At 41.6% G+C, this 72089-nt stretch overlaps 4 protein-coding genes across 5 annotated transcripts in view; 3 read left to right on the forward strand and 1 right to left on the reverse strand.

Moving 5' to 3' along the window:
* The window catches only part of LOC111979316 (myeloid-associated differentiation marker homolog), a 25428-nt gene extending 22809 nt beyond the window's left edge, over window positions 1-2619 (reverse strand). Inside the window, exon 1 of the mRNA XM_024009781.2 lies at window positions 2519-2619. The gene's annotated coding sequence lies outside the window, so the exon portion shown is untranslated. The remainder of the gene's footprint in view (window positions 1-2518) is intronic.
* A 273-nt stretch (window positions 2620-2892) lies between these two features.
* On the forward strand, window positions 2893-7414 carry LOC111979317 (peroxisomal biogenesis factor 19). Of its 2 annotated transcripts, XM_070449082.1 has the most exons (9): window positions 3001-3203; window positions 4280-4353; window positions 5226-5323; window positions 5545-5707; window positions 5784-5869; window positions 6031-6204; window positions 6333-6491; window positions 6580-6624; window positions 6736-7414. In XM_070449082.1, the coding sequence occupies exons 2-9, from the start codon at window positions 4302-4304 to the stop codon at window positions 6820-6822; spliced, it is 864 nt and encodes a 287-aa protein (XP_070305183.1). In that variant the 5' UTR covers window positions 3001-3203; window positions 4280-4301; the 3' UTR covers window positions 6823-7414. The 2 variants fall into 2 exon arrangements, with proteins under 2 accessions (XP_023865550.2, XP_070305183.1); XM_024009782.2 differs by lacking the exon at window positions 4280-4353 and having other exon boundaries at window positions 2893-3203.
* A 6140-nt stretch (window positions 7415-13554) lies between these two features.
* On the forward strand, window positions 13555-41722 carry LOC111979288 (coatomer subunit alpha). The gene is made up of 28 exons (XM_024009726.2): window positions 13555-13779; window positions 19197-19310; window positions 19418-19491; window positions 21466-21546; window positions 21697-21773; window positions 21881-21990; window positions 23670-23779; window positions 26515-26614; window positions 26881-27099; window positions 27338-27488; window positions 27649-27715; window positions 36173-36248; window positions 36388-36470; window positions 36612-36837; window positions 37080-37218; window positions 37323-37485; window positions 37591-37737; window positions 37830-38019; window positions 38116-38211; window positions 38351-38563; window positions 38695-38784; window positions 39504-39610; window positions 39724-39870; window positions 39984-40307; window positions 40397-40507; window positions 40631-40792; window positions 40904-41098; window positions 41256-41722. The coding sequence occupies exons 1-28, from the start codon at window positions 13740-13742 to the stop codon at window positions 41313-41315; spliced, it is 3672 nt and encodes a 1223-aa protein (XP_023865494.1). The 5' UTR covers window positions 13555-13739; the 3' UTR covers window positions 41316-41722.
* An 18673-nt stretch (window positions 41723-60395) lies between these two features.
* Window positions 60396-72089, forward strand: part of LOC111979293 (nicastrin) — a 15907-nt gene continuing 4213 nt past the window's right edge. The window contains exons 1-7 of the mRNA XM_024009738.2: window positions 60396-60538; window positions 61074-61175; window positions 67485-67608; window positions 67741-67859; window positions 69502-69647; window positions 69803-69947; window positions 71933-72045. Coding sequence (XP_023865506.1) covers window positions 60481-60538; window positions 61074-61175; window positions 67485-67608; window positions 67741-67859; window positions 69502-69647; window positions 69803-69947; window positions 71933-72045 — 807 coding nt within the window. The 5' untranslated portion in view covers window positions 60396-60480. The remainder of the gene's footprint in view (window positions 60539-61073; window positions 61176-67484; window positions 67609-67740; window positions 67860-69501; window positions 69648-69802; window positions 69948-71932; window positions 72046-72089) is intronic.

A 72089-nucleotide genomic window follows, 5' to 3' on the forward strand; every position in this document is an offset into this window, starting at 1 on the left:
AATTCTTCCTTGGCCGCCTCTCCTTCCAGTTCTCTGCTGCCAATGACTGGAACGAACTACAAAAATCTCTGAAACTGGGAACACTTATCTCCCTCACTAGCTTTAAGCACCAGCTGTCAGAGCAGCTCACAGATTACTGCACCTGTATAGCCCATCTATAATTTAGCCCAAACAACTACCTCTCCCCTACTGTATTTATTTATTTCGCTCCTTTGCACCCCATTATTTCTATCTCTACTTTGCACATTCTTCACTACAAATCTACCATTCCAGTGTTTTACTTGCTATATTGTATTTACTTTGCCACCATGGCCTTTTTTTGTTTGCCTTTACATCCCTTATCTCACCTCATTTGCGCTTATTGTATATAGACTTATTTTTCTACTGTATATTGACTGTATGTTTGTTTTACTCCATGTGTAACTCTGTGTTGTGTGAACTGCTTTGCTTTATCTTGGCCAGGTCGCAATTGTAAATGAGAACTTGTTCTCAACTTGCCTACCTGGTTAAATAAACGTGAAAAAAAAAAAAATCTATACTTGCACATTCATCTTCCTGCAACATCTATCACTCCAGTGTTTAATTGCTGAATTGTAATTATTTTGCACTATGGCCTATTTATTGCCTTACCTCCCTTAACTTACCTAATTTGCACACACTGTATATAGACTTTTTTCCTATTGTGTTTGACTGTCTGTTTGTTCATTCCATGTGTAACTCTGTGTTGTTTGTGTCGCACTGCTGTTGCTTTATCTTGGCACTGTTGCAGTTGTAAATGAGAACTTGTTCTCAACTAGCCTACTGGTTAAATAAAGGTTAAATAATAATCATATTTTTTTATACAAAAATACCATTGAACATTATTGTATTCACAATTCCAGGCCAGCCATTGCAAGTGTACCCTGAGTTTACCAGTCAATTGCCAGAATTAGAAAGCCCATTCTATTCATTCTTATTTATTTATTTATTTATTTTTTAATTTCACCTTATTTAACCAGGTAGGCTAGTTGAGAACAAGTTCTCTTTTGCAACTGCGACTGGCCAAAGATAAAGCATAGCAGTGTGAACAGACAACACAGAGTTACACATGGAGTAAACAATAACAAGTCAATAACATGGTAAAAAAAAAGAAATCTATATACAATGTGTGCAAAAAGGCATGAGGTAGGCAATAAATCGAATAATTACAATTTAGCAGATTAACACTGGAGTGATAAATCATCAGAGATGATATGTGCAAGAAGAGATACTGGTGCAAAAGAGCAGAAAAGTAAATAAAATAAAAGCAGTATGGGGGTGAGGTAGGTAAATTGGGTGGGTAGTTACAGATGGACTAGTACAGCTGCAGCGATCGGTTAGCTGCTCGGATTAGCAGATTTTTAAAGTTGTTGAGGGAGATAAAAGTCTCCAACTTCAGAGATTTTTGCAATTCGTTCCAGTCGCAGGCAGAGAGAACTGGAAGGAAAGGACATCCAAATGAGGTTTTGGCTTTAGGAGGATCAGTGAGATCACCTGCTGAGCGCGTGTTGCGGGTGGGTGTAGCCATGCGTGACCAGTGAACTGAGATAAGCGCGGCATTTACCTAGCATAGCCTTGTAGATGACCTGGAGCCAGTGGTCTGCGACGAACATGTAGCGAGGGCCAGCCGACTAGGGCATACAGGTCGCAGTTGGTGGGTGTAATAAGGTGCTTTAGTAACAAAACGAATGGCACTGTGATAAACTGCATCCAGTTTGCTGAGTAGAGTATTGGAAGCTATTTTGTAGATGACATCGCCGAAGTCGAGGATCGGTAGAGTTGAGGGTGAAGACCGCAGCAGTGGCTAACTGACTACTAGCTAGTAGCTAGTTATCTGGCTAGCTTCTGATTGGGGTTACGGTTCTAAAGTATAAAAAAATAGCAGGTCCGTACCACATTGGGTGAGGCGGAATGTAGGAATGTATATTCAGTTCCTAGATGGAAAGTGAAATTAAAATATATACGAAATGTATACGAAAAATACGAAGACTATTTACACGGGACAGGACAAAACAAAGACTCGTCCGACTGCTACGCCATCTTGGAATCGCCATTTCTATGGTTTCAGCATAGAGCCCCACAGTGGCGGTGTCGTACTACCCATAAAACCTAGCGGTCAAACAGGAAAATGGTTCCAATAGTTTTTACACCATTCATTTTCCCCCATAGGGAATTTTAGAAACACTTAAAATAAGGACTGTGTTACGTGTAGGCTAACCCTGGCGTAACGTTTTGATAACCGTGTAAATCTTTTTCGGACAAGATTACTTTTATCAGTATATTCGGCTCTATTTACTCTTTAGATTCAGAAATGCTAAATAGCATCAAAGTAGACATCATGTAAGATTACAAATTCCTGAGATGACACCTGCTAACAGGTATTGTGTCACTTAAAAACTTGCCCAAGACAGTTCACAGAATTTTACATTTAAAGAAATGTAGACAATTTATTAATTGCTACATTAAGCTAACATTAGATAGTTAATCCAGAGATTCATACCTTTGCCTCGATTCAGCAGTCTCGTCCAGATCATCATGGCGTTTGTACTTCATGATAGCCACATCAGCAGCTAATTAGCGTTACATTTGTGTGGGGGTAAATACAGACTAATATATTGATAAGTCAACCTTGTAAATGTCCCTCGGACAAGTTATCAAAACGTCACTCCTGAGTAAGCCTTCACGAAACACAGCCCTTTAAGTGTTTCTAAAATCCCCTATGGAAAAAATTATTGGAACCATTTCCCGTTTGACCGCTAGGTTTTATGAGTATTATGACCCATACTGTGTGACACTATTGTCCCAATGAAGAGTTTGGCTTCGACTAGCCACGTGCGACAAGCAAACGCAGTTACAAGTCTGCTAGGAGTTATGCTGCGTTCAAAACTGGGAACCTTGGAAAAATACGAGGTCAAATCCGAAAGTTGAAGCTCAAGAAAGAGGCCTCAGTTCCCGAGTTGGAATTCCGAGTTGGATGACCGTTCAAATCGATTTTTCCCAGTTGGAGCTATTTTTTGTTGTTGTTCCCAGTTGTTTTGAACACACTGAAGTCGGAGATTTCCGAGTTCCCAGTCGTTTTGAACGCGGCAGGCGGACGAGCATTATCCACGGTCAGAGCATGGTAGAAGGGGACTCTAAAAACACGCCACTTCGATACATCTACAACCGAAGTGACTTTATACCAGGTTAGGAGATCATTTTCGCCAACCCTTTTCCTAACCTACCGGTATGTGTATTCATCATTAGGGTGGATAATTGTTGTTTCACATTCAGGCAGACTACTTTTTACAGTTCTTGAAGGTAATTTTCCATTCTCTCATGCCTCTTAGTGCTGAGCGATTAGTGCTTTTGAGGTCGGTTCGATTATAAAAAAATAATCATGGTTTTTGATTTCGGTTTAGATTTTGTGCATTGAATGCTGTATTCAACACAGAATAAAACCATTGATAAAAGTCCCATGATGGTAGTGACTGCACATTTACTGCTTGTCATTTATTAACCATAATTTATTCACATTATTAAAGTAAAATATTTCAGTTGTGTATATTAGGCTACATTTGTTTTTTTTGATGACAATTATTTCATTCCAAGTCATCTCATATCTACAGAGCTGCCGCCTTTGCTGTCTGACAAATTCACTATTTTGTAGTTCTTCAAAGTAAATAAGGCATACTTTAATGATTTCTGAATACTATGAATCACGTAGATCATGTATTTTCAGGTCTCTCCGTAGCAGGTATAAAAGAAAAACAGAGCGGATAAGTAGATGTGCAATGGATTATGGTCATTGTATGTCATAGCAAGTGCTCCGAATGTTTTGTGTATAATTTGTCATCTCTGTCACCTCAAATAACCTGACGTCTGAAAAGGTCCAGATGACACCAAAGAATGGACATTTTCACTGATTTGGAAAATAATTTATAAAAATTTTGGATTTACAGATTAACCTTAAATGGTATGAGCTCACTGGTAATACTAACCATTTGAATAAGATCCAGTTAAACAGCTAAAATGATGGGATGTATACATAGGCTATTGGTAAACGTGTTTGCTGTTTTAATTGTATTGAACAATTCTACAAAGCTGCTATTCATATTCACTTTTTGACGATGTATGATTTGACATTCATCACTTTGGAACGAATGTGTTCTTCCTATTCGTCCCTACCACTGCAAACCTAGCTGTGCCGTGTTCAAAACAAATGGGAACTGTGAACTCTGACAAAACATGTTATACTCACGTCATTTTACTGCGTCTACAGTACAGTTGTTTGGATAGAGAAGATGGCTTCAGGATCAGCCGGACAAGACACAGAACTGGATGAGTTATTGGACAGTATGATTTTACATTACTCCCTGAGTGAAGTGTGATTGTAATCAAGCCTGCCAAAAGATACATTCATACAAAGAATGGTGTAAAACGCGACTTGTTAGCTAGCTAGCTAACTTTAGCTAGCTTAGATGGTGGAATTTGGTTGGACCTGCCTGCCAAGTCCAAAACGAAAGCCAGGCATTATCTTACAAAATCTCATGCTTTTGCTGTTTACAACGGGGTCATCATTAGCATTACAACGCTGCAGCAGATGGCTCGGTGGGGGAATATATTATAGCATAATTTGTCGTTCGCTTTGACCCCGATTTGACAGAAATGGAACGGCATCAAATGTGGTAGCAAGTTAAAACTCAAGCTGCCCTTGAATTATTATTATTTTATTTTTTATGGTTGACAGCTAGTGTGATCTGGATTGTCAGAGAGCTCTGTCATTGTCTATGTCAACTGGATAACCAATTTGAATTCATAATGTATTGCATACTAGTAACCAATACCACTTTGTATAGCCGGCTGCCAGACTAGACTCTACTGTTATCTTGATAGCAGGAATTTAATGCAATTACCATATCATAATCTGACGTTTTTAATAATTCCAGTAGGTTGGTGAAATTGTACTCCTAACATCAGAGATGGTAATGGTGGTAATGTATATTTAAAAAAAATGGGTTTCTAAAGTAGAAGTAGTGACCTCATCATACTGAGTTTGATAATCAACTAATACATGACTGAATTGCACATTGACCCCGACGTTGAAGAGTTGACCTTTGTCCTCTAGCTACCTGCTCAATCTCTTCACCTTGTCTTGACCTGCTCCTGCTAAATGCTGATAACTGTGCCACAACATCTCCACTTCTACTCTCTTTCCTCTATTAAAGGTGCGCTCGATGACTTTGAGAAGACAAACTCGGCCACCTTGGGCCCAGCCCCTGCTGCTGCCATGGCTCCCCCATCAGCCAAGGGCAGTGAGGAGAAAGTAAGTGAATATTTTCCCTGGTTTCTAGAATGTCCCCTAGCTTCACCAATTGCCTGGTGCTTGCTTATAAAAAACTCTGGTTGTTGGTGTTCTGATTGTGGTACAGAAGATATCTTTCAGTGTCTCCTCAATGGCTGTCAACCCTTCCCTATACATTTCTCTCTGTGAATGGGGGAAGATCAATTGACCAAGAGTTTACCTGTTGATGCAAATCTCTCTAGCTCCCTCTACTGGAGGACAGTCAGTTCTTCGAGGCTCTGTTTGAAGGTGAGATGGCCTCTCAGGCAAAGGAAGAGTGGGAGAAAGCCATGACTGAACTCGCACAGGAAGAACCTGAGCTGCTGCAACACTTTCACAAATTGTCAGAGGCAGCAGGGAAAGTTGGTAAGCATCCACATATTTTCAGTTCTGTTCTTACGTGCCCGACTGTTATATATATATATATATWTTTTTTTTACAGGTACTGATGTAGCCTCCCAACAAGAATTCACTTCCTGTCTCAAAGATACCCTCAGTGGATTGGCTAAAAATGCAGACAACTTACAGGTAGTTCAGATGATTATAATTTGGATGTTTTTTAATAAGTAATGAAAGGTTTGGTTATCACCACCCTTGAACAATGTTCTGAAAATATTGACCTTTGGTGGACTGTCCCTTTCTTTGTACTTCAATGCATTTCAGACTGTTCTTGTGTTTTTATTAATCAGAGTGCAGGATTGGCTGGAGAGGATCTGGCAAAGACTCTGGAAGGGCTGGATTTAGATGAGGGTGGAGAGCGGGGCGGGCAAGATGGAAACATCCTGCCGATCATGCAGTCCATCATGCAGAATCTTCTCTCCAAGGAAGTGCTCTACCCGTCTCTCAAAGAAATCACTGAGAAGGTTAGTGTGTTTTTCTTGGCTTATGTTTGGGTTTTTCCTCAAATTATACTTATTCTTATTTTTTATATATCTTGCCCTTTACCCAACTTTCTAACTGGATAACTGATTGTCATTCACTCCTCATGCAGTATCCTGAGTGGCTGAACAGCAATCGTCAGTCCCTCCCCCCAGATCAGTTCCAGCGCTACGAACAGCAGCACAGGGTCATGGGAGAGATCTGCAGCCAGTTTGAGAAGGAGGGAGATGTGGAGAACAGCTTTGAGAGCATTCTGGAAATCATGCAGCAGGTGAGACAAACTTGCATGAACTGTTGGTTGTCATCCACACTGATGGTTTCCTGTGTATGGATATTGATTGAGTTATCTGAATTTTCAGCTACAAGACCTGGGCCAACCACCCAAAGAGCTGGCTGGTGAATCAGTATGTTTCTCCTCTCACTTGCACTCTCTTTCTTTGTCTACCAACCTATCTTTGTTAGTGCAGCTGTATAGTAACGTTAAATTGAACCCCATATCTGTTTTCCCCCATCAGCCACCTGGCCTAAACTTTGACCTGGAATCCCTGAATCTCCCAGGAGCCTCTGGGACTGGAGCTGCAGATCAGTGCTCGATCATGTGATCTCAGAGCAGCCAGTTCAATTGATACACAGGCTTGGGCCGTGTGCAACGGGGCTGACGAGGGAGGACCATCAATCACTAGAGCAGAAGGACAAGGAGGAGAACGAGACTGTGCACTGCTCTCCTCCAAACATATGTTTCTGTGTCAAAATAGAAGAGCACTGTGAAGGGTGGCAAAACAAACCAATGTGACCACACCCTTCAGTAACTCACTGATCATTACATAACTGATTTTAAGTCAATTTCTTTGGTTTGTCATAATAAGCTCTTCCAGGTCATTTATAGTACAGGTAGTAGCTTTCCCACGCACAGCTCAACTGACTAGCACTTGACTTATCTGGCAGTTTTTACACTCACCACTGTTTAGCCTCATGGTAAGACTGGTTGAACTGCCCTATTGGTTAAAACAGTGCCTTGCACATTTTTCTTGAGAATTTGAGAATGTTCATTATTGTCTTACAGCAGGGATATTAGGTTTCTCTGTTGTAAGAGTTGCTGCGTGATTGAGTTGTATCATGGGGCTGCATGCCTAACAAAGGTTGTTGAGTCAGTGTCACAGTTCCACTCATCAATAAAGTAACACTAACACCTCAGGTTGTTTCTGACCACTAGTTCAGATTTACAAAATGTGTCATTGAATTATTTAAGGAAAAGAAATTGGAAGAGTTAAACTTGCCTCCTAATTAATCATAATAATAATAAGACGGCACATAATCATAAGACGGCTAGCTGATTTTAGAGACTTTACCTGGGTTCTCGGTTAGTTATATCTTCCCAATAGCTGCCATGTTGTACCAGAGATGGTAAACTGGTCTGTGCACATGATTTGACCTCTAGTTTTCATGTTGGTTCAAAAGTCATTGTTATATCGATAAGAGTCCACAGCCGCAGAGCCAGTCATGCGGCCAATTGGGGCTCCCGAGTGGCGCAGCGGTCTAAGTCACTGCATCTCAGTGCAAGAGGTGTCACTACAGTCCCTGGTTCGAATCCAGGCTGTATCACATCCGGCCGTGATTGGGAGTACCGCAGGGCGGTGCACAATTGGCCCAGTGTCGTCTGGGTTTGGACGGGGTCGGCCGTCATTGTAAATAAGAAATTGTTCTTAACTGACTTGCCTAGTTAATTTTTTTTAAATTAGGTGTTTATAAGGGACATTATTCAAGTGTATAAACCGGTTAGTTCATTTGGGGCTGTGGTTAGCTCATTGGCACTCTGACTAGATGGGTTCGAGTCGTGATGGGGCTAAAGCTAACGTCAGTCAGCAACCGTCGGGGTAACGACGGCCCCAGATTCCCGGGGTCATCTGTCCAGTAGTAGGACCACAGACACCACTAAGATTGTTAACTTTTTGGGTACTGCAACCACCTTTGCTTTTTATGTCGCTACAATTTATGTCGTCGTTATGAAAAAAGGGTGTGTGACACCAACGTGACCACAATCTTGAAATAGGATTTGTCCCTTCAGGAGAAAATACTGTGTTTTGCACGATTATATTGAAACCGGTACCACTACCGATATGTGACCTTGCTTTGATCTAAAGAAAAATAATACAAATTATGATAATATATGGTATTTGTTTTTTAAAGCGACAGATACAAGTACAAATATTTAAAACCTTTTCTGAGAACCTTTACAGGTGTGGATTTTAAGTGATGTGCAAAAATGACTTTTCCCAATGGCCTTTGCTGTGGGCACAGTGATAGTAGTGTTAGAGATACTGTGGAAGTAACCCCCTCGTGTTTGCCAGTAGTTTGCTGTTTCTTTAGTTTAGAGTGAGTGGAGTGGAGTGACCATGACATTCCTTATATTTCATATGCCAACATATGCATTGACTGAATCTTAGGGAGTAGCCTTAGTTAGTAATGATTTTCATTAGTCAAATTGGGTGACTTCATTAGACTACCTGTATGTACTCTTCCATGCCCTACATCCAGACATGTCCTGGTCATAGAATGTATTGGCATCTAGAGTGGATCACCTCAAACAATGTGACTTACTTAATTTGCACCACTTGTGGTAAACATACATCAGGTTGATAGACTCATGGAACAGCAGATAAGAAGAGGAGTGTGATAGAAATAACAAAGAATATATAGGCTTCCCATTTGCATATGGCTGTGAGGGGAGATGAAGGTAGCCTATTATTGCCACATGTTACTGCAAGAGGAAAATTATCAGACCATGTAACACCGTCAGAGCTGATAGCCTCTGTTCAGGACTGGTGTCGTTCATCCAATTATTTTTACCCAATTAGCTACATGTCTTTCCCCTGTCATCATTCAATCATCTGCCTGAATATATTGTATACATAAACTAACTCTGTGTAATATCCACTATATATACAAAAATATGTGGACAACCCTTCAAATTAGTGGGTTCGGCTAATTCAGCCACACCCGTTGCTGACAGGTGTATAAAATCGAGCACACAGCTATGCAATCTCCATAGACAAACATTTGCAGTTGAATGGCCTTACTGAAGAGCTCAGTGACTTTCAACGTGGCACAATCATAGAAGGCCACCTTTGCAACAAGTCAGTTTGTCAAATTTCTGCTCTCCTAGAACTGCCCCGGTCTACTGTAAGAGCTGTTATTGTAAAGTGGAAACCGTCTAGGAGAAACAACGGCTCAGCCACGAGGTGGTAGGCCACACAAGCTCATAGAACCGGACTGCCGAGTCCTGTAGTACGCAAAAATCATCTGTCCTTGGTTGCAACACTCACTACCGAGTTCCAAACTGCCTCTGGCAGCAACGTCAGCACAAGAACTGTTCGTCGGGAGCTTCATGAAATGGGTTTCCATGGCCGAGCAGCCACATACAAGTCTAAGATCACAATGCCAAGTGTTGCCTGGAGTGGTGTAAAGCTTGCCGCCATTGGACTCTGGAGCAGTGGAAACGCATTCTCTGGAGTAATGAATCCCGCTTCACCATCTGGTAGTCCGGCGGAAGAATCTGGGTTTGGCGGATGCCAGGAGAACGCTACCTGCCTCAATGCATAGTGCAAACTGTAAAGTTTAGTGGAGGAGGAAATATGGTCAGGGGGTGTTTTTCATGGTTTGGGCTAGGCTCCTTAGTTCCACTGAAGGGATATCTTAACCCTACAGCATACAATGACATTTAAGACGATTCTGTGCTTCTAACTTTGTGTCAACAGTTTGGGGAAGGCCCTTTCCTGTTTCAGCATGACAATGCCCCCGTGCACAAAGCAAGGTCCCTACAGAAATGGTTTGTCGAGATCGGTGTGGAAGAACTTGACTGGCCTGCACCTGACTTCAACCCCATCAAACACCTTTGGGATGAATTGGAACGCCAGCTGCGACCCAGGCCTAATCGCCCAACATCAGTGGCCGACCTTACTAATGCTCTTGTGGCTGAATGGAAGCAAGTTCCTGCAGCAAATGTTCCAACATCTAGTGGAAAGCCTTCCCAGAGGAGTGGAGGCTGTTATAGCAGCAATGGGGGGACCAACTCCATATTAATGCCCATGATTTTGGAATGAGATGTTCGACGAGCAGGTATCCACATACTTCTGGTCATATAGTGTATATTATGAAATAAACTAACAACGTTTATGAATAAACAAACCAACTCAGTTTGTTTCCCTTTTGTTTTATGCTCTGTTCATATCTGAAGAAAGATCATTGCTGGTTGAAAACACTTTGTGTAAATAGTGCCGAAGAACATGGCTGACGTTTTACATTGTCCCAACCAACTGTGCTATTTTGTTATTTTTTAACTTATTGTGTACATAATGTTGCTGCTACTGTCTCTTGTGACCGAAAAATAACTTCTGGACATCAGAAAAGCGATTACTCAACGCGGACTGGAAGAAACGTTTTCCTTTAACAAGTACGACAAGAAGGATATCCTGCTTTCAGTGGAACAGGCCCAGATCCACGCCTTTTGCGTGAAGAAAAGATGCCGGAAAAGGGGACACAGATTGGGGATCCTTCTGAGAATCCGGAGGCGAGGGAGTAAACTCCCAATGCCTTCCATTCATCTTGCTAACGTGCAATCATTGGGAAATACAATTGATGACCTACTATTAATATTATCCTACAAACGAGACATTAAAAACTGTAACATCTTATGTTTCACCGAGACGTGGCTGAACGAAGATACGGACAACATAGAGCTAGTGGGATTTTCCATGCACCGGCAGAACAGAGACGCTATCTCTGGTAAGACAAGGGGTGGGGGTGTGTGTCTTTTTTGTCAATAACAGCTGGTGCGCGATGTCTAATATTAAAGAAGTCTCGAGGTATTGCTCGCCTGAGGTAGAGTACCTTAAGCTGTAGACCACATTATTTACCAAGAGAGTTCTCATCTGTATTATTCGTAGCTGTCTATTTACCAACACAAAGCAAAGCTGGCACTAAGACCACTCTCAACCAACTCTAAGGCCAAAAGCAAAGAAGAAAATGCTCACCTAGATGCGGCACTCCTGGTGACCGGGGACTTTAATGCAGGCAAACTTAAATCAGTTTTACCAAATTTTTACCAGCATGTCACATGTGCAACCAGGGGGGGAAAACCCTAGACTACCTTTACTCCACACACAGAGATGCATACAAAGCGCTCCCCCGCCCTCCATTTGGCAAATCTGACCATAATTCTATCCTCTTGATTCCTGCTTACAAGCAAAAACTAAAGCAGGAAGTACCAGTGACTCGCTCAATACGGAAGTGGTCAGATGACGCGGATGCTACACTACAGGAATGTTTTGCTAGCACAGACTGGAATACGTTCTGGAATTCATCCAATAGCTTTGAGGAATACACCACCTCAGTCATCGGCTTCATCAATAAGTGCATCGATGACGTCGTCCCCACAGTGACTGTACGTACATATCCCAACCAGAAGCCATGGATTACAGGCAACATCCACATCGAGCTAAAGGCTAGAGCTGCCACTTTCAAGGAGCGGGAGACTAATCCGGACGCTTATAAGAAATCCCACTATGCCCTCAGACGAACCATCAAACAAGCAAAGCGTCAATACAGGATTAAGATTGAATCCTACTACACCGGCTCTGACGCTCGTCGGATGTGGCAGGGCTTGAAAACTATTACGTACTACAAAGGGAAATCCAGACGCGAGCTGCCCAGTGAAGCGAGCCTACCAGACGAGCTAAATGCCTTTTATGCTCGCTTCGAGGCAAGCAACACTGAAGCATGCACGAGAGCACCAGCTGTTCTGGATGACTGTGTGATAACGCTCTCGGTAGCTGATGTGAACAAAATCTTTTAAACAGGTCAACATTCACAAATTCGCTGGGCCAGACGGATTACCAGGACGTGTACTCAAAGCATGCGTGGACCAACTGTCAAGTGTCTTCACTGACATTTTCAACCTCTCCCTGACCGAGTCTGTATCAATCATCGACAACGAGCAGTTGCCATACTGCTCGTTGTGTCCCCTGCTCGTTGTGTCCTCAGCAAACCTAATGATGGTGTTGGAGTTGTGTTTGGCCACGCAGTTGTGGGTGAACAGGGAATACAGGAGGGAGCTAAGTACACACCCCAGAGGGGCCCCAGTGTTAAGGATCAGCGTGGCAGACGTGTTGTTGCCTACTCTTACCACCTGGGGACGGCCCGTCAGGAAGTCCAGGACCTCCTCCTATAGGGAGGAGGTCAGAGAATTGGCAGTGTGGTGCCAGGACAACAACCTCTCCCTCAATGTGAGCAAGACAAAGGAGCTGATCGTGGACTACAGGAAAAGGCGGGCCAAACAGGCCCCCATTACCATCGACGGGGCTGTAGTGGAGCGGGTCGAGAGTTTTTCAAGTTCCCTGGTGTCCACATCACCAATGAACTATCATGGTCCAAACATATCAAGACAGTTGTGAAGAGGACATAACAAAACCCTTTCCCCCTCAGGAGACTGAAAAGATTTGGCAGAAGGTCCTCAAAAGGTTCTACAGCTGCACCAGAGAGTATCCTGACCGGTTGCATCATCGCCTGGTATGGCAACTGCTCGGCATCTGACCATAAGGCGCTACAGAGGGTAGTGCGAACGGCCCAGTACCTCACTGGGGCCAAGCTTCCTGCCACCCAGGACCTATATAATAGGCGGTGTCAGAGGAAAGCACATAATATTGTCAGAGACTCCAGTCACCCAAGTTATAGACTGTTTTCTCTGCTACCGCACGGCAAGCGGTACCGGAGCGCCAAGTCTAGGACCAAAAGGCTCCTCAACAGCTTCTACCCCCAAGCCATTAGACTGCTGAACAGTTAATAAAAATTGCCACTGGACAATTTACATTGACCTCCCCCCTCCCTTTTGTACATTGCTGCTACTCACTTCGCCCCCACCTACATGTACATATTACCACCCTGCACACTTACTTGGTACCAGTGCCCCCTGTATATAGCCTCCTTATTGTTATTCTTGTTACTTTTTATTATTACTTTTTTATTTTAGCTTACCTGGTAAATATTTTCATCTTCTTGAACTGCACTGTTGGTTAAGGGCTAGTAAGTAAGCATTTCACGGTAAATCCTTGTAATGCCACATGTTCAATGGCTCAAATTGATAATTCACATGATTGAGGTTTTATGTGAGCTATATAAACGATAATTGTGAGGAAAGGTTGATGCCACAGAATTAATTGAGTAGAACTCATTGGGATGCAAGCCCCGCCCGTAGACTGTAGTAGTGACTCCATCACTGCGCCGTGGCGTGGAGCTTTTTGCATCAGCTGCAAAGACCTATGTGTATGAACTTTATTGTTCCCAAGCAAAAAAACATTGCACCAACAGGTCGACGTGTCAGGAAATAGTCGGCGCAAGTAAATGGGCTAAAGAAGGAGTTGGGTAACAGTCTGCGAAAAACAACAGTTTCAAAGACTTTCAAAAATACATTTTCAGCGTGAAATAAATATAGCTAGCTAACGTTGGTTGTCACCGCTTTCTTACGATGTTGACCAAATTCGAGACGAAGTCGGCCCGTGTGAAAGGTAAGTTAACGTCGTTAAGTTAGCAGCCTGTGTTAGCTAGCTAACGACGTTGCCCATGTTCATGTAAAATGTTGCTCTTTAGTCGTTGTAAATTTACAAGACATATTTATTGATTATATTAGCAATGTCATTGTCACGATCTCTAGATTGTTCATGACTTCGCTAGCTAGCTTCTACCCTCTGATTGCAAGGAAACGTATGCTATCTTCGCTAATGCTAACGACACTACATGACCAAAACACATCTCGATTTGTTCAAATTTATGGGCGATTAACGATATAACAGTAACAGTCAAAAGTTTGGACACCTACTCATTCAAGGGTTTTTCTTATTTTTTTCTAGTTTCTACATTGTTGAATAATAGTGAAGACATCAACTATGAAACAACGTATGTAATCATGTAGTAACCAAAAAAAGTGTTAAATCAAAATATCTTTTATATTTGAGATTCTTCAAAGTAGCCACCCTTTGCCTTGATGACAGTTTTGCACACTTGGCATTCTCTCAACCAGCTTCACCTGGAATGCTTTTCCAACAGTCTTGAAGGAGTTCTCACGTATGCTTTTCCTTCACTCTGCGGTCCAACTCCCATCTCAACTGGGATGAGGTCAGGTGATCTGATGCAGCACTCCATCACTCTCTTTCTTGGTCAAATAGCCCATAAACAGCCTGGAGGTGTGTTGGGTCATTGTCCTGTTGAAAACAAATGATAGTCCCACTAAGCGTAAACCAGATGGGATGGCATATCGCTGCAGAATGCTGTGGTAACCATGCTGGTTAAGCGTGCCTATAATTCTAAATAAATCGCACAGTGTCACCAGCAATGCACCATCACACCAACTCCTCCATGCTTCACGGTGGGAACCACACATGCGGAGATCAACCGTTCACCTACTCTGCATCTCACAATGACTTGGCGGTTGAGTCCAAATTTGAGATTTTTGGTTCCATCAGACCAAAGGACAGATTTCCACCAGTTTAATGTCCATTGCTCGTGTTTCTTGGCCCAAGCAAGTATCTTGTTGTTATTGGAGTTCTTTAGTAATGGTGTCTTTGCAGCAATTTGACCATATAAGGGCTGATTCACGCAGTCTCCTCTGAACAGTTAATGTTGAGATGTCTGTGACGCATTTATTTGGGCTGCAATCTGAGGTGCAGTTAACTCTAATGAACTTATCCTCTGCAGCAGAGGTTACTCTGGGTCTTCCATTCCTGTGGCGGTCCTCATGTGAGCCAGTTTTATCATAGGGCTTGGTGGTTTTTGCGACTGCACTTGAAGAAACGTTCAAAGTTATTGAAATTTTCCAGATTGACTGACCTTCATTTCTTAAAGTAATGATGGACTGTAATTTCTCTTTGCTTATTAGAGCTGTTCTTGCCATAATATGGACTTGGTCTTTTACCAAATAGGGCTATCTTCTATATACCACCTCAACCTTGTCACAACACAACTGATTGGCTTAAATGCATTGAAGAAGGAAATAAATTCCACCACACCCGTTAATTGAAATGCATTACAGGTGACTACATCATGAAGCTGGTTGAGAGAATGCCAAGAGTACAAAGCTGTCATCAAAGCAAAGGCTGGTTACTTTGAATAATTTCAAATATAAAATAGAAACAGGACCCTGTCTTTTCAGGACCCTGCCTTTCAAAGATAATTTGTAAAAATCCAAATATCTTAACAGATCTTCATTGTAAAGGGTTTAAACACTGTTTCCCATGCTTGTTCAATGAACCAAAAACAATTAATGAACATGCACTTGTGGAACGGTCATTAAGACACTAACAGCTTACAGACTAGAGGTCGACCGATTTATGATTTTTCAACGCCAATACCGATTGGAGGACCAAAAAAAGCCGATACCGATTAATCGGCCGTTTTTTTATTTATTTTTTTACATTTATTTGTAATAATAACAATTACAACAATACTGAATGAACACTTATTTCAACTTAATATAATACATAAAATCAATTTAGCCTAAAATATATAATGAAACATGTTCAATTTGGTTTAAATAATGCAAAAACAAAGTGTTGGAGAAGAAAGTAGAAGTGCAATATGTGCCATGTAAGAAAGCTAACGTTTAAGTTCCTTGCTCAGAACATGAGAACATATGAAAGCTGGTGGTTCCTTTTAACATGAGTTTTCAATATTCCCAGGTAAGAAGTTTTAGGTTGTAGTTATTATAGGAATTATAGGACTATTTATCTCTATACGATTTGTATTTCATATACCTTTGACTATTGGATGTTCTTATAGGCACTTTAGTATTGCCAGTGTAACAGTATAGCTTCCATCCCTCTCCTCGCCGCTACCTGGGCTCGAACCAGGAACACATCGACAACAGCCACCCTCAAAGCAGCGTTACCCATGCAGAGCAAGGGGAACAACTACTCCAAGTCTCAGAGCGAGTGACGTTTGAAACACTATTAGCGCGCAACCCGCTACCTAGCTAGCCATTTCACATCGGTTACACCAGCCTAATCTCGGGAGTTGATAGGCTTGAAGTCATAAACAGCGCAATGCTTGAAGCATTGCGAAGAGCTGCTGGCAWAACRCACRAAAKTGCTGTTTGAATGAATGCTTACGAGCCTGCTGGTGCCTACCATCGCTCAGTCAGACTGCTCTATCAAATCATAGACTTAATTATAACATAATAACACACAGAAATACGAGCCTTAGGTCATTAATATGGTTGAATCCGGAAACTATCATCTCGAAAACAAAACGTTTCTTCTTTCAGTGAAATACGGAACCATTCCGTATTTTATCTAATGGGTGGCATCCATAAGTCTAAATATTCCTGTTACATTGCACAACCTTCAATGTTATGTCATAATTACTTAAAATTCTGGCAAATTAGTTCGCAATGAGCCAGGCGGCCCAAACTGTTGCATATACCCTGACTGCGTGCAATAAACGCAAGAGAAGTGACACAATTTCACCTGGTTAATATTGCCTGCTTACCTGGATTTATTTTAGCTAAATATGCAGGTTTAAAAAATATATACTTCTGTGTATTGATTTTAAGAAAGGCATTGATGTTTATGGTTAGGTACACGTTGGAGCAACGACAGTCCTTTTTCGCGAATGCGCACTGCATCGATTATATGCAACGCAGGACACGCTAGATAAACTAGTAATATCATCAACCATGTGTAGTTATAACTAGTGATTATGATTGATTGATTGTTTTTTATAAGATAAGTTTAATGCTAGCTAGCAACTTACCTTGGCTTCTTACTGCATTCGCGTAACAGGCAGGCTCCTCGTGATGCAGGTGGTTAGAGCGTTGGACTAGTTAACCGTAAGGTTGCAAGATTGAATCCCTGAGCTGACAAGGTAAAAATCTGTCGTTCTGCCCCTGAACAAGGCAGTTAACCCACCGTTCCTAGGCCGTCATTGAAAATAAGAATGTGTTCTTAACTAACTTGTCTAGTTAAATAAAGGTGTTAAAAAAAAAAAAATGCTAAATCGGCGTCCAAAAATACCAATTTCCGATTGTTATGAAAACTTGAAATCGGCCCTAATTAATCGGCCATTCCGATTAATCGGTCGACCTCTATTACAGAAGGTAGGCAATTAAGGTCACAGTTATAAAAACTTATGACACTAAAGAGGCCTTTCTACTGACTGAAAAACACCAAAAGAAAGATGCCCAGGGTCCCTGCTCATCTGCCTGAACGTGCCTTAGGCATGCTGCAAGGAGGCATGAGGACTGCAGATATGGCCAGGGCAATAAATTGCTATGTCCGTACTGTGAGATGCCTAAGACCATGCTACAGGGAGACAGGACGGACAGCTGATCGTCCTCGCAGTGGCAGACCACGTTTAACAACACCTGCACAGGATCGGTACATCCGAACATCACACCTATGGGACAGGTACAGGCTGGCAACAACAACTGCCCAAGTTACACCAGGAACGCACAATCCCTCCATCAGTGCTCAGACTGTCTGCAATAGGCTGAGAGAGGCTGGACTGAGGGCTTGTAGGCCTGTTGTAAGGCACGTCCTCACCAGACATCCCCGGCAACAACGTCGTCTATGGGCACAAACCCACCGTCGCTGGACCAGACAGGACTGGCAAAAAGTGCTCTTCATCGAAGAGTCACGGTTTTGTCTCACCAGGGGTGATGGTCGGATTCGCGTTTATCGTAAAAGGAATGAGCGTTACACCAAGGCCTGTACTCTGGATTGGGGTCGATTCAGAGCATTCCATGAGGAGGAGATGCACTGCAGTACTTAATGCAGCTGGTGGCCAGACCAGATACGGACTTACTTTTGATTTTGACCCCCCCCCCCCATTATTCAACATTATTCAATTTCTGTTAGTCACATGTCTGTGTAACTTGTTCTGTTTATGTCTCAGTTGTTGAATCTTGCTATGTTCATACAAATATTTACACATGTTAAGTTTGCTGAAAATAAACGCAGTTGACATGGACGTTTCTTTTTTTTGCTGAGTTTATGTTGATTTGTTAAACACTTTTTTTGGTTACTACATGATTCCGTGTGTTATTTCATAGTTTTGATGTCTTCACTATTATTCTACAATGTAGAAAATTAAAAAAAAAAAAAAATTAAGAAAAACCCTTGAATGAGTAGGTATGTCCAAGCTTTTGACTGGTACTGTATATTCTCTAAATATGCTTTGTTGTACAATTTTTAAAGGTCAAATACACTGCATTTAAAACAGCCAGCAATAATCTAATAAATTCAGAGCTTGTGTAATTATACCTAGGCTAAATATATGCCTTCCAAACCATAAGACCCACTAATAATTTTGATTTTATAATTTATTTTTTGCAATCACTGAACTGGCTTTCAGTTCTGTCTATAAAAACCCTTTTACAAATGTAACTAGAACAATCCATAATGCACATACAGTTTTAGTGAATCAGGCATTATAGAAAATTAACACCTGTCTCATAAACAATCTCTCAAGTACAAGCCCATGTGCTAGTGAGTAGCCAGCTTATATGTATGTATGTGTGTGTATATATATGTTTGAACATGGCAAAGCGATCTCAGAAATCTGACTTCAGTGCGTTCAAGACAACTGATAACTTGGGAAAAACTAGCTCCAATTGAGGCAAAAAAAAATTGAGCGGTCATCCAACTCAGAATTTCAAATCTGAAACTAGGGCATCTTTCTAGAATTCCGACCTGAAGATCACTGACATCGTTTTTTCCAGAGTTTCCAGTTTCTTGAAAGTACCAATAATAATTTATTGTGTACTTGATGACGATGTTGCCATTCATTGGTGTCATAGCTAGTAGACACAGATTGTGTAACTAGCGAGTCTCCCTAGGCAAACTTGTTACCGCCCACAATGTGTCAAGCTTTGCCTAGGGGCGGGTTTACAAGACTAGTAAGTCAACTTTCTAAAACCATTTATTTTCCATAGGGCTGAGTTTCCACCCTAAGCGGCCCTGGATCCTTGCTAGTCTTCACAATGGAGTCATCCAGCTGTGGGACTATCGGATGTGCACACTGATTGACAAGTTCGATGAACATGATGGTAAAATGAGTTTTGTAACTAATTTCAACAACAAAAAATGGAAGAATTTGATCCATTTTGATTGGTTATTGGTTATTGATTATGATGTTTGTTTTTTTATTGTAAAGGCCCTGTCAGAGGAATTGATTTCCACAAGCAGCAGCCTCTTTTTGTGTCTGGAGGTGATGACTACAAAATCAAGGTTAGACATTTATATTAGGGATGTGAAAAATGTACAATTTTGCTGAACTCTTAAACTGCCATTTGAAAAAAATAGTTTTTCCATTAAAAATGTAAGAAAAAAAATCATACAATTCCATGTCAATTCACAATGCAGAATAATGGTCCTATTACATATGTATATACCCTTGAAAGCGCTACGACATGTTTGTTTGTCTGTAAGGGTATACAATGGCTTTTTAACACTAGAATCACTTGTCCTTTCAGCCAATTTGTACCCGCTAGAGAACATTGCTAACGTTGCCGGGCGTCCCCTTTAGCATACACATCAGATGCATATCAACCCGCAAGGTTGCGAAGATATTCTTGGAGGAAGTGATATTTGGAAAAAGAGCTGCACCTCTTGAATTGAGTTATTTGACAGAAGTTAGTGTCACAGAAAGTGCATAATGTTCTTTTTGATACTATATAGAAATAAAAAAGTTTCACATGCATGTGACTGAAGGAGGATTTGATAAAGGGATGCAGGTAGACTGGCTTTGTTTGCTTCCCCTCGCTCATCAACTCAGTCAAAGATATGTTTTTCATTATTCCAAAGGCCTACTGCAACACAGGATATTTTTGTTTCCCTTACAGTAAATGTAATTCGTAATAATAGAATAATGGTAAATAAAACAGTCCCGTAAAGCTTATTTTAACAAAGTCAAATGTAAAATAGGATGATATCGACCTGCCAGGCACGTGGTCAAATTATTTGCCATAAACATGAGTGCCAATGCTGATTTAAATAGGCATAACGCAAACTCATCGTTACACTATTGTTCTAAATTAAATCAACCTCTGACCCTCATTGTCATTCAGTCAGACCTGGCTGGGTACCAACGTCCTACATCACATTGTCTTTGAATAAGTAAGTAAATAAATAAAATACAAACATTAAGGAAAAGTCGGGGAAGGACGTAATTGTTTGGGGGCCATTTAAAAAATAAAATGTAAATTAGAATTTTGTTTTTGACACCATCTAGGCGGTTCTAGTGGTTAGGCGGTTCTAGTGGTTAGGCGGTTCTATTTTTAAATGCAGACATAAAACCTTCTCTGTAGATAGTTTCATAGCACCACTGAATGGGCATTTTACTTGTCTGTTAAGGAATGCCGCTTCTGAAGCAGGACTAACGTCCATCACTAGGCGACCAGAACTGTCAAACAAATAATCTCAAGCTGCCTGCACACAGCCTGTCTACTTCTTACGGGCAGACCACTCTTTCCTTTATCAAATAAAATGTTATTGGTCACATACACATGGTTAGCAGATGTTAATGCGAGTGTAGCAAAATGCTTTAAAGTTACTTAAATACTGTGACTTACCAAGACGTTTAGTAGAAAGAGAACACCCCTTCCGCTAGGAATCGACTCCTAAGATTCAGTGTTTTTGAAACGGAGGAGACTGATTAGCTGCCGTAATTTCGAGAACACAAACACTTACATCTTTCATAGCGAGCTAGCAAGCGACCGAGAGCGAGGGGAGGGGCACAATATAGGCAGGTCGGCCACCAGGCAGGCGGAGTCAGAACCATAAACTAGGCCTATCTATCGGCAGTCAAAAGTTGTATCTCGCAATGGTATTTAGCCATTTCTTGGCCTCCAATGTCTCGTAACTTCAGTAAAGTAGGGCCTATCATCAATGAATAGGCTAGGATATTCTTCACACAACAGACTGAAGACTGAAAACACACTCTCATCATCAGCGAAGAGAAAGAGCAAGTGTGCCAGCTGCACTGTGATTTACATTTTGTGAGGGGAAAAAACATTGTTTTCCATTAGAGATTTTTCTTAACGTTAAGGATCCCAATTTCATTTTAACGTTTAAACATTTACACCCCTAATTCATACACCCTCACCTTCTCCCTCATATTTGTTTTAGCAGAGAATACATCCTAAAACATACTGGGAAACTGTGATGTCACTGCTCTATTAACTGTTTATCTCCCTTTACCAGGTGTGGAACTACAAGCTGCGGCGTTGCCTCTTCACTCTTCTTGGACACCTGGACTACATCCGCACCACCTTCTTCCATCATGTGAGTCCTTTCTTATTTTTACATACAAAATGGCTAGCCTACATCCATTTTGTTGTCACTTACGTTAAGGCCCAACATTTGAATGTCATGTTTACCCCTTAGTTTCATGTTCTCAATGCGTTCTGAAACCCATTCCTTTCCTTTCTCCAGGACTATCCCTGGATTCTGAGTGCCTCAGATGACCAGACCATCCGCATCTGGAACTGGCAGTCCAGGACATGCGTCTGGTAAGTCTGTGCATGAGCCAAGAGTTGGCACCTCACTCAAACGCTTGCATGTGTCTTTTTTTCTAACTGTAAATTATGATATCATTTTTTGTGTTTCTCTCCTGCAGTGTCCTGACAGGGCATAATCACTATGTGATGTGTGCTCAGTTCCACCCATCTGAGGACCTGGTGGTGTCGGCTAGCCTGGACCAGACTGTGCGCGTGTGGGATATCTCTGGTGAGGTCGTGGGGATGGGACTCAGGGTAGCGGGTGGGGGTGAGGTTTGGGGAGGGGGCTGGGTGGTATGGAAAGGAAGCCAGGGACAGGACAAGTCCTGAACCCCTTCCTCTCCTCTTTGTAGAGAATTAATCTCTATGGGCTGTTTGCAGAAACACCTCTCTCCTTAGTTGAGATGGACAGGTGAATAGAGAGAGTGAAAAGGATATTGTTTTAGAATAGGGGAAGCGGATGATGAGAGCATAGCTATGAACAGAACTAAAGACCTTTCAGTGAAGAATTATAGAGCACGGTAGTTAAATGAGATAAGGTAACACTGTCAGATGGTGAGATTGAGAGAGAATATGGGAGAGGTGTTTCTGTGCTTCTGCATGTTTTAATATCTACTTATCGTCTGATCGTGTTTGACTGTCCTTCCATCATTCTTTTACTCTTCTCATATACTAACCCATTTTAGGTATCTAGGTTTCCTACCTCATTCTCAACTCACACACACACACCACATAATTCTGTTCCTGCCTCCTTTGGTATATCAGTGTTGGTATGCATGGCTTCAGTGACTTCTCATAACCAAATAAAATGTTATTTGTCACATGCTTTGTAAACAAAAGGTGTAGACTAACAGTGAAATGCTTACTTACGGGTGCTTCCCAACAATAGAGAAAAATATAGAAAAAAGAATAACACAAGGAATAAATACACAAGGAGTACCCTTTACTAATAAGTAATATATATGCATGATATAATGCTCTACCTGTGCAGTGTGCAATGTCTCCACGGCACAGTCAGTAATACTGTAAGTAGCCATAACATCCTCTTTCAGACTTTATCAATATCATCTTTGCATTTCCTGATCAATGCTGTAGATTACATTAACTTGTAATTGATAAGTTTGTTGGTCAGTAAGCATGAACTCTTGGCATGACTCAAACCTCAAAGCAGTAGAAAGATGTTTAGTTTGTAGCAGTATCTAACCCAAGCATGGACTCTCCAAAATACTACTCACCCCTCCTGACATTCAACGCCCAATCAGAGCACCTCTTTACAACCCCAACCACCACCTCCACCAGCCCATCAGCCAAGTCCATCCCTTCCCACTTCCACCTGTGTCACCTGTCCCCATGCTCTCCCTGGAAACATCCACACCTGCACATGGGTTCCTAGTGCAGTTCTCCTTCATGAATCCTCTTCTTGATCCTGTTGGCTTATTTGTTCACCACATGATTTCCCTGGGCTAGCGACACTGACACAAACTGTGTTCTCTCCATATTAAGTGTGTGATCTGACTCGAGTCCTGGACATCATCTTTTTGTAATTGATTAATTGTGAACCAATGACGGGGAACTGGGATGCTCTTTGTGTGTTGGTGATTAATTAACCCCATTATGGCTGTTTTGATGTGCCGTTAAAAAGAGATGGTAGTTCCTGGACTCGAGTTAGGACCACACTGAGAAAACAGGTTGTGTTGTTGCTTTTCAGTGCACGTGTGTGTGTTCCAACAGCTACGTTTTTATGTTAGAGCTCTCAAATCATGCACTGCCTTTACTCTCACTGATGGTATCTCTGAGTGTATTAACGTGTGTCAATCCGTCTCTTTCTCCCTCCCCTGTATGTGGATTCCCCTGTGTAACATATATATGGATTCCCCTTGTGCGTGGTGCTATGTTTGTTGGTTCCAGGTCTGAGGAAGAAGAACCTCTCTCCCAGTGCCGTGGAGACTGAGGTGCGAGGCATCTCTGGCGTCGATTTGTTCGGCGCTTCCGATGCTGTCGTCAAACACGTGCTCGAGGTGAGTCATTGATGTCTTTTGAAAGTAAAGTCGGTGTTTACCCTAGGATGTTTTTCAACAGTGGTGGCAAAGTTAGCGTGGGGGGCGTGTTAGTAGTGGATGTGGTCAATAGTGCGGTTTTAGAGGCCCTCTTGGCCACAGAGACATGTTAGCGTTTTAGAGCAAATTTCCTGCAATTCTACATATTTGCCATGTTTGTTTTATGCTTTGTTCTTATGCAATCTAAGTGACTCAAACATAATCAAATCAATGGGAGCCCCATGCCATTACTTTTTTTTTTTTTTTTTTTTTTTTTTAGATCAACCCTATCTGTAGTTTTTATTTTGATTGTTAGGTCTCAAAGATTATCTTATTTAAAAAAATCTATAGCTCCATTATATTTTCTACATAATTTATGTCTGGTTTTAGTCATCCATAAAATTAAAGTATTCACACCCCATTACTTTTTCCACATCATGTTGTTACAGCCTGGATTTAAAATGGATTCCATTTCGATTTTTTGTCACTGGCCTACTCACAATACCACCTAATGTCAAAGTAGAATAATGTTTGTAGATTTTTTAAACAAATTAATAAAAAATTAGAAGCTAAATTGTCTTGAATCATTAAGATTTCAACCCCTTTGTTCAGGAGTGAAACAAGTCACGTAATATGTTGCATGGACTCACTAGCCCTGTTTCCGTTGGCTCGATTGTAATTATCAATTTCAAGCTGGGCCAGCGCAGCCCATTTTCCCAATTGCTGCCAGCTCGATTAGAATTCGGGCTGGTGATGCCGTTACTATGTAACCACCAGCTGATCACTGCTGGATGCTGTCACCACGTTTAGCTAGCTCGTCTCGGCTTGTTGCTGTTAGCTAGCACATGGACAAGCAGTACTGCAGTAGTCAGACAGGACATGAATTACCACCATAACTGAATCCTTCATTAATTGTTGCATTACACAAACTTTTATGAGAACAGTCAGCCCTCAAATGTTAGCTAGCAAATCGGAGTTGAAACAAGCTATCATATAAAACATGTCATGCCACGGCAAGCAAAGTAGGACTGAAGCTAGCCTGTTGTGCTAGCGACGATGCTAACCTTTCATCTAGCTAACAAGCTAAAAATCCTTGCTAAATGCATAGCTCTGAGTCTGGCTGGCAGTGGCAGGAGTATGGGGTAACGTTAGTAGCATCATGGTGAGGGTGAATACAATTCTTCATCTTGCTAGCTAGCACCATTAGCGAAGCCAGCTGCACATTCACGGCTACCTAGCAAGATTACATAATTTCTCATTTCTGGAGGCAGTGGAAACCCAATTTGAGCTAGCCCACCAAGGCCAGCCTAATCCGGGTTGATTTTAAAGTGCCAATGGAAACGTGGCTTCTGTGTGCAATAATAGTGACTTTTGAATGACTACCTCATCTGAGTGAAAAGGAAGCCTGTACATAATAAAACATATTCAAAAACATGTAACACTGCAAAACAAATTGGAAAAGCAATTCACTTTTTGTCCTAAATATAAAGTGTTATGTTTGTGGCAAATCCAATACATTACTGAGTACCACACTCCATATTTTCAAGCATTGTCTTGGCTGCATCATGTTATGGGTAGGCTTGTAATTGTTAAGGACTGGGGAGTTTTTCAGGATAAGAAACAGAATAGAGCAAAGCACAGGCTAAATCCTAGAGGAAAACCTGGTTGTCTGCTTTCTACCAGACACAGAGAGATGAATTCACCTTTCATCAGGCCAATAACCTAAAACACAAGGCCAAAGCTACACACACACACACTGAATAAAAATATAAATCCACGTAAAGTGTTGGTCCCAGGTTTCATGAACTGAAATTAAAGATCCCAGAAAATATGCACATGAAGGTTTTTTTTTTTAATGCAAGTTTTTTGTAGGTCCTTGTTAATGTGCTTTTCTCCTTTGCCTGTTTCATCAGCATGATCATTACACAGGTGCACCTTGTGCTGTGGACAATAAAAGGCCACTCCTAAAATGTGCAATTTTGTCACATAACACAATGTCACAGATGTCTCAAGTTTTGAGGGAATGTGCAATTGTCATGCTGACTTTAGAAATGTCCACCAGAGCTGTTGCAAGGTAATTTAATTTTCATTTCTCTACTGTAAGCTGCATCCAACGTCATTTTAGAGAATTCTAAACGGCCTCACAACCGCAGACTGAGGAGTATTTCTGTCTGTAATGTAGCACTTTTTGTGGGGAAAATCTGATTCTGATTGGCTGAGTTGGCTCCCCAGTGGGTGGGCCTGGCTCCCAAGTGGGTAGGTCTATGCCATCCCAGGCCCACCCATGTCTGTGCTCCTGCCCAGTCTTGTGAAATCCATAAATTATGGGCCTAATGAATTTATTTCAATTGACTGATTTCTGTATATGAACTGTAACTCATTAAAATCGTTGAAATTGTTGCATGTTGCGTTTTATTTTTTTTATCTAGATCTCAATATATATCATATATTTTTGTAGTGGCGACAACGATGTAGCTAGGGCATCCCGCTGCTGAAATCTAGGGGAAACACTGAAAGTAGTTGTGGTGTGCCTCAGAATTTTCTATTTACAAGTATCCTATATGCCCGTCTTTGGAGAAGCAGAGCGGTGTGAGCTGAGCAGATCACTGAAATTAATAATATTTTATTGGTAGGCCCTGGAGTTTGTACTGCCCAAGAAAAGCTCTGAGCCATCTGAGGGCCAGTTATGAACCATGTGAGTTTTCCTCTCCCTGCAGGGTCACGACCGTGGGGTCAACTGGGCCGCCTTCCATCCCAGCATGCCTCTCATCGTCTCAGGGGCTGACGACCGGCAGGTCAAGATCTGGAGGATGAACGGTGAGTGTGTGTAACTGGAGGATGTATTGTCTTACTATGTACAGTGCTTTCAGAAAGTATTCACACCCCTTGACTTTTTTCACATTTTGTTGTTACAGCCTGAATTTGAAATGTATTAAATTTTGATTTTGTGTCGCTGGCCTACACACATCCCCACTCATGTGCAATAATTGTGTTTAACATGATTTTTGAATGCCTACCTCATCTCTGTACTACACACACAAAATTATTTATAACTTGATTGTCTTACTTTCTCCCACCTCCAGAGTCCAAGGCATGGGAGCTGGACACCTGCAGGGGCCACTACAACAACGTGTCCTGTGCTGTCTTCCACCCCCGCCAGGAGCTCATCCTTTCCAACTCTGAGGACAAGAGCATCCGTGTGTGGGACATGTCCAAGAGGACTGGTGTCCAGACCTTCCGCAGGGACCACGACCGCTTCTGGGTGCTGGGGGCTCACCCCAACCTCAACCTATTTGCTGCCGGTAAGTGACTAAGGTGTAATGATAACAATGAATCAAATTGATATGGAGCTTTTTATTGTGCTCAAAGTAGATTACATTGTAAGGCAGATGGAGGTGGTATTCTTGACTCACCACCTATACAGATGCACACATACTGAATATCACTGCACTTAATTTCACTGTCTTTCAGTGACAGTGTGCTGTTGAAGACATTTGTTAATTAGAAGTTGAGTGCGTAACCAGGCTGTTTGTCCTCCAGGTCATGACAGTGGTATGCTGGTTTTTAAGCTTGAGCGTGAGCGTCCGGCCTATGCTGTTTACGGAAACATGCTCTACTACGTCAAGGACCGCTTCCTGCGACAGCTCGACTTCAGCAGCAGCAAGGACACTGCCGTCATGCAGTTGCGCAGGTGTGTGCGTGTGCATGCTCATATAACACTGCGAAGTCTGTATTGTCCTTTAACTGAATTCTGAAGGATGAGACTGACTGCTTGCGATTTTCTAAAAGAATGCGAGAGGTCAGCTGGTTTTGTCATGTGAATTCTAACCACTGTTCTGTTTTTCTACTAGTGGGTCAAAGTTCCCAGTGTTCAGCATGTCTTACAACCCTGCAGAGAATGCTGTCCTGCTCTGCACTGTGAGTCTCGCTCTTAAAACAAACTTGCATGCACATAATAGGTTATACAGTCATGTCCTAAATTATTGGCACCGTTGATTAAGCTGAGCAGAAAAGACTATACAATAAATAATTCAAATACTGAGCTATATTGTGTACTTAAAAAATTGGGAAATGATATCTATTTTATACTAAGACCATTGAGAGATTTCGATTTAATGAGTCTTTATTATTTTAATTATTTGTAACCCAGTTTTCATTACCTCACCTTTGCGAGGATAACCGCACTGAGCCTTTTTCGAAAATGTTTTATGGGATTGGAGACAACATTGGGAGGGATCTTAGACCAGACCTCCATACTGAACCTTTCCAGATCCTTGATATCCTTCATCTGTGCTTACGGCAGTGTTGTATGTAGTGCCCGAGATCGGTCTCGAGACCACGACTTATCAATTATGTAGTACAATAGAGAAATCATGCACAAAGTAGCCTATACAATCACAAAGCACGTGAAATATATTCACATGCGCGCTGCACACAGCCTAGTTTCAGCGGAATATATATATATATATATATATATATATATATATATATTTTTTTTTCACCTTTATTTAACCAGGTAGGCTAGTTGAGAACAAGTTCTCATTTTCAACTGCGACCTGGCCAAGATAAAGCATAGCAGTGTGAACAGACAACAACACAGAGTTACACATGGAGTAAACAATAAACAAGTCAATAACATGGTAGGAAAAAAGGAGAATCTATATACAATGTGTGCAAAAGGCATGAGGAGGTAGGCAATAAATCGAATAATTACAATTTAGCAGATTAACACTAGAGTGATAAATCATCAGATGATCATGTGCAAGTAGAGATACTGGTGTACAAAATAGCAGAAAAGCAAATAAATAAAAGCAGTATGGGGGGTGAGGTAGGTAAATTGGGTGGGCTATATACCGATGGACTATGTACAGCTGCAGCGCTCGGTTAGCTGCTCGGATAGCAGATGTTTAAAGTTGTTGAGGGAGATAAAAGTCTCCARCTTCAGAGATTTTTGCAATTCGTTCCAGTCGCAGGCAGCAGAGAACTGGAAGGAAAGGCGTCCAAATTAGGTTTTGGCTTTAGGGATGATCAGTGAGATACACCTGCTGGAGCGCGTGCTACGGGTGGGTGTAGCCATCGTGACCAGTGAACTGAGATAAGGCGGCACTTTACCTAGCATAGCCTTGTAGATGACCTGGAGCCAGTGGGTCTGACGACGAACATGTAGCGAGGGCCAGCCGACTAGGGCATACAGGTCGCAGTGGTGGGTCGTATGAGGTGCTTTAGTAACAAAACGGATGGCACTGGAATATCATCTGCAGGCAGCGAGAGTGTGCAGCTCTCAGCTGGTTTTGGCATGGAGCAGCTCACAGAAGAATGACATCGGTAGCCGGTAGGGTTGGAAAGACGTTTCAACTTATTGGTCCCAGGTTTTCTCCTTTGCCTGTTTCATCAGCATGATCATTACACAGGTGCACCTTGTGCTGTGGACAATAAAAGGCCACTCCTAAAATGTGCAATTTTGTCACAACACAATGCTGCCACAGATGTCTCAAGTTGAGGGAATGTGCAATTGTCATGCTGACTTTAGAAATGTCCACCAGAGCTGTTGCAAGATAATTTAATTTTAATTTAAAACTGTTTATTTATCATGAGGTAGTTTCTTTTTTTAATTGATCATGATGGTTACGTTCAGGTAAATATACTACACCGATATGGGAGATGATGATCAGCGCTGTCACCCTAAGGCTTTTTAAACCGGATGCTGCTTTAATTATTAGTATTATCATTATTATTATACGTTAGTAAATGCTAACTAAGCCAGCAATGGGTATGCAAACCAGGTATTGGAAAAGCTGAGTCTGAAGTGTTGGTTAGTAGGCTATTTGTGATGCGCAATTGTCATTATGCCTGTTTGCATCAGGGGCGTAGACATGGATGGGCCTTGATGTGGTGGTTTAAGCATTGTTGTGGACTTAGACAATACTTTTTCTAGAAAAAAAAGGTGATATTTTAGGGAGTGGAAATCTGATCAATCTAAAAAATATTTAAAAAAGAAAAAGGATTTTTCACACAGGGTGCCTTTCCGTATGGGAACTTTTTGGCAAAATTAGAGTATACCCACTTCTACAGACGCCACTGCATAGAGCCGATGGAAAGACAGCAGTCACACACATGATATTAAAGGATAAGCAGTCCATAAACTTGGACATAATAATCCAGTAGGTCCCAGTCATAAGAATACAAAAACACAACCATTTAAGGATTTCCCTGTCGAAATGTACAACTATTACATCACATAGCAAAAAAACATTTCACGTTTAGCACACAAAGTAACCGGTGACCTTAAGTTTACAGTGGAACTGACAGCGTTTTAACTACTTTGCAGATATGAAACAGACAATCATAATATCAGTCAAAAAAGATCTAATTCTCTGTATCTGCTACAAAACCAACTTTATAAGATGTTTTAAAAATAGGTTATATTTGACTCCGTGTTCCATGACTTTTGTTGGCAGAATAGATGGATGCAGTTCAATGCATGATTAATATAATTCACCAATACATGTCTATTAAATGTCAAAACGCACTGCCGCTTTCCTACTCTGCATCAGTATACGTAATTCCCAAACATTGTAAGAATTGATGAAAAGGTCATTTTCAAGTTATCTAAGTTTAATTCTTCCTGGGGGTGTATATGAACAGATGTGGCTAAAATGCTGTCAGTTCCAATTTAAATGCAACAATATTTCACACACAAGCTATTTTCAAAGAGATGACTAACAACAGGAAGTGCGCTGCAATAAACCCAGTTCCACTCACCAGATGATGAACATTTGAAACTTAACTTCTTGTTTAAAGTTATTCTTGAAAAGAGAGAAGCTAACAAATTAGCAACAACATCCTCTTTGATAACACCTACTGCAGCCGCTACAAACTAGCAGAAAACAAAAGATAACTAGCTAGACCGTGGGAAAACTGCTCGCTATTGCGCAGTGACCTGTTGGCCTTCAAGTTTGTTTTTATAAAAACGTTCCCACTCGGGGCCTCCTGAGTCGAGCAGCGGTCTAAGGTACTGAATCGCAGCGCTAGAGGTGTCACTAGTGTACCTCATTTGCACATGCCTTTTATAGATTTTTCTACTGTATTATTGATTGTATGTTTGTTTATTCCATGTGTAACTCTGTTGTATGTGTCGAACTGCTTTGCTTTATCTTGGCCAGGTCGCAGTTGCAAATGAGAACTTGTTCTCAACTAGACTACCTGGTTAAATAAAGGTGAAATAAAATAAATAAATAAAACTATAGACCCGGGTTCGATCCCGGGCTGTATCACAACCGGCCATGATTGGGATTCCCATAGGTGGCGCATAATTGGCCCAGCGTCGTCCGGGTTAGGGGAGGGTTTGGCAGGTGGGGCTTTATTTGGCTCATCGCGCTCTAGCGACTCCTTGTGGCGGGCTGAGCGCCTGCAGGCTGACCTCGGTCGTCAGTTGAACGGTGTTTCTTCCAACACATTGGTGCGGTTGACTTCCAGATGAAGCGGGCGGGTGTTAAGAAGCGCTGTTTGGCGGGTCATGTTTCGAAGGAAGCATGACTCGACCATTGCCTCCCAAGCCCGTTGGGGAGTTGCAGCGATGAGACAAGTCTCAAACATACAAGTATTACACACCATTTTAAAGATAAACTTCTTGTTAATCCAACCACAGTGTCCGATTTCAAAAAGGCTTTATGGCGAAAGCACACCATGCGATTATGTTAGGTCAGCGCCTAGTCACAGAAAACCATACAGCCATTTTCCAGCCAAGGAGAGGGCTCACAAAAGTCAGAAATAGCATTAAAATTCATTACTTACCTTTGATCCTTATCTGGTGGCACTCCCAGGACTCCATGTTACACAATAAATGTTTGTTTTGTTCGATAATGTCCCTCTTTGTCCAAAAACCTCAGTTTTGTTGGTGCGTTTAGTTCAGTAATCCAAATGCACAATGCGCGCTCTCAACATCCAGACAAAAAGTCAAAAAAGTACAATAGAAGTTCGTAGAAACATGTCAAACGATGTTTAAAATCAATCCTCAGGTTGTTTWTGTCATAAATAATCAATAATATTTAAACCGGACAATAGCTTCGTCAATAGAAAAGGAGAAACAAGAAAGGCGCGTTCCCGATCACGCGCTGGACTCATGTCTGGAAATTTCCACTGTCCACTCATTGAAAGTGCTGTATCTCCCTCATTTTTCAGAGTWAAAGCCCAAAACAATGCCTAAAGACTGGCCACATGCAGAAGAAGCCATAGAGATCGTGAACTGGGTCCTAAGTCTTTGTATGGTTGATAGGCTTTCAATGGAAAAACAGCCTTTCAAAATAATAGTACTTCCTGGATGGATTTTCCTCAGGTTTTCGCCTGCACTATCAGTTCTGTTATACTCACAGACATTATTTTAACAGTTTTGGAAACTTTAGAGTGTTTTCTATCCAAATATGCATATCCTAGCTTCTGGGCCTGAGTAGCAGGCAGTTTAATTTGGGCACACTTTTCATCCAAAATTCCGATGCTGCCCCCTACCCTAGTGAAGTTAACAGCTTACTACACAACATACATTTAGTATTACTTTCTTAGCTACCGTATACATATCTCCCTGGCATATTACATAATTTATGCAGCAGCATACAAGACATTTTTGCACTCCCCTTGTTGTGCTGTATTCACTTTAACAGGAAGGTGGCGTGGCGGTCCTTGCGTGGGCAAATTTTGTCATCGAAGTCTGGCATTCTCTGGATTTATGGTGCTTTCAAGACAACTGGGAACTCTGAAAATCATGATGACTTCAGTGATCTTCGGGTCGGAGCTCTAGAAAGTTCCGACTTGCAATTCCGAGTTGGAGGACCGTTCAAAACTTATTTTCCCAGTCTGAGTTCCCAGTGGTCTTGAACGCACTGTAGTCAGATTTCTCAGTTACGAGTTTCCAGTTGTTTTGAGCACGGCAGAAGTCATGCTGGATTGACAGCATGGCCAATGTTGAATGTTTATCATTTTAACTTCTTAGGGCTGCAGTCTTGGTAACGGGATCGATATGACAACAGCCAGTGAAAGTGCAGGGCGCCAAATTAAAAAAACAGAAATCTCATAATGATAATTCCTCAGACATACATGTGTCTTATACCATTTTAAAGGTAATCTTGTTGTTAATCCCACCAAAGTGTCCGATTGCAAATATGCTTTTCAGCGAAAGCACCACAAACGATTATGTTAGGTCACATCAAACCACAATAAGCACAGCCATTTTTCCAGCCAAAGATAGGAGTCACAAAAAGCACAAATAGAGATAAAATGAATCACTAACCTTTGATGATCTTCATCAGATGACACTCATAGGACTTCATGTTACACAATACATGTATGTTTTGTTTGATAAAGTTCATATTTATATCAAAAGATCTGAGTTTACATTGGCGCGTTACATTCACTAGTTTCAAAAGCATCCAGTGATTTTGCATAGCCACATCKTTTCAACAGAAATACTCATCATAAATGTAGATGATAATACAAGTTATACACATGGAATTATAGATATACCATCTCCTTAATGCAACCGCTGTGTCAGATTTCAAAAAAACATAACGGAAAAAGCAAACCATGCAATAATCTGAGACGGCGCTCAGAACAATAGTCAAATTAGCAGCCATGTTGGAGTCAATGGAAACCAGAAATTACATGATAAATGTTTCCTTACCTTTGATGATCTACATCAGAATGCAGTCCTAGGAATCCCAGGTCCACAATAAATGCTTGATTTGTTCGATAATGTCCGTTATTTATGTCCAATTAGCTACTTCTGTTAGCGCGTTTGGTAAACAATTCCGAAGTCACGAAGCGCGCTGCCTAAAAGCTGACAAAATGTCCAAAAGTTCAGTAACAGTCAGTAGAAACATGTCAAACGATGTATTGAATCAATCTTTAGAATGTTGTTAACATAAATCTTGAATAACGTTCCAACTGGACAATTACATTGACTTCAGATGAGCGAAGGAACAGAGCTCCCTCTCATGTGAACGCGCATGGTGAAAGCATGGTCAGGTCATGGCAGACTTGACTAATTCCTCTCTCATGACTCACAGTAGAGTCATCAGACAAAGTTCTACAGACTGTTGACATCTAGTGGAAGCCGTAGGAAGTGAAAACTCATTCATATCTTGCTGTAATTTCAATGGAATCTTGGTTGATAATCGACCGGCCTAATAATTTCCACTTCCTGTTTGGATTTTTCTTAGGTTTTTGCCTGAAATATGAGTTCTGTTATACTCACAGACATAATTCAAACAGTTTTAGAAACTTCAGTGTTTTCTATCCAATACTAATAATAATATGCATATATTAGCAACTATGACTGAGGAGCAGGCCGTTTACTCTGGGCACCTCTGTGCACCTTTCATCCAAGCTACTCAATACTACCGCTGCAGTCACAAGAAGTTAAGCTTGAGAAAAGAGACATTTAAACCCAGACTTGGCACCACACACCCTCTCCACTGAATAGCAGGCTAGTGATTGCTTTACAATGCTTTGTTAGCCACTGATTCCTTCCAAACCACTCATTGTTGAATTTGCGATTTCTAACTTGTTGTGTAATGTTTATGTCCTATGTTCGATGAGCACCGATGCGTTTTATCTTCATTATTTCTCTTAATATGACAAGGATTGAAAAAGATTTACCAGTAGATTGTCGACTTGATTCATGATGATGACTGCTAGTTAAGATTTTGAGAGTATGGACTCATCATATCAACATCCTATCAACATCAATCAAAGCTACTGTAGATATATGATTTGATGTCATTTTATCTGTGGCCAATGACCTTGAGCCTTCTTGGATGGGCACTTCTAATGTAACTATGGCAGCACACAAGGGGCTTGAATTATCGAGCTCTGCCATTAGATTTTGCAGTGACGTAGTGTCCCCATGAGTGACAGAACACTGAGCCAATCACGGCGCAACTAGAGAACATTACCAACCCCTACGATCCTGGCTGCCCCACCACAGAAAGCACAGAGCTAGGCTGAAACACCTGCATTTTGGAGCTGCCTTACTGATGTGACCTGTATTAATGCCAAAATAACATGCAAACGGGTACACCAAAAAATATGATTTATTTTGTATTATTTTAGCTCAACAGGTGGGGCTCAAAACAGGTGGGGCGCTCGTCATGGACAAGTCATATTGGCAAAGTTGTTGTGAAAATGGGGAGCAGTATGTCTGTTATAAAAAAAGATGTTCTGAGTTTTTGATTCAAATCAACTAGATGTTCCAAAGGTCTGCATCAATGGCTTATAGGCTATGCGTGGAAGCCAGGAGATGCTAAATGTGTTTGTTAGTTAATGGTCAATTACCGTGAGACTGGCAGTTATTTGCTTGACAATCACTGGCTGACAAAATGTCATGAATGCCACAGCCCTAGGCTTTACTGTCATACAGCACAATGTTTTATGGGTACATAATCATGATAGGACAAAGGTTGACCTCACCCAACCCTACATTCAACAAATGTAAATGCCACTTGGCTTGAAACCGGTGCTATGGTCAGATGAGCCCTTTGGCCACGCACACGCAATTGTATTATTTATTTGATAGTCTTTTTTACTAATCTTTATCAAGGTTGCCAATCATTTTGGACCTGACTGTACTTACACATACAGTGCATTCAAGTATTCACACCCCTTGACCTTTTACAATTTGTTTTGTTACAGCCTGAATTTAAAGTGGATTAAATTTAGTTTAGTCACTGGCCTACGCATAATGCCCCATAATGTCAATGAAATTATTATTATTTTATAAAATAATTAATTACAAATGAAAAGCTGCGTTCCACCAGACACTGAGAGATGAATTCACTTTTCAGCAGGACAATAACCTAAAACACAAGGCCAAATCTACACTGGAGATGCTTACCAAGAACACCGTGAATGTTCTTGAGTTGCCGAGTTACAGTTTTGACTTAAATCTGCTTAAAAATCTATGGGAAGACCTGAAAATGGTTGTCTAGCAATGATTAAAAACCAATTTGACAGAGCTTGAAGAATTTTGTAAAGAATAAATGGCAAATGTTGCACAATCCAGGTGTGGAAAGCTCTTTGAGACTTACCCAGAAAGACTCACAGCTGTAATCGCTGCCAAAGGTGATGTATTGACTCAAGGGGTTGAATACTTAATCACAATATTTGTTTATCATAAATTATAACAAAATCTTCCATTTTGCCATTATTTTGTGTAACTTGTTGACAAAAAATGACAATTACATCCATTTAATCCCATTTTGTAACACAACAAAATGTGGAAAAAGTCAAGGGATGTGAATACTTTCTGAAGGTACTGTACATACTCATCATTTAGACACTTTATTTAGTTGTTGAAAATGTATTGACGTGTCTCTTCTATTGCAGAGGGCAACTAACCTGGAGAACAGCACCTATGACTTGTACTCCATCCCCAAAGAGAGCGACTCTCAGAATCCAGATGGTAAAACTACACTCTTTTTCTCTCTTTTAACGAGACGACATCTGTCAAATGTGAATGGATTTCTAATTTCATATCTTTCTTTTTAGATGATTTAATAACCCCACTAAACCCATGTTCATTCTTTGTCCCCCTCCTGCAGCTCCTGAGGGGAAGAGGTCTTCTGGTCTGACCGCAGTCTGGGTCGCCAGGAACAGGTTCGCTGTTCTGGACCGCATGCACTCGGTAAGTGTGTGTGTGTGCGCATGATTAAATAGCATGTATTGTCTGGACCAATGGCTGTAGTTATTCTAAATATGGTTACAGTACAGTTAAGAGGTCAGAGGATGACTATAGTAATGATGGTGAACCCTGCTCTACCTCCAGCTGCTGATCAAGAACCTGAAGAATGAGATTGTGAAGAAGGTACAGGTACCTAGCTGTGAGGAGATCTTCTATGCCGGGACGGGCTCCCTGCTGCTGCGCGACGCAGACGGAGTCACCCTCTTTGACGTGCAGCAAAAACGCTCGCTGGCTACCGTGAAGATCGCCAAGGTCAAGTATGTGGTCTGGAGCGCCGACACCAGCCACGTGGCCCTGCTGGCTAAACACGGTATGTACTGAACACACCCTAAACACACATCTTATCTGTCTTTTCATCTCTGTTTTGCTGCCAAGATTTTCTCCATACTAGTTGTTTTTCCAACCTTTCACAGATTCTCTCTCTCTCTACCTGTTGTCAACAACCTATCCCAAATGTACACCCTATCTAGCTGTTCACTCGCTTTCTAGTACCCCCAGATGTTAGCCTTCCTTTACCTGTTAATAAACCTGATTGTCTGCTTGCCCCGGCAGCCATTATGATCTGCAACAGGAAGCTGGAGAGTCTGTGCAGCATCCATGAGAACATCCGTGTGAAGAGTGGAGCCTGGGATGAGAGTGGAGTCTTCATCTACACCACCTCCAACCACATCAAATACGCCCTCACCTCAGGGTAAAGACACACCACTACTGCACAAGACACCGCTCTAGTGACGAGTTTGAGAGAGGAGAGCAGTATCCAACTTTTCTAATCACACTCCACTCCTCTTTCTGTAGTGATCATGGTATCATCCGGACTCTGGATCTGCCCATCTACGTGACCCGGGTCAGAGGCAACAGTGTCTATTGTCTTGACCGTGAGTGCAGGCCCCGCGTGCTGAACATTGACCCCACGGAGTACCGCTTCAAACTGGCCCTGGTCAACCGCAAATATGAGGAGGTGAGGAGGAGGTCATTTGATGCTCCTTCTCTCTTTTCCCTTTCTGGAGTTACTTTTTGACTGACTTTGTTTGACCGACTTTGTTTGACCCCTGACCTCCTACAGGTGCTGCACATGGTGCGTAACGCCAAGCTGGTTGGCCAGTCCATCATCGCCTACCTGCAGAAGAAGGGCTATCCGGAGGTGGCCCTGCACTTCGTCAAGGATGAAAAGACCCGCTTCAGTCTGGCTTTGGAGTGTGGAAACATTGAGGTGAGTTTGAGACCCCAGGTTTCATTCAACATCTCTGAGAGGACCGTCTGTGTGAAACACTGTGTGGTGTAATTTTCCCTCCGATCCTGTAGGTGGCGTTGGAGGCCGCCAAGGCTCTGGATGAGAGGGGCTGCTGGGAGCGGCTGGGCGAGGCGGCGCTGCTGCAGGGTCACCACCAGGTCGTGGAAATGTGCTACCAGAGGACCAAGAACTTCGACAAGCTCACCTTCCTCTACCTCATCACCGGCAACCTGGCCAAGCTCCGCAAGATGATGAAGATAGGTTAGACAGATAGAGGAGTGTGTTTTGTTTCAGACCAATAGTGCCTGTGTTTGTCAGAGTTGTTTGACTGACAAGTGTTTGATCACTGTGTTGCAGCTGAGATCAGAAAGGATATGAGTGGACACTACCAGGGTGCTCTGTATCTGGGGGACGTCAGCGAGAGAGTCCGCATCCTGAAGAACTGTGGCCAGAGTGAGTCTTCTTAAATGAACACACACCTCTTACTCTCTCTTTCCAACACCCTCAATATTTCTGACATGGGACTCTTGTTTGTGGTGCTTTTGGTCTAAACTGCTTGTCTGTTAACTCTGTGGCTGTCTTCCATTTGTAGAGTCACTGGCATATCTGACTGCTGCTACCCACGGGATGGACGAAGAAGCGGAAGCCCTGAAAGAGACCTTTGACCCAGAAAAGGACACTGTCCCTGAGGTGGACCCCAATGCCCAGCTGCTGCAGCCACCACCTCCCATCAACCCCCTGGATACCAACTGGCCCCTGCTCACTGTGTCCAAGGGCTTCTTCGAGGGAGCCATTGCAGCCAAGGGTGAGTCCCCTGCCCGGACAGCACATTTTGTGTTAGCCATTTGGGACTAGCCTGCGGTAGTGTATTGTGTCGTGTCAGCATATTTGTTGTGTAGAGTTGTTACATTCGTTTTTTTATTGTGTGTGTTGCAGGGAAGGCTGGTCAGATGGCTGCAGACATGGATGTTGATGCCCCAGGAGGAGAGGGCTGGGGAGAGGACGCAGAGCTTCAGCTGGACGAGGGTGAGTCCTTCTCAAAAAATCCTTAAATGAGGTGACAAGACTTTAGATTGGCACTATCTTACCCCATCTCTTTCTATGTTCCTCTCATTTATCTCCTCTCTCTTTTATTTATTTGTATAATTTTTTAGGGGGTAGATCAGCTTTAATATTGCAGATATTTTGTAGCTTCCATCAATGCAGTTTTCTGCATCACTTCCAATCCCCCATATATTTTTTTGCAAATATACAGTACCAGTCAAAAGTTTGGACACACCTACTCATTCAATGTTTTTTTCTTTATTTTGACTATTTTCTACATTGTAGAATAATAGTGAAGACATCAAAACTATGAAATAACACATATGGAATCATGTAGTAACCAAAAAAGTGTTAAACAAATCAAAATATGTTATTTTAGATTCTTCAAAGAAGCCACCCTTGCCTTGAGGACACTTTTTTTGGTTACTACATGATTCTATGTGTTATTTTATAGTTTTGATGTCTTCACTATAATTCTACAATGTAGAAAATAGTCCAAATATAGAAAAACCCTTGACTGAGTAGGTGTTCTAAAACTTTTTACCGGTAGTGTATGTTTTACAGACACAGTATGTTTTACACTAGTTATCTTGTTATTAGTTGTCATTATTCCCAACCTTAAACTCCATTCAACCCCTCCCATCTATCTCTTAACACCATCCATATTGGATTTCTATTTGACATCTCTCTCTCTCCATCAGATGGTTTCATGGATGCCCAGGATGGATTAGGGGAGGAAGGAGGTGCCACGAAGGAGGAGGGAGGAGGCTGGGAGGTAGAGGAGGATCTGGACCTGCCTCCAGAGCTGGTGAGATGATTCTCTTCTTTAACATGAAATCTCCACTCTTTGGTTTAGCAGGACTCATAGCATGACTGATGACTAGTCAGTCTGAGAATGTTGTATCTTCTCTCTCCCACTAGGAGTTGCCAGCTGGTGCCGGAGTAGGGGCTGAAGATGGTTTCTTTGTCCCTCCTACCAAGGGCATGAGCCCCACTCAACTGTGGTGCAACAACTCCCAGCTCCCTGTGGACCACGTCCTGGCTGGTTCCTTTGAGACTGCCATGAGGGTAATCTCTCTCTCTCACTCTCTCACTCTCTCTCTCACTCACTCACATACACACATGCCTTTTATACAGGTTTATACTTTATACTAGTCTCTCTCTCTTTCTCTACTTTTCAGTTGCTCCATGACCAGGTTGGGGTGGTGCAGTTCGGGCCCTATAAGCAGCTGTTCATGCAGACTCTATCCCGCGGGAGGACATGCTACCTGGGCCTGCCGTCTCTGCCCTGCCTGCGTGGCAACCCGCAAAGGAACTGGAAGGACTGTGGGGCCAAGCAGGGGCTGCCCGCTGTGGGTCTTCGTCTCTCCGATCTCATTGCCCGCCTGCAGCAGTGCTACCAGCTCACCACTGCCGGCCGCTTCGAGGAGGGCGTTGAACGCTTCCGCACCATCCTGCTGTCTGTGCCACTGCTGGTGGTCGACAACAAGCAGGAAATCGCAGAGGTACGTAGACTTGTTTAGACTAAGGTTAATCAAGTGTGGGCCTGGTGGTATTTAGTGGTGATAACCTGATTGAGGTCACTGTCTTTTAGGCTCAGCAGCTGATCACAATCTGCAGAGAATACATTGTTGGCCTCACCATGGAAACGGAAAGGAAAAAGTTGCCTAAAGACACATTAGACCAGCAGAAGAGGCTGTGTGAGGTATTGTCATTGTGTTTCTTATCTACTTCCCAACTGAACCATTAGTCCGCAATCTCCCTATTCACTGAGGAGCTCACTACCCATTGATCCTTTTTTAAAGATTGTATGTGTTGTTTTTCCCAGATGGCAGCTTACTTCACCCACTGCAGTCTCCAGCCAGTCCACATGGTCCTTGTCTTACGTACAGCACTAAATCTATTCTTTAAACTGAAGAACTTCAAGACAGCTGCCAGTTTTGCCCGTCGTCTGCTTGAACTAGGACCCAAACCAGAGGTGGCACAGCAGGTAACAAAGTGTGTGTGTGTGTGTGTGTGTGTGTGTGCTATGTCCCTTTATACACATGCAATTATTTCTATATATTCACTGTCTCTTACCTTCTCCATCTCTGTATTAAAGACACGCAAGATCTTGGCAGCATGCGAGAAGACGCTGACAGATGCCCACCAGCTGAACTACGACCCCCACAATCCATTTGACCTGTGCGCTGCCTCGTACACGCCCCTCTACCGTGGACGCCCAGTGGAGAAGTGCCCCCTCTCTGGGGCCTGCTATTGCCCCCCCTACAAGGGCCAGGTCTGCAGGGTCACACAGGTCAGTCAAGAGAACAGCCCTACTGTGTTGTCATGTACAGAATGCCCCTCTTTGATATGAAGTTGTATTAATTGCTTTGTAACTGAGTGTTAAAACATATTTTAGATGTCCTCTTCCGTCAGTGATATCGCTGACCGTTAACCTTCTTGTTTCCAAGGTGACTGAGATCGGAAAGGATGTGATTGGTCTGCGTGTCAGCCCTCTGCAGTTTCGTTAGAGGACGTGAAAAGGACCAGGAATGGGGAAGAACAACATTGATCCATTAAGCGAAACGCATCCACACTTTATTCTATATACACCGTTTCTTTCTTGGATTAGATAGAAGAAAACATGATTAATGAGAGAGAAGGGTTGGTAGGGTGACATACGATTTATTGGTGAGCAAATGTTATTTTGATGTTAAGCCTTTTTATGTTTCTGACTGTGACTGCCTGCTTTACCTTTCCTGTGATGCTGTACTTGTGAGTGTTATATCATCTCTGCTCCAATTGTTGTTTTATTAGAACCCTACTAGACAAAACTGTCCGTCTCTTTCTGACCTGTAAGCCCCATAAAATGAATAATACAAAATGAACATCACTGCTTTGTGTAACTTGTTAAATATAATAAAAGCTCTACTACTAATATGTTGGTGAACAATTCTGTAATTTCACAAGTGTCATTCTAGCTCGTTTCAAGTCCTGGTTTTCAAACATGGACACCCCAAACAATGCTTTGAAAGCTCTGGATCAAAGTCATGTTCTGCTAATGTTGCAAGTACAACATGAAAGGGACAAATTGGTGCAAATAAAAGACAAAATGGCACAACATTAAATATAATTTCTTCCTTTTCCCCCAGAGGAACAGGTTGAATCATTCATATGTAGAAATCATTGCCATTGTATCATTTTGAGGAACCATCTTGGGAGTTTTCAATGTGTATTTTTGGTAATAGAATGCATACCAGCGATTGGATATGCCTTTTAAACAATGGAGGACGGCTCCATTGGCTGGAACAGAGCGAATGGAATGCCATTGCCGTGTCTTTGGCTATGCCGGATTAAGTGATATGACATGCTATTCTATAAAATAACTTCTCTGTAATTAATATTACCCGATTAGCTAATCAGGTAAATGTAATAAACTAGAAAGTCGGGGCACCACGAAAGAATGTTTATAGAGCTGTTATCTTCCGAATAAACTCTTAAAGACCTAGTAATCTTTTACATCAGTAGCAGTCAATATTTAATCGTCACTTTATTCAGTCTCATCTGAAAGTTGTAAATTCATGGTTATCTTCACGAACCCTGGCTAACAAGTTGAATCAGCAATACAACATTTGGTTAAATTATTTATTTACTAAATACCTAAATAATCACACAGAATTACATCTACACAGAATGGATCATACATTGATTACAAATTATGTCAAAGGAAAACGTCCCTAGCGGATGGAACAGATATGACGTCTGGTTACACAAAGAAAGGGGGGTTGGGTTTTGAATGGAAGAGCGGGAAGACTGAGGAACAAAAATATTTTGTGTCTATTGGGCCGTAGGCAGCTATGCTATCGTAAATACAGTATCTTATGAATTCTAAATAACCGCCCATTTGAAAAAGGAAAATGCAATAAATATTTGCTCTGAGCTGCGCTTCGGTAGATTGGTCGTAGATAGATGGCCGGGTTGTCCAGCATGGAAGAATGTCTAGTGGTAAACTGGAGCGTGGTAGGATGGATACTCTGTCCGTCCTCTCCTAGGCCATGTTTACAGCTGCTGTTGCTAACGCAACGGCTAGGAGGTATCACTTCTTTAGTGAATAAGAGTTCAAAGTTCATGCCATACTTTTAAGCTCGTGCTATATTCTGGCTGGTATAGTTGAAATTCATCCTTCGGCGTGTCGATCGTCACATTGAACACGATGCTAATTTCGTTAGGTTATTATCTGAGCCCTTTTAACGTAGGACCGTCGTCCTCACGTCCCCGGAACAGGAAGTTGAATTTTCGTCAACGGGTTTATATAGTGGTGAAAGAAGTGTTTCATAGTTTACAACCCATGTTTGTTCACTTGGGCGGGGCCTCTGAGTGAGCAGAGTGGTGTTCTTATGACAAACCGTTCTCTCATTAAGAAGCTAAAAATTACATTTAATCTTTTCACAAATAGTTTCATATTTAAACATTTAAATTGCACAACAATTCCATGTGAATCTGATAACTAGAATGTGTAGATGTTCCAAGATAGTTTATGTCGTCCTATCATCAGTAATCATGTCTGACGCCAACTGATCTGACATCATATTCATCAAGTACCAACGCATATTTTCAACTGGTTGGATTACCGAAATATGGTTCCGTTTCCCAACTTTTGATGTTCCCAGAATCTCTATGTTAACAAAGGGCTTTTCAAGAGTCAACTCTATAAAGTAGAGAAAGATAAAAGGGGGGGGGTGAGGTATTTATGGGGGTCATAAACCTCCCCCATCAGGCCAACGTCATGACACCATCAAACCATGTATTTGATACCATTCTACTCATTCTGCTCCAGCCACTACCATGAGCCTTGTCCTCCCCATCAACCTCCTGTACTTTTAAAGTACGATTTTTGAATGTTAGAAATGTATTAAACTGCTTTATCAAGGCTTGTCTGTGTTCACTACCATTTTGAAGACTGGGCAGCCTTGTTGTGCGCAACCGGTTCTTGCAAAAAACATTCTCTATTCAGGCTGCAAAGGCTTTGATTTCTATACTATACTGAACAAAAATGTATGCAACATGCAGCAATTTCAAAGATTTTACTGAGTTACAGTTCATAGAAGGAAATCGGTCAATTGAAATAAATGAATTAGGCCCTAATCTATGGATTTCACATGACTGGGCAGGGGCGCAGCCATGGGTGGGCCTGAGAGGGCATAGGCTGACCCGCTAGGGAGCCAGGCCCACTCACGGCAGAGCCAGGTCCAGCCTATCAGATTTAACCCACAAAATGGCTTTACTACAGACAGAAATACTCCTCAGTTTCATCAGCTGTCTGGGTGGTTGTTCTCAGACGATCCCGCAGGTGAGGAAGCTAGATATGACGGTCCTAGGCTGGAGTGGTTACACGTGATCTGCGGTTGTGAGGACGGTTGGACGTAATGCCAAATTCTCTAAAATTAAGTTGGAGGAGGCTTATGGTTGAGAAAACTGCACAACTTCTAACAAGGCACACCTGATAATTGATATGCGTTCCAGGTGACTACCTCATGAAGCTGGTTGAGAGAATGCCAAGTGTGCAAAGCTGTCAACAAGGCAAAGGGTGGCTACTTTGAAGAATCTCAAATATGAAATATATTTCAATTTAACACTTTTTTGGTTACTACATGATTCCAAATGTGTTATTTCATAGTTTTGATGTCTTCACTATTATTCTACAATGTACAAAATTGTAAAAATAAAGAATAACCCTGGAAAGAGTAGGTGTGATCAAACGTTTGACTGGTACCGTAAAAGTAACATACGCATCTCAACATCAACTGTTAAGAGGAGACTGCGTGAATCAGGCATTCAACCGGTGGAATTGCTGCAAAGAAACTGTTACGGGATTTTTGTGTTTAATGACTAAAATATGTATACATTTGACTTAGACGTTACTGTATGAATGAAACTTATTATAATCATAATTCTGAGTGTAATATGTTCCTTATTAGAAAGAATGGAGTTATCTTCAGACAGGCTGGAATGCTGTGTTCCTTACAGGACATTCTGTCTCTACCCAGGGAGGGGAARGACCTTGAGTTGGTTGTAGATAGTTGAACAGGTGGCAGACAGTAATGAGAACTCGAACTGTATTCCCATTGTATCCGAGAGGAGGTTGGACATTAAAACCTATGACATCATCTTTGTTATATAACCTGATGTAAAATGTATTATGATCAGTACTCTCGAGAATAAACGCTATTGATTGATTGATTTTAAGACTGGTATCTGTCCATTTTATGCAAATAATTATCTTACAAATTCTTATTTATGGGCAGAGTGTTTTAATTGAATTAGTTAATAAACAGGAATCAAAATTCCTTTAACAGAAACCACTACCAAAGGACACCAATAATAAGAAGAGACTTGCTTGGGCCAAGAAACATGAGCAATGGACATTTGTCTGATGAGTCCAAATTTTAGATTTTTGGTTCCACCCGTCATGTCTTTGTGAGATGCAGAGTAGGTGAACGGATGATCTCCGCATGTGTGGTTCCCACCGTTAAGCATGGAGGAGGAGGTGCGATTGTGTGGGTGTGCTTTGCTAGTGACACTGTCAGTGATTCATTTAGAATTCAAGGCACACTTAACCAGCATGGCTACCACAGCATTCTGCAGCGATTCGCCATCCCATCTGGTTTGGGCTTAGTGGGACTATCATTTGTTTTTCAACAGGACAATAACCCAACACACCTCTAGGCTGTGTACGGGCTATTTGACCAAGAAGGAGAGCGATGGAGTGCTGCATCAGATGACCTGGCCTCCACAATCCCCCGACCTCAACCAAATTGAGATGGTTTGGGATGAGTCGGACCACAAAGTGAAGGAAAAGCAGCCAACAAGTGCTCAGCATATGTAGGAACTCCTTCAAGACTGTTGGAAAAGCATTCCAGATGAAGCTGGTTGAGAGAATGCCATGAGTGTGCAAACCTGTCATCAAGACAAAGTGTGGCTATTTGAAGAATCTCAAATATGAAATATATTTTGATTTGTTTAACACTTTTTTGGTTACTACATGATTCCATGTGTTATTTCATAGTTTTGATGTCTTCACTCTAATTTTACAATGTAGAAAATAGTAAAAAAAAATAAAGAAAAACCCTTGAATGAGTAGGTGTTCTAAAACTTTTGTCCGGTAGTGTGGCTACCTCAATTACTTTGTACACCTGCACATCGACTCGGTACTGGTACTCCATGTATATAGTCATGTTATTTTTTCCTTGTTATTGTTATTCATTATTCACTGTGTATTTATTCCTCAGGTGACTGTTTCTATTATTATAATTGTTTTATCTTTAACTCTGCATTGTTGGAAAAGGACCCGTAAAGTAAGCATTTTTACACCTGTTATTTACCAAGCATGTGACAAATAAAATTGGATCAGATTTTTTGTGTGTGTGAGACAAAGCTAGAGGTTTTACTCATCCCAAAATCTTTCCACGAAATGAGGAATTTTTCCCTGGAGGTTAATGAATTTGGTCAACAAAAAACTGAATTGCTAATTTGCTAAATTAGGCGTATTTGACCGAATATAAGTTTTGTAATCGTTAGGTTCCTGTGGGCAAAATGAATGGGTATAGAATAAGGTTTAGGAATAAACGTTGAAAATACGGTCTGAGGTTAACACAAGTTTAAGAGATCTTATATGATTTTTAGATGAGATAATATCAGTCAGTTAACATGACCTTCATGGAATATGAAGCCTTCATGTGCGTTATGTTTTTTCACAAAATTCACAAAAAAGTGACAGTAGCTGATTAAGATTATCACATAGAACAAAACGCACAAGATCTCCTAAGCCTGTCTTTACCACAGACCTTATTTTCTGTGTTTATCCAAAAACTCCATACATTTTCCCATACGTTTTGGTGGAGTTAGTGCCCAAAAAAAGACACCATTACTATTGCTCTCTATAGCCATTGAGGGCTCCCACCATTTTAAAGTAGTCAACTGTGTGCCGATTCCGATGAGTTGGGACCAATCAGCCAATGAAGAAGAAGAAAATGGACTTCTTTAAAATGAAGATTGCCTCAATGGCGCAGCCAATGCTGTCACAGACACTATAATGGCACAGTTCCAAAGATGAGTCCTCTATCTATTTCTATGGCTTGTTGGTCACATTCGTATCTGCCCTATCATTGGCTAGAATGGTCCCACCTAATCTCGTCTCCTCCTGCCTGCCTTCCATCTTTGAGGACATGTGTTTCCATTGTTAGAACAGTCACATATATATATTGTCAATATAAAACACAATCTTTGCTTGTAGTAGACAGCGTCTCTTCACTATCAGTTGAAGCAGCATACTCAAACTAACATTGAAAAACATCCGAGCTTGCGAACGAAACAATGTAAATAGCAAATAAACACGATGACAAACTCTCACTTTATAGACTTTCGAGTTTTACGTCTGCACACAGCGCAAAAATGAATCTATCAGCACTTAACTCACATTGAACACAGCTCCCCAGTCAGGCAGTGTTGCTGCACATCCATGAAACAAAACGTAAGAAATACTTTGAAATCAGCTACTGCAGCATTTTTCTGATATAAATTGCAACTGACATGTGCTCATTATTGACTTCTGACTATATTTTGATTCGCAAATGTAATGCTCTCACTGTAGAGCCCTGCAAATTGACCACCCGCCAACATGGCTGGAGAAACATTCTTACCCGCCAATACCTAAATCTACCTGCATTTGCCCTAGTAGTGTTGCAGTAAAAGGGAGGTTCCTTCTACTCAGGAGAACTTCTAGTTTCCAAATCCACAGAGGTTGCCCGCCCCCCCGAGGAGCGTCGCTGCTCATTTTGAGGCCCTTACAGAATGGCCAATCAGCTTAAATCTTACGTTTTTCATATTGAACATATATATTGCACTTTACATAATTGCCTGTACGTTGTGTCGCAGTAAAATGTACAGGAAATTGTGTAAGGTCCAATAAATATTTTGGAATACACAAACATTGTTGAACATTTTGTCTTAAAATCTTTTTATATACATATATCACATATATTTTTGAAAATCTTTTAATAATTATTTGTATGATAACTTGTATAAATTATATAGATATTTGTGCTCATATTCGCTCTAATTATTCATTTACAAAGTGTACAGGGCAGGACTCTTATTCTGAAACGTTCCAAAAATCCGTTAACTGAAGGTACTTAGTTATTCTTGCCTGCTTCACACATTGTCTTGGAGCGTGAAGTCACGAGCTATACTTGTCGGCTACAGCAAAGCAACATGGCGGTGACAAAGGCACTGGTGTTCCGTAGAAAGCCTAGGTAAATTACGATCGCAAAAACGGTCCCCCCCAAACAATTTGGCGGCCATTTGGGATCTAAAATGTGTTTATTATGATCAAGTTCGATCACAACAGTGAATTATTTTAAAGTTCGCTACAAATCGAGTTATTTCATTGAATAGTGATCCATTATGACTATATAAAATACAGTACAGAAACTGCTTCTCCAACAGACATCCCCAATCACACTTCTAGGCGATGTCATGGCGACGTTGGCTAACAAAGCACATGCGTAGAAACGGTCTCTCGCGCCAAACTGCGCATGTCAATCCGTCAAATAAAAGGCACTCCTTCAATATAAAGCTAAAAAGCTGTTTTTGACGAAAATGGAAACATGTCAGTTTGTCATTTTCTCGAGATTGGAGTAATAACATGTTTAGCTACCTGAGACATTGGCTCGAATCTAGGTTGTGGCATTAGATTTCGAGAAAATGTACAACTAAGGAATCATTTTTTACTTCTCTCCTTTACTTCTGAAACCCCCAAATTCCTGTGTGGTCGGCTTGGTCTGTTTCAGAAGCGTGCCCGGAAGTCTCGCGATGTTGCACCTCTATGTTTAGAAATTCTGTGGCATGACCTTTACAACAACCATGTGATCAAAGGTCATAAACGTTCGACTGTTGTCAACTGGAAATTTCTATCATTGGTTAATATCAATGCATGTTTACTGTTTTGGGTGGATGACGATTGAGAGCTTATATACATCTTTATCCTTACAATGTATTTACATAGGCCTACATCCAAATGTCTAACATCCAAATGTCTAACATAAATAAATGAAATATCCTCCTTGTGACAATATAGCTAATGTATTTATCTAGATGTTACTTCAATGTTGTGTCCCATGTTATAGCCTAAAGTTTGTCTTGCCAGTAATATTGTTGTTACAAAACAAATTCAAATGTGTTGATTGTCTATTAAGTGTGAATAAAATTTAATACATGTTGTAGACTACACAAGGGTTATTGTAGGGGGTTTCTACACTGGTAATTTTAGAGGCTTAATCTGTGTCCGGGAAACCGTCCCTTAATGAGCAAGTACCGCAGACACCCGCCATGAGGTCAATACCAAGTGCATTTGACTGCTTGGCATATTGCCTGGCATATTGTTTACCTTATGTGAACTGATGTACGTGTATAGTCTAATCCTTTTCTGTACTGTGATTATTTTGTCCTTCATGTGATTGAATCAAATTCTGTTCTTTACTTGCTTACTGACAAAAGCAACTTAAAGATTGAGAATTAAAGAAATAAAATGCAGGCTGTAGTAATGCTGACATGCTATCAATTACCATACATGCAATCACATCTGTTACAATTCCATGTTGCACGATCACAAATAATAATTAGGACGGTACAAGGGCATGGCATCAAATAACATTTTATTGGTCGAGTACACATATTTTACAGATGTTATCGCAGGTGCAGCGAAATGCTTATGTTTCTAGCTCCAACAGTGCAGTAACACCTAACAATACACACACAAATCCCCCCTCAAAAAAGAAAGGAATTAACAAATATCAGAATCCGGAATATAAATATTTGTATTTATTTATTTCACCATTATTTAACCAGGTAGGCCACTTGAGAACAAGTTCTCATTTACAACTGCGACCTGGCCAAGATAAAGCAAAGTAGTTTGACAAAAACAACAACACAGAGTTACACATAAACAAACGTACAGTCAATAACACAATAGAAAAATCTATGTACAGTGTGTGCGAATGTAGAAGATTAGGGAGGTAAGGCAATAAATAGGCCATAGAGGATAAATAATTACAGTTTACCATTAACACTGGAGTGATAGATGTGCAGATGATGATGTGCAAGTAGAGATACTGGGGTGCAAAAGAGCAAAAAGATAAATGGGGATGAGGTAGTTGGGTGTGCTATTTACAGATTGGCTGTGTACAGGTACAGTGATCGGTAAGATGCTCTGACAGCTGATACTTAAAGTTAGTGAGGGAGATATAAGTCTCCAGCTTCAGTGATTTTTGCATTTCGTTCCAGTCATTGGCAGAAGAGAGCTGGAAGGAAAGGAGGTGTTGATCAGAGAATCACCAGCAGCAAGAGCGACATCATTGATATATCAGAGTCGGCCCGAGAATTGAACCCTGTATTTCTGTTTTTTTTTTTTTTATATACATTTGCAAAAAAATCTATAAACCTGTTTTCGCTTTGTTAAAATGGGGCATTGTGTGTAGATTGATGAGGAAAACAATTTATTTAATACATTTTAGAGTACGGCTGTAACGTAACAAATTTGGAAAAAAGTGAGGGGGTGCCGAATGCACTGTATGTACATTATGGTCTGTGTATAGACAGTATAGACAGTACAGTGGCTTGCGAAATGATTCACCCCCTTGGCATTTATTTTTATTTTGTTGCCTTACGACCTGGATTTAAAATGGATTTTTGGGGGCTTGTATCGTTTGAGTTACACAACCTGGCTACCAATTGAAGATGCAAATTATTTTTATTGTGAAACAAACAGGAAATAACAGAAAACTTGAGCGTGCATAACTATTCACCCCCCCCCCCCCCCCAAAGTCAATACTTTGTAGAGCCACCATTTGCAGCAATTACAGCTGAAAGTCTCTTGGGGTATGTATATATAAGCTTGGCACATCTTGCCACTGGGATATTTGCCCATTCTTCAAGGCAAAACTGATTCAGCTCCTTCAAGTTGGATACCACAGATTCTCAATTGGATTGAGGTCTGGGCTTTGACTAGGCCATTCCAAGACATTTAAATGTTTCCCCTTAAACCACTCGAGTGTTGTTTTAGCAGTATGCTTAGGGACATTGTCCTGCTGGAAGATGAACCTCCGTCCCAGTCTTAAATCTCTGGAAAACTGAAACAGGTTTCCCTCAAGATTTTCCTTGTATTTAGCGCCATCCATCATTCCTTCAAATCTGACCAGTACCTCAGTCCCTGCCGATGAAAAACATCCCCACAGCATGATGCTGCCACCACCATGCTTCACTGTGGGGATGGTGTTCTCGGGGTGATGAGAGGTGTTGGGTTTGCGCCAGACATAGCGTTTTCCTTGATGTTCAAAAAGCTACATTTTAGTCTCATCTGACCAGAGTACCTTCTTCCATATATTTGGGGAGTCTCCCACATGCCTTTTGGCGAAAACCAAACGTTTTTGCTTAATTTTTTCTTTAACAATGGCTTTTTTCTGGCCACTCTTCCGTAGAGCCCAGCTCTGTGGAGTGTATGGCTTAAAGTGGTCCAATGGACAGATACTCCAATCTCCGCTGTGGAGCTTTGCAGCTCCTTCAGGGTTATCTTTGGTCTCTTTGTTGCCTCTCTGATTAGTGCCCTCCTTGCCTGGTCCATGAGTTTTGGTGGGCAGCCCTCTCTGGCAGGTTTGTTGAGGTGCCATATTCTATGCAATTTTTAATGATGGATTTAATGGTGATCCGTGGGATGTTCAAAGTTTCAGATATTTTTTTATAACCCAACCCTGATCTGTACTTCTCCACAACTTTGTCCCTGATCTGTTTGGAGAGCTCCTTGGTCTTCATGGTGGCGCTTGCTTGGTGGTGCCCCTTGCTTAGTGGTATTGCAGACTCTGGGGCCTTTCAGAACAGCTGTATATATACTGAGATCATGTGACACTTAGATTACACATAGGTGGACTTTATTTAACTAATTATGTGACTTCTGAAGGGAATTGGTTGCACCAGATCTTATTTAGGGGCTACATAGCAAAGGGGGTGAATACACACATATGCACGCACCACTTTTCCGTTTCTTTTGAATTTAGATTTTTTTTTAATAAGTAATTTTTTTCATTTCACTTCACCAATTTGGACTATTTTGTGTATGTCCATTACATGAAATCCAAATAAAAATCTATTTCAATTACAGGTTGTAATGCAACAAAATAGGAACAACGCCAAGGAGGATGAATACTTTTGCTTGGCACCGTATATGAATAGAAAAGGTGTGTACAGCAGTAGTTATATAGGATGAGCCTTGACTAAAATACAGTATGTACATAAGAAGTGGGTAAAACAGCATGTAAACATTATTAAAGTGACCAGTGTTCAATGACTACTTATATAGGGCAGCAGTCTCTAAGGTACAGGGTAGATTACCGGGTGGTAGCCAGCTAGTAACAGTGACTAAGTTCAGGGCAGACATATTCTGATTGCGAAGGGAAGTAAGCATGATGTTTCTTTCATCTGCTGCAGTAAGTTTCCTTGTCCAACCCCTGCGTCTACGTTCCTCAACGTTGCCTGTTTCAGTTGATGATTGTGTTTCAACCTACATATTTAATTGATGATCATTAGCACCTGTTTGGTATAATTGTTTAATAATACACCTGACTATATGCCTACAAAATCCTTGACTTTATGCAAGTGTACCTAGACGAATTTATGCTGTTTTGAATGCAAAGGGTGGTCAACCAAAATATGGATTTGATTTAGATTTTTCTTCTGTTCACTCACTTTGCATTTAGTTAATTGATAAATATAAACTACTAACATGTCTGTTTTTGAAAGCATTCTTACTTTACAGCATTTATTCACACCTGCCTAAAACTTTTGCACAGTACTGTACAGTCGTGGCCAAAAGTTTTGAGAAGGACACAAATATGAATTTCCACAAAGTCTGCTGCCTCAGTGTCTTTAGATATTTTTGTTACATGTTACTATGGAATACTGAAGTATAATTACAAGCATTTCATAAGTGTCAAAGGCTTTTATTGACAATTACATGAAGTTGATGCAAAGTGTCAATATTTGCAGTGTTGACCCTTCTTTTTCAAGACCTCTGCAATATGCCCTGGCATGCTGTCAATTAACTTCTGGGCCACATCCTGACTGATGGCAGCCCATTCTTGCATAATCAATGCTTGGGGTTTGTCAGAATTTGTGTGTTTTTGTTTGTCCACCTGCCTCTTGAGGATTGACCACAAGTTCTCAATGGGATTAAGGTCTGCGGAGTTTCCTGGCCATGGCCCCAAAATATCCATGTTTTGTTCTCCGAGCCACTTAGTTATCACTTTTGACTTATGGCAAGGTGCTCCATCATGCTGGAAAAGGCATTGTTCATCACCAAACTGTTCCTGGATGGTTGGGAGAAGTTGTTCTCGGAGGACGTGTTGGTGTAACAGTATAACTTTAAACCGTCCCCTCGCCCCAACACGGGCGCGAACCAGGGACCTTCTGCACACATCAACAACAGTCACCCACGAAGCGTCGTTACCCATCGCTCCACAAAGGCCACGGCTCTTGCAGAGCAAGGGGAAACCCTACTTCGTCTCAGCGCAAGTGACGTAACCGATTGAAACGCTATTAGCGCGTACCGCTAACTAGCTAGCCATTCACATCCGTTACACTCACCCCCCTTTCAACCTCCTCCTTTTCCACAGCAACCAGTGATCCGGGTCACGGCACCAATGTAACAGTATAACTTTAAACCGTCCCCTCGCCCGACACCGGCGCGAACCAGGGACCCTCTGCACACATCAACAACAGTCACCCACGAAGCGTCGTTACCCATCGCTCCACAAAGGCCGCGGCTCTTGCAGAGCAAGGAGCAACACTACTTCTAGGTTTCAGAGCAAGTGACGTAACTGATTGAAACGCTACTAGCGCGTACCCGCTAACTAGCTAGCCATTTCACATCCGTTACATTGGTACCATTCTTTATTCATGGCTGTGTTCTTAGGCAAAATTGTGAGTGAGCCCACTCCCTTGGCTGAGAAGCAACCCCACACATGAATGGTCTCAGGATGCTTTACTGTTGGCATGACACAGGACTGATGGTAGCGCTCTCCTTGTCTTCTCCAGACAAGCTTTTTTCCGGATGCCCCAAACAGTCAGAAAGAGAATTCATCAGAGAAAATTACTTTACCCCAGTCCTCAGCAGTCCAATCCCTGTACCTTTTGCAGAATATCAGTCTGTCCCTGATGTTTTTCCTGGAAAGAAGTGGCTTCTTTGCTGCCCTTCTTGACACCAGGCCATCCTCCAAAAGTCTTCGCCTCACTGTGCGTGCAGATGCACTCACACCTGCCTGCTGCCATTCCTGAGCAAGCTATGTACTGGTGGTGCCCCAATCACACAGCTGAATCAACTTTAGGAGACGGTCCTGGCGCTTGCTGGACTTTCTTGGGCACCCTGAAACCTTCTTCACAACAATTGAACCGCTCTCCTTGAAGTTCTTGATGATCCGATAAATGGTCGATTTAGGTGCAATCTTACTGGCAGCAATATCCTTGCCTGTGAAGCCCTTTTTGTGCAAAGCAATGATGACGGCACGTGTTTCCTTGCAGGTAACCATGGTTGGCAGAGGAAGAACAATGATTCCAAGCACCACCCTCCTTTTGAAGCTTCCAGTCTGTTATTCGAACTCAATCAGCATGACAGAGTGATCTCCAGCCTTGTCCTCGTCAACACTCACACCTGTGTTAATGAGAGAATCCCTGACATGATGTCAGCTGGTCCTTTTGTGGCAGGGCTGAAATGCAGTGGAATTTTTTTGGGGAGATTCAGTTAATTTGCATGGCAAAGAGTGACTTTGCAATTAAATGCAATTCATCTGATCACTATAACATTCTATAACAATAAAATTCTGGAGTATATGCAAATTGCCATCATACAAACTGAAGCAGCAGACTTCGTGAAAATTAATATTTGTGTCATTCTCAAAACTTTCGGCCACGACTGTATATGTCAGAGCGGCATTGGACTAAGATACAGTGGCATAGTATAGAGTACAGTATATACATATGAGATGGGTGATGCAATATTTACAAACAATTAAAGTGACTAAGATACCGTAGAATAGTATAGAGTACAGTTTACACATATGAGTAATGCAAGATACAGAGACATTATTAAAGTGGCTAGTGTTTCATTTCCTTGAAGTGGCTAGTGATTCCTAATCTATGTCTACAGGCAGCAGCCTCTGATGTGCTGGAGATGGCTGTTTAACAGTCAGTGGTGTAGTCTAGAACACAATACAGTATATACAGTGCATACAGTTGAAGTCGGAAGTTTACATACACTTAGGTTGGAGTCATTAAAACTCATTTTTCAACCACTCCACAAATGTCTTGTTAACAAACTATAGTTTTGGCAAGTCGTTTAGGACATCTACTTTGTGCATGACACAAGTCATTTTACCAATAATTGTTTACAGACAGATTATTTCACTTATAATTCACTATGTCACAATTCTAGTGGGTCAGAAGTTTACATGTTCTAAATTGACTGTGCATTTAAACAGCTTGGAAAATTCCAGAAAATGATGTCATGGCTTTAGAGGCTTCTGATAGGCTAATTGACATCATTTGAGTCAATTTGAGGTGTACCTGTGGATGTATTTCAAGGCCTACCTTCAAACTCAGTGCCTCTGCTTTACATCATGGGAAAATGAAATGTCCTCTGGTCTGATGAAACAAAAATAGAACTGTTTGGCCATAAGGACCATCGTTATGTTTGGAGGAAAAAGGGGGAGGCTTGCAAACCAAAGAACACCATCCCAACCGTGAAGCACGTAGGTGACAGCATCATGTTGTGGGGGTGCTTTGCTGCAGAGGGACTGGTGCACGTCATAAAATAGATGGCATCATGAGGCAGGAAAATTATGTGGATATGTTGAAGTGACATCTCAAGACATCAGTCAGGAAGTTAAAGCTTGGTCGCAAATGGATCTTCCAAATGGACAATGACTCCAAGCATACTTCCAAAGTTGTGGCAAAATGGCTTAAGGACAACAAAGTCAAGGTATTGGAGTGGCAATCACAAAGCCCTGACCTCAATCCTATAGAACATTTGTGGGCAGAACTGAAAAAGCTTGTGTGAGTAAGGAGGCCTACAAACCTGACTCAGTTACACCAGCTCTGTCAGGAGGAATGGGCCAAGATTCACCCAACCTATTGTGGGAAAGTTGTTGAAGGCTACCCGAAACGTTTGACCTAAGTTAAACAATTTAAAGGCAAAGCTACCAAATACTAATTGAGTGTATGTAAACTTCTGACCCACTGGGAATGTGATAAAATAAATAAAAGCTTAAATAATCATTATTTCTACTATTATTCTGACATTTCACATTCTTAAAATAAAGTGGTGATCCTAACTGACCTAAGACAGGAATTTTTTACTAGGATTAAATGTCAGGAATTGTGAAAAACTGAGTTTAAATGTATTTGGCTAAGGTGTACGTAAACTTTCGACTTCAACTGTATGAAATGGGGGATGCATGTGGAGTGCATGTGGAATAGTGTGGAGTGTGGTTTATACATATAAGATGAGTAATGCTAGATACGGAACATTATTAAAGTGGCTAGTGATCCATTTCTAAAAGTGGCCAGTGATTCCTAGTCTATGTCTGTAGGCAGCCGCCCCTGATAGGCTCGTGATTGCTGTTTAGCAGTCTGATGGGCTTGAGATAAAAGCTGTTTCTCAGTCTCTCGGTTACAGCTTTGATTCACCTGTACTGACCTCGCCTTCTGAATGATAGCAGGGTGAACAGGCAGTGGCTCGGGTGGTTGATGTCATTGATGATCAATTGCCATACAAGGCGGTGATACAGCCCAACAGGATGTTCTCAATTGTACATCTGTAAAAGTTTGTGAGGGTTTTAGGTGTTGAGCAAAATTTCTTTAGCCTCCTGAGATTGAAGAGGCGCTGTTGCGCCTTCTTCATCACACCGTCTGTGTGGGTGGACCATTTCAGTTTGTCAGTGATGTGTACGCCAAGGAACTTGAAGCTTTCCACCTTCTCCACTGTGGTCCCATCGATGTGGATAGGGGGGTGCTCCCTCTGCTGTTTCCTGAAGTCCACGATCATCTCCTTAGATTTGTTGACATTGAGTGAGAGGTAATATTCCTGGCATCACACTCCCAGAGCCCTCACCTCCTCCCTGTAGGCTGTCTCATCGTTGTTGGTAATCAAGCATACTACTGTTGTGTCGTCTGCAAACTTGATGATTGAGTTGGAGGCGTGCTTGGCCACGCAGTCATGGGTGAACAGGGAGTACAGGAAGGGGCTGAGTACGTACCCTTGTGGATCAGCGAAGAGGGGGTGTTGTTTCCTACCTTCACCACCTGGGGGCGACCCGTCAGGAAGTCCAGGACCCAGTTGACCCAGGGCCTTAAGTTTGATGATGAGCTTAGAGGGTACTATGTTGTAGAATGCTGAGCTATAGTCAATATTAAGCATTCGTACATAGGTTTTCCTCTTGTCCAGATGGTACAGGGCAGTGTGCAGTGTGGTGGTGATTGCATCGTCTGTGGATCTATTGGGGCAGTAAGCAAATTGAGGAAGGTCTAGGGTGGCAGGTATATAAACAAACAAAATACTGCAGAGTTGCTTAAGAGCTAGTCGCAATGCTGCCATCTCCGTTGGCGCCATCATGTCTCCATTTGTAGTCTCCAATTGTAGTGGGTCTAGGGCAGGTTTGGGCAATTATGGTCCTCGGGGGCCTGATTGGTGTCACACTTTTCCCCCATCCATAGCAAACACACCTGATTTAAACTAATTGCATTTTTAACTGAAGATCATGATTAGTTGATTATTGGATTCAGGTGTGTTAGCTGGGACTGGGTCAAAAGTGTGACAACAATCAGGCCCCCGAGGACTGGAGTTGCCCAGGCCTGGTCTAGGGTGTTGGGTAGGGTGGAGGTGATATGATCCTTAACTAGACTCTCAAAGCACTTCATTATGACAGAAGTGAGTGCTACAGAGCAATAGTAATTTAGTGCAGTTACCTTCGCTTTCTTGGGTACAGGAACAATGGTGGATATCTTGAAGAAAGTAGGGACAACAGACTAGGGAGAGATTGAATATGTCCGTAAACACTCCAGCCAGATGGTTTGCACATGTACGGAGAATGAGAGCTTTACAGTCCTCGTGAGCGGCGGTGGCCTGCGTCAGCGGCACTGTATTTTTCTTGAAGGAGGCGAAGAAGGTGTTTAGCTTGTCTGTGAGCAAGGCGTCGGTGTCAGCAACGTGGCTTGCTTTCCCTTTATAATCTGTGATTGTCTGTTGTCCCTGCCACATACGTCTCGTGTCTGAGTTGTTGAATTTCAACTCCACTTTGTTCCTGTACTGTCGTTTTGCCTGTTGGATTGCCTTACGGAGGGAATAGCTGGACTATATGTACTCATCCATGTTCCCAGTCACCTTGCCGTGGTTAACTGCGGTAGTTCACGCTTTCAGTTTTGTGCGAATGCTGCCATCTATCCATGTTTTTTGGTTTGGATAAGTTCTAATCGTCACAGTGGGAACAACATCCTCTATCCACTTCCTGATGAACTCAGTCACAGAGTCAGTGTATACGTCAATACTACTCTCAGAGGCAACCGGGAACATATCCCAGTCTGCATGATCAAAACAAACTTTAGGTATAGATTCTGATTGGTCAGACCAATGTTGAACAGTCCTTAACACGGTTACTTCCTGTATACGTTTCTGCTTATAGGCGGGGAGGAGCAGAATGGAGGCGTGATCTGATTTTCCGAAGGGAGGGAAGGGGAGGGCCTTATAGCCGCCCCGGAAGGGGGAGTAGCAATGGTCAAAAGTGCCCTATGAACAAGTAGCACAGGAGATGTGTTGATAAAACTTCGGTAGCATTTTCCTCAGATTTCCTTTATTAATGACCCCAAATACAATAAATGCGGCCTCAGGATATGCGGTTTCCAGTTTGCACAAAGTCCAGTGTAGTTCTTTGAGATCCGTTGCGGTGTCGGCTTGGGGGTGAATATCCATGGCAGTGACTATGACCGAAGATAATTCACTCGGGTGGTAATGCGGACGGCATTTGAGGGTGAGGTATTCCAGATCGGGAGAACAAAAGGACTTCAGTTCCTGTACATTACCACAATCACAACATGAGCAGTTAATCAGGAAACATACAACTCCACATGTATTTTTCCTAGAGAGTTCTTTCTTCCTTTCTGCTCAATGGCTAACAACCGAGCATATCCCATATGCTGCAAAAACACCTCTGTCATTCTAGTAGCCAATGCACTCACTACCTGGTTATATTTTGAGAAAACCATCACAAAAATACAAAACAAGTTTTGTGAATGTTAAAAAGAGCTTGGGCTGGTATCTCATTTTCTTATCATCAGGATATTAATTCCTTGGACCATGTTGATCATGTTCTGCTTTGCGTAGGAGTTAAATTTCAATAGCATCCACTTCATGGGCAATAACAAAGGTGAATGCCATGCCTGCCATTGTCGCGTTTCCTAGAAATAGCAGAAATAGCTGTCGGTGGATATGTACCTCCTCCAGCTTTACTTGTCGACTTCCGTCGGCATCCGTCTACAGACGGCTACTTTCGGCTGACCACTCAAACGCGCCCATAGACATTAAGGTTAACTTTCTCAGGCAGGATGAGAATTACGACATCCTTTGCTAGTTACAACTATTTCATCATGATCCTTAGAAAAAAAATTGTGCCATAGAGAGCAATAGTAATGGCGTCTTTTTGAAGGCACTAACTCCGCCATGAACAAAGCCTATGGGAAAATTCATGGAGTTTTTGTAGTTTTTTTTGATAAACACTGAAAATAAGGTATGTGGTAAACACAGGCTTAGGAGATCTTATATGTTTTGTTTAATCAGATAATCTTAATCAGCTAACATCACTTTCTGTGATTTTTAAAAACCATTTATGTTATTTAGAAAGCATAAAAAGGCTTCATAATGCATAAAGGTCATGTTAACTGAACGACATTATCTCATAGAACAAAACTTATAAGATCTCATAAGTCTGTGTTAACCTCAGACCTTATTTTCGTTGTTTATTCCAAAACTCTATTCTTTACCCATACATTTTCCCCATACATTTCCCCCATGCCTGAACGAACCAGACATAAATCATGTCCTATTTTTAGGACTACAAGCCTGAGTGCTCTATAGAAATAAATAGTAATGGCGTCTTTTTGTAGGCACTAACTCTGACCGACATGGTGGAGTTAGTTAATGACTTTTTGGATAAACGCCGAAAATAAGGTGTGTGGTAAACACAGTTTTAGGATATCTTATACGTTTTCTTCTATGAGATAATCTTGTGTTAACATCAGACCTTATTTTCGGAGTTTATTCTAAAAACCTATTCTTTCACCATTCATTTTTCCCATATGGCTGAGCGAACCAGGTCACAGATTTCTGGGTTTTAGGACTACACGCAAAGACAGAAACTCTCTGCTCAAGCTTCCAATTTTCATTCATGCCACAAGGTGGTAGACTATACGGAGCGCTTCAAATTAAAATAATTCCGGCTTCATGCGCCATTGGGAGTGTTCCCATAGCGCTGACGTCATCCACGTAGTCCTATCTCTTGGTTTTAATATCTATGGTTTCACAGCGTTGTTTCTGAAACCAGGAAGATGGGTTTGGAATCGTCGAAATGGGCTATAATATTCTTCGTTTGTTGGCTTTACAAAAGTAAGTTTACCCTTTGTTTATAATACTAGCTACATACGTTCAGTTACCTATAATTACCGTTTTAGTTTGGCTTAGCAAGTTATCCTCTTTGTTGGGCTATTGCATTGGCTATTTCCATTGTAACTCGCAGCTAACGTTACTGTAAATGGTATAGTAGCTAGCTTAGAGCCCAAGGCTACATCTAAATTCTAGCCAGTTACAACGATAATGATGACAGTGAGGTCATATTTTTACCCCATTACACTCTTCGACAAACACAATTAACGTTATGTAGCTAGTTTGTTGAAGTCCCGTATGAGATGCACTTAGCTAGGTTAGCCAGCTGGCTAGTTAACACGATTGTAAAACTGATAGCTACTGTAACTCGTGATCTTAAGTCAAACAGTGAGTGGGTGGCTATACAGGCATTATAGGCTTCAGGATGACTGGATGAAAGCACATTGGATGTGTAGCAATATGGTTAGGTGTCTTGGGAATGGGAATACATGACTACAGAAACTGGCCACTTCAATTGTATTTTTCTTTTGTCTTTCAGATGTGAGCTGTAACTCTGTTGAGCAGAAGATTTATGTGGAGCTGAATAACACTGTACCATGCGTTCGACTGCTCAATGCTACACATCAGATTGGCTGCCAGTGTGAGTGACATAGCATGACACACACTGGATTTCTTTGTAGAAGGAATGTGGGTGTCATTTCCAGTGTCTTTTTAAAAGAACATTCTACTCCAAAATGAATTAAAATCTAATGGATGGCAAAACCATCTATCTCTCCCCCCCCCCCCCCCCCCCCCCCTTCCCAGAAATGAACCCAAGTACATATTGGTCCAAATTTTTTTTACGGTTTATTCTTTTACAATAGCGTTTTAAAAAATTTAAAAAACATTAAATAGGCCTAATACTCCTACCGTGGCACATTTTCAAGATGCTAGAGAGCTCAACATGTGAGACTGTGTGTGTGCGTGTAAGATGGCGCTGCAGTGCATAGCAGCTGTTTTACGGGCTCCTGGCCAATTCTGCTAAAATTCTGCAATTCTGTCAACTTTGTACACACCTACTCATTCCAGGTTTTTTATTTTTTTAACTATTCTACATTGTAGAATAATAGTGAAGACATCAAAACTATGAAATAACACACATGGAAACATGTAGTAACCAAAAAAGTGTTAAACAAATCAAAATATATTTTATATGTGAGATTCTTCAAAGTAGCCACCCTTTGCCTTGATTACAGATTTGCACCCTGTAGACCTAAGCAAGGCTTTTTCTGTATCCAAAAGGGGCTACTTTCCTGTAATTCCATTTTTTATTTCACGTTTTATTTAACCAGGTAAGCCAGTTGAGAACAAGTTCTCATTTACAACTGTGATCTGGCCAAGATAAAGCAAAGCAGTGCAACACAAACAACAACAGAGTTACACATGGAATAAACAAACGTACAGTCAATAACACAATAGGAAAAATCTATATACAGCGTGTGAAAATTTAAGTAAAATTAGCGAGGTAATGCAATAAATAGGCCGTAGTGGCGAAATAATTACAATTTAGCAAATTTACACTGGAGTGATAGATGTGCAGCAGATGAATGTGCAAGTAGAGATACTGGGGTGCAAAGGAGCAAAAATTTTAAAAACTATAACAATATGGGGATGAGGTAGTTGGATGGGCAATTTTGAAGATGGGCTATTGTTAGAGGAATGTATTTCCTATATGTTCAATTAAAACACTCTGTCCGTTTCTAAGAATTTGTAAAATACTTATTTGCATAAAATGGACAGAGACCAGTCTCATAATTAATCAGTAGCGTTTATTTTCGAGAGCTCTGATCATAGTACAATTTACATCAGGTTATATAATAAAAATGACGTCATAGGTTTTTAAAATGTCCTTCCTYCTCTCGGATACAATGGCAATATAGTTCACAAGCCTTCCCACATTGTCTGCCACCTGTTAAACAATCTACYACTAGCCCAAGGTCTCTCCTCTCCCTGGGTAGAGACAGAATGTCCTGTAAGGAACACAGCATTCCAGCCGGTCTGATGATAGCTCCATTCGTTTCTAACAAGGAACAGAAAGTCCTTGTTCTAATTCTTGACTAAAACTACACACATTATATTCAGTATTATGATTATAATAAGATTCATACATCCACACAGTAACATAGTAGTATTCTGTTTAGTTATAGGTTAAATGTATACATAATTTAGTCATTATTCATAAAAATCCCATAAGTTATGTACAGGTGCATTGATCTGTAAGCTGCTCTGATAGCTGATGCCTAAAGTTAGTGAGGGAGATATGAGTTTCCATCGTCAGTGATTTTTCCAATTCGTTCCACTCATTGGCAGCAAAGAACTGGAAGGAAAGGTGGCCAAAGGAGGAATTGGCTTTGGGGGTGACCAGTGAAATATACCTGCTGGAGCGCGTGCTACGGGTGGGTGCTGCTATGGTGACCAGTGAGCTGAGATAAGGCAGGGCTTTACCTAGCAAAGACTTATAGATGACCTGGAGCCAGTGGGTTTGGCGACGAATATGAAGCGAGGGCCAGCCAACGAGATCATACAGGTCGCAGTGCTGGGTAGTATATGGGGCTTTGGTGACGAAACAGATGGCACTGTGATAGACTGCATCCAATTTGCTGAGTAGAGTGTTGGAGGCTATTTTGTAAATGACATCGCCGAAGTCAAGGATTGGTAGGATAGTCAGTTTTACGGGGGTATGTTTGGCAGCATGAGTGAAGGAGGCTTTCTTGCAAAATAGGAAGCCGATTCTAGATTTAATTTTGGATTGGAGATGCTTAATATGAGTCTGGAAGGAAAGTTTACAGTCTCACCAGACACCTAGGTATTTGTAGTTGTCCACATATTCTAAGTCAGAGCCGTCCAGAGTAGTGATACTAGGCAGGCGGGCAGGTGAGGGCAGCGATCGGTTGAAGAGCATGCATTTAGTTTTACTTGCATTTAAGAGCAGTTGGGAGGCCACGGAAGGAGAGTTGTATGGCATTGAAACTCGTCTGGAGGTTAATTAACAGTGTCCAAAGAAGGGCCAGACGTATACAGAATGGTGTCGTCTGTGTAGAGGTGGATCAGAGAATCACCAGCTGCAAGAGCGACATCATTGATGTATACAGAGAAAAGAGTTGGCCCGAGAATTGAACCCTGTGGCACTCCCATAGAGACTGCGAGAGTTCCGGACAACAGGCCCTCCGATTTGACACACTGAACTCTGTCTCAGAAGTATTTGGTGAACCAGGCGAGGCAGTCATTTGAGAAACCAAGGCTATTGAGTCTCCCGATAAGAATGTGGTGATTGACAGAGTCAAAAGCCTTGGTCAGGTCAATGGATAAGGCTGCACAGTATTGTCTTTTGTCGATGGCGGTTATGATATCGTTTAGGACATTGAGCATGGCTGAGGTGTACCCATGAACAGCTCGGAAACCAGATTGCATAGCGGCGAAGGTACGGTGGGTCTTGCCCAGCTGATTTGTAGGGGTCCAGATTTTGCAGCTCTTTCAGAACATCAGCTATCTGGATTTGGCTGAAGGAGAAATGGGGGAGGCTTGGGCAAGTTGCTGTGGGGGATGCAGAGCTGTTGACTGGGGTAGGGGTAGCCAGGTGGAAAGCATGGCCAGCTGTTGAAAAATGCTTATTGAAATTCTCGATTATCGTGGATTTATCGGTGGTGACAGTGTTTCCTAGCCTCAGTGCAGTGGGCAGCTGGAAGGAGGTGCTCTTATTCTCCATAGACTTTACAGTGTAACAGAACTTTTTGGAGTTTGTGCTACAGGATGCAAATTTCTGTTTGAAAAAGCTAGCTTTTGCTTTCCTAACTGCCTGTGTGTATTGGTTCCTAACTTCCCTGAAAGGTTGCATATCGCGGGGGCTATTCGATGCTAATGCAGTACGCCACAGGATGTTTTTGTGCTGGTGTAACAGTACTCTTCTTGCGTTGTGTACAATCAATCATCGACACAAACTCCAACTTGTAGCACCAGTCATGGAGCTTTATTCTGATAGAAACAGCACAAAATTGCACGTCATGCAATGCACGGCTCACCATCCAACTCTGCACTCACGCACGCTGGTTTGGGGCTTGTTCACTGGGCAATGTAGTTACCAAAATAATACAACAATTACAATATACAGTGATCCCTCGCCACTTCGCGGTTCACTTATCGCGGATTCGCTATTTCGCGGATTTTCATAATGCATTTTTTTTTTTTTTTTGGTGCATTGTGCTCTGCATTCTGATTCGCTAAAAACTCACTCCCGCTTCTTGTATCAAAACATGCTACGAATTGTGCTATCATTTTGTCGTCTCGTGCAGTTATGTGTACGTACATAAAACAGCTTGGCAAATTTACATTAAGTTGGCCAAATTATCTTGTAATTTCGAACATCTCCTAAACCCATAATGTCGACGAAACGGCCTACACGTGAGTCACTGTATTTGTATACATGTAATAGTTGCTAATTGTAAAAAAAAAAAAAAAGTTTTCTATTTCGCGGATTTCACTTATCGCGGGTCATTTTCGGAACGTAACCCCCGCGATAAACGAGGGATTACTGTACAATATAATAATTTGAACAATGTACCTGATAGAAACAGCACAAAATTGCACGTCATGCAATGCACGGCTCACCATCCAACTCTGCACTCACGCACTGTACAAAATATATAACCCCCCCCCACCAGACACAGTAAGTTGCTAGCTAGTATTAGCGGGAATTCTCTACAACAAAATGCACAACAAATATTCACCAAAAAATACTGCATCTTATGTGTGATGTTCAAATAACATTTACAAACAAATTGATATAGATTGCACATTTAAATCATCACTTGGGAGTATAAAAATCACTTGACGTACAGTGCTTTGCAACCAACAACTTACCGCAGGTTTGGTGCTTGTTCACTGGGACGATTCTAACTGAAACATCCTCCCTCATAAGCAAGCTACGCAAACCAGCCAATAAGATGCCATGTTGAGTAGGTGAAGGCAAGACAAAACCAAAAACCCATTGGCTTAACAATAAAGTGGCAAGGGGAATCACAATATAACCCTGTTACACTGGTCAAGGGCAGTTAGGTCTGGAGTGAACCAAGGGCTATATCTGTTCCTGGTTAAAAAAAAATTGAATGGGGCATGCTTATTTAAGATGGTGAGGAAAGCACTTTTAAAACCTCTTGAAGCTAGGGGGCAGTATTTTTATGTTTGGAAAAATAACATTCCCAAAGTAAACAGCCTATTTCTCAGGCCCAGATGCTAGAATATGCATATAATTGGCAGATTAGGATAGAAAACACTCTAAAGTTTCCAAAACTGTCAAAATATTGTCTGTGAGTATAACAGAACTGATTTTGCAGGCGAAAACAAGAGGAAATCCAACCAGGAAGTGCCTCTTATTTTGAAAAATCCCTGTTCCATTGCCTGCCTTTCCTCCATTTAAAGGGATATCAACCAGATTCCACAGGGTGTGAACAGTCTTTAGACATAGTTTCAAGCTTTTATTCTGAAAAATTAGAGATTTATCACATCGCGTCAGTGGACTGCCAGATGTCCTTCGATTAGTTCATGCGCGCGACAGTGGTGGCTAGACATTTTCTTTCTCGCTTGTATTGAATAGTTTACCGTTCGGTTGAAATATTATCGATTATTTATGTTAAAAACAACCCGAGGATTGATTGTAAAAAAAAATAATAAAAAATAAAATAAAATAAAAAAACATTTGACATGTTTCTACGAACTTTATGGATACAATTTGGAATTTTTGTCTGCCCGTCATGACCTGCACGAGCCTGTGGATTACTCAACAAAACGCGCCAACCAATGGAGGTTTTTGGATATAAAAATAATCTTTATCGAACAAAACAAACATTTATTGTGTAACTGGGAGTCTCATGAGTGCAAACATCTGAAGATCATCAAAGGTAAGCGATTAATTTGATTGCTTTTCTGACTTTCGTGACCAAGCTACTTTGCTGCTAGCTGTTTGTAATGTTTTGTCTACTGATCGATGTCCTCACACAAACGCTTGGTTTGCTTTCACTGTAAAGCTTATTTTCAAAATCTGACACGCCAGGTGGGTTAACAACAAGCGAAGCTGTGTTTTGGTATATTGCACTTGTGATTTCATGAAAATGTAATATTTTTAGTAATTTAATTTGAATTTGGCACTCTGCAATTCAGCGGATGTTGACAAAAATGATCCCACTAAAGGGATCTGTGCGCCAAGAGGTTTTAAAGAATAACCAGGCATCCTCTACTGACGGAATGAGGTCAATATCTTTCCAGGATACCCAGGCCAGGTTGATTAGAAAGGCCTGCTCGCTGAAGTGTTTTAGGGCGTGTTTGACTGTAATGAGGGGTGGTTGTTTGACCACGGACGCAGGCAATGAGGCAGTGATCGCTGAGATCCTGGTTGAAGACTGCATGGAGCAGAGAGAAAATGTTGCAGTTTTTCAATAACTTTTTTTCTGCAATTCTACACATTTTGCCATGGCTAATTTTGTGTTTTTATGCTCAAACAACAAAATCAACAAGGACCCCAATTTGGGCATGTGGCCTGCGTGCCCGGTCGGTAATCCGTCCATGCCAATAGTACTCCTAAATTCATAGTCTATTTTATTGGTTTCATTGTTTTAGCTTTTATTTTGGTGATTTCTAGTTCTTAAAAGTTGAGATTATAAAAAAAAATATAGGTCAATTATCTTTTCTACAAACTTTCTGACCGGTTTTAAGTTTACACTGAACGCATTTTTCCCTCCTGAAAATGTATTTTTTTTTTATGTGGGTGGCGGCAACAATTTAGCAGCAGCGGTATGCTAAATTAATACAGGGGAAACACTGACTGTGGTTTCTAACCAAGCATTACTTTTCGTAATGCTGGAATACAGATTGAAGATTTGCATACTAAGACAAGCGTTTTTTCTATCCTGTGTGTCAGCCTCGATATCAGGTGATACAGGTGTGATCCATGTCTTGGAGTCTGAGGCAGATCTCGAATGGCCTTTGAGCAAAGGACCCAATCCTCCTTATATGGTTCTGTTGGAATCATCCCTCTTCACCAGGTAGGCTACACACACAGCCAAAAACATTTTAACACACTCACTCACAGTGAGTATTGTTCATCACAGCCGCACAATGATATGATCCATGTCCTAGTAGCCCCGTCACGCTCAAGGATTGTCTTCTCTCTACAGGTCCATCATGATGAAGATGAAGAATGAATCCAATAGGGTAGCTGGGGTTGCAGTGGTGGTCCCAAATACTAGCCCACCAGAGTTCTCGCCACACACGACATGTCCCAATGAGAACACAGGTAGGTGGATCAGACGTTAGGACTCCAGTCCGTCAAAATGATTAGAGTACCAGTCAAAAGTTTGGACACACCTACTCATTCAAGGGTTTTTCTTTTTTCTCTTTTTTTACTATTTTCAACATTGTAGAATAATAGTGAAGACATCAAAACTATGAAATAACACATGGAACGATGTAGTAACCAAAAAAGTGTTAAACAAAATAAATGTTATATTTGGGTTTCTTCAAAGTAGCCACCCTTTGCCTTGATGACAGCTTTGCACACTCTTGGCATTCTCTCAACCAGCTTCATGAGGTGGTCACCTGGAATGCATTTCATTTAACAGGTGTGCCTTGTTAAAATTTCATTTGTGGAATTTCTTTCCGAAATGCGTTTGAGCTAATCAGTTGTGTTGTGACAAGGTAGGGGTGGTATACAGAAGATAACCCTATTTGGTAAAAGACCACGTCCATATCATGGCAAGAACAGCTCAAATATGCAAAGAGAAACGACAGTCCATTACTTTAAGACGTGAAGGTCAGTCAATCCGAAAAATTTGAAGAACTTTGAACATTTCTTCAAGTGCAGTCGCAAAAACCATCAAGCGCTATGATGAAACTGGCTCTCATGAGGACTGCCACAGGAAAGGAAGACCGAGTTACCTCTGCTGCAAAGGATGCGTTCATTAGAGTTACCAGCCTCAGAAATTGCAGCCCAAATAAATGGTTCAGAGGAGACTGCGTGAATCAGGCCTTAATGGTCGAATTGCTGCAAAGAAACCACTACTAAAGGACACCAATAAGAAGAAGAGACTTGCTTGGGCCAAGAAACGTGAGCAATGGACATTAGACTGGTGGAAATCTGTCCTTTGGTCTGATGAGTCCAAATTTGAGATTTTTGGTTCCAACTTCCATGTCTTTGTGAGATGCAGAGTAGGTGAACGGATTATCTCCGCATGTGTAATTCCCACCGTGAAGCATGGAGGAGGAGGTGTGATTGTGTGGGGGTGCTTTGCTGGTGACACTGTCAGTGATTTATTTAGAATTCAAGGCACACCTAACCAGCATGGCTACCACATCATTCTTCAGCGATTTCCCATCTGGTTTGTGCATAGTCCCACTATCATTTGTTTTTCAACAGGACAATGACCCAACACACCTCCAGGCTGTGTATGGGCTATTTGACCAAGAAGGAGATTGATGGAGTGCTGCATCAGATGACCTGGCCTCCACAATCAGCCGACCTCAACCCAATTTGAGATGGTTTGGGATGAGTTGGACCGCATAGTGAAGGAAAAGAATCCAACAAGTGCTCAGCATATGTGGGAACTCCTTCAAGACTGTTGGAAAAGCATTCCAGGTGAATCTGTTTGAGAGAATGCCAAGAGTGTGCAAAGCTGTCATCAAGGCAAAGGGTGGCTACTTTGAAGAATCAAAAATATATTTGGATTTAACACTTTAGGGGGGAATTACATGATTTCATATGTGTTATTTCATAGTTTTGATGTCTTCACTGTTAGTGTACAATGTAGAAAATAGTCAAAATAAAGACAAACTGTTGAATGAGTAGATGTGTCAACTTTTGACTGGTACTGTATGTGATCTTTTCTAACTGGGGTGCTTTTTAAACGTCATTTGTTTTACTTGGTTTACTTTTTCCTCAGGTGTATACTCTGACAACTATGGTCCTAATTTGGCACACTGTAACACTACTGTATGGAACCCTCTGGGGAACGGTCTATCCTATGAGGATTTTGACTTCCCTGTCTTCTCCCTGAAAGAAGACAACGAAACAGAGTTCATCAAACAGGTGAGGGATCACTTCAAGCTGTCACAACCCAGTCAGGATTAATATCATGTCACTTAATGACCATTAACTGTCTTTATCCGAAGAACATCCTACAGTATTTCTGTGTATTGAAACTGTACCCTTCATTCTGATAAATGTATCCACTCTACTTGCAGTGCTACTTGGACCATAATCGCGCAGTGAACGGCAGTGCCCCGCAGTACCCTTTGTGTGCCATGCAGCTCTTCTCCCACATGCACGCAGTCACCAATACTCCAACCTGCATGAGACGCAACGACATCAACTTTAGCATCAACCCAGGTACACAAACAGCCACTGTCGTTAGCAGAGATGCATTATTGTTAGGGCCATGCTTTTTAGGCACTTTGCTTTTACCAGTATTTCCAGTTTTATCCACTAGGTTTGCTGCAGGTAGAAAATCCTAGGAAACATTCTTTAATTGTCTCCAATCAATCAAGGAATGTCTGGTTGTGCTTCTGTGTTTGGTGGGGGCAGGGCCGGTCCTGTACTTTCTGCCGCCCTAGCCGAGACAGAATCTGACACTCCCCCTCATAGGCCTATGCTACAAATGAAACACAATTTTTAACACATCTGGTTAGTAGGCTATATAATCTGTTCAATGTCAATAACAGCCTAATATTTTCTATCTGATTACATTGATAAAATCATAAACATCTTAGACATCCTTATGAAGCACGGCACTTTCAAAAGTTACCTTTGCACCCAGACAGAGGCTCTACTGACACAGAAAACTGTAAGCTTTAACTGCTGGCTACTCGTTTGTTGTATAACCCAACAACAGAAGTGCTTCCCTAAAAGCTGCCTGGGTTTAAACAAACATCTCTTTTCAGAAAGAGAAAAGCTCAATTAATAGGGACAGAATAGTCCTTTTTTTTTATCTCCTTGGATATTATAGGCGCAGTTTAGCTTCAGATTGTCATTGAGAGGAATCAATATATCCCCATATGCATTGGAGTCATGTCTTTCGCAGGCATTTTAGAGCTTGTTTCTACCATAAGGCATCACCAAGTTGAAGCATTGTTATAAACTCAGCAAAAAAATGTGTGTAAATCGTGTGTGAGCGGTGTGGTCAGCATGTAAGATGTTTGGTGCAGAAATTCTCAATGAAAAAATTTGCTTGAAAATGAGTCGTCTCTCGTTGAATGACAACAGACTTTACTGAAGAATCCCTACTCTTGATCAATCAGACAAAGGGGCGTAGACTTTGGATACCGATTTCTGATTGGGCACACATTTCTTTGTTGTTGAGGCAAACTGCCGACAAAAGCCTTACCAAAGTCCAAAGCGAACAAAATCGTCACAACATATACACAAACTCTTCCGAACTGTATCGGCTGGGAAGCATGCAGACGTCTTAAGCCATGGAAGGCGTACTCTGCGCATCTTGAATTGTGAGGTGAAGAATCACTGCTCTACAAATAGTATTCCTTGCCAAATAATAGGCTTTGTGCGATTTAAGATTCACTGAGCTACACCTCGCCTGGCTCAGGCGATTTCCCCCCCCCTGCCCCCACCACCAAACACACACGTACAACCAGACATTGATTGATTGGAGACGGCTTGTGTCAATTTAATTAATGTGTGTAAATGTGGGAGGCGTATATCTGCAGATCTTAATCGCACAAAGCCTATTTGGGATTGTGGCTAGGTTTGTCAGCCGACTTTCTACCTGCAGCAAACCTAGTAGATAATGCTGGAAATAATGGTAAAAGCAAAGTGCAAAAAATAAAGTATAAAAACCATGGCTCTAATTATTGTGTATATGTGAATAGTTAGTATACACATTCCATCATGTACACTGAGTGATGATTCACCAGGTGAAAGCTATGATCCCTTTAAATACCAGTTAAATCCAGTCCAATCAGTGTCGATGAAGGGGAGGAGACATGTTAACGAAGGATTTTTAAGCCTTGAGACATGGATTGTGAGACATGGAGAGGGAATGGGCAAGACAAAAGATTTAAGTGCTTTTGAACAGGGTGTGTCAAGAACTGCAACACTGCTGGGTTTTTCACAGTTTCCCGTGTGTATCAAGAATGGTCCACCACCCAAAGGACATCCGATCAACTTGACACAACTGTGGGAAACATTGGAGTCAACATGGGCCAGCATCCCTGTGGAACGCTTTCGACACCTTGTAATCCATGCCCCGAAGAATTGAGGCTCTTCTGAGGGCAAACGGGTATAACTTAATATTAGGAAGGTGTTCCTAATGTATTGTACACTCAGTGTATATCTCACTCACATATCTACCTCTCTCACAGAGATGGTGTGTGACCCTCTGGGTGATTATAATGTTTGGGGTTCCATTCGACCCTATAACGACACCGTCTTGGGCCACAAGGAGAACGAGAGCGTTGTTATAGCAGCAGCCAGGGTAAGTGACACAAAGGCCTGCCTCCCTCTTACACATCTTGTCAC

This window comes from Salvelinus sp. IW2-2015, linkage group LG19 (assembly GCF_002910315.2).
Source record: "Salvelinus sp. IW2-2015 linkage group LG19, ASM291031v2, whole genome shotgun sequence".
NCBI classification, from domain to species: Eukaryota; Metazoa; Chordata; class Actinopteri; order Salmoniformes; family Salmonidae; genus Salvelinus; species Salvelinus sp. IW2-2015.

Excerpts from the sequence above, each read along its gene's own strand:
- LOC111979317 (XM_024009782.2), top strand. The coding sequence starts at position 2,993 with ATGACCGTTCAAATCGATTTTTCCCAGTTGGAGCTATTTTTTGTTGTT. Across the intron at positions 5,324-5,544 it reads CCAAGGGCAGTGAGGAGAAA|CTCCCTCTACTGGAGGACAG; the intron begins GTAAGTGAATAT and ends AAATCTCTCTAG. Across the intron at positions 5,870-6,030 it reads AAAATGCAGACAACTTACAG|AGTGCAGGATTGGCTGGAGA; the intron begins GTAGTTCAGATG and ends TTTATTAATCAG.
- LOC111979288 (XM_024009726.2), top strand. The coding sequence starts at position 13,740 with ATGTTGACCAAATTCGAGACGAAGTCGGCCCGTGTGAAAG. Across the intron at positions 21,547-21,696 it reads GCACCACCTTCTTCCATCAT|GACTATCCCTGGATTCTGAG; the intron begins GTGAGTCCTTTC and ends TCCTTTCTCCAG. Across the intron at positions 27,489-27,648 it reads GCCGTCATGCAGTTGCGCAG|TGGGTCAAAGTTCCCAGTGT; the intron begins GTGTGTGCGTGT and ends TTTTTCTACTAG.